Raw genomic sequence first — 72,089 nt, forward strand, 5'->3', positions numbered from 1 at the left:
GATAGGGAAAAGAAACGTGTTAATTATTAAAATTTATTTAGTGTTTATTGTAGTTAATATTTAGGGTTAACTACACGGATGATCACTTATGTTTGTGTTTTGTCTACTTTTGGTCGTTTATTTCAGAAAACATAAGATATGGTCACTTTCGTTTTTATTTAATTAAGATGTAGTCACCCTGAGTTAAGTGTCGTTAACAACATTTAAATAATAAGATATGGTCACTTTCGTTTTTATTTAATTAAGATGTAGTCACCCGAGTTAAATGCCATTAACAACATTTAAATATTTTGATATAATCACACATTTGGTCCTTGTTATTTACATTTCTCTCATTTAATCATACTTTTCATAAATTAAAATAAATATAATCCTCTAATCGAATGATGCCACATGTCATCATTCTGTTGGAGGACTAACTTTATTTTAATTTAATATATTTATTTCCACCAATCAAAGAGTGACATGTGTCACCCTCTGGGTGAAAGAAAACAAAGGAAAGCAAATTGGGGCAAAAAAATATTCAAATCTTGGTCACATAAGAAACTAAACATGTATCCAACAATTAAGCCAAGACCATTGCTTGGTCCAAAGTAGACAACATGTTGTATATATTTTGTATCTTAGTGTATGAATATTTAAATTCATAATATTTATATATATTAACTTAAAAAATATTTTTATATTAACTTATTAAATATATTTTATTATTAACTTAATTTAAAAATATTTTATTTTAAATTTTCATTTAATATATTTTATGTGAAAATTTATTTAAAAGTATGACTAATTTGAGAGAATATGTAAATGGCCAAATGTGTGATTATACTAACTATCATGTTACATATTCTATTAATTGTTAATAACAGTTAACTCATGATGACCGCATCTTAACTAAATAAAAACGAAAGTGATCATATCTTATGTTTTTTGAAATCAGTGACCAAAAGTGGACAAAACAAAAATATAAGTAATCATCCATGTAATTAACCCTAATATTTAATTATTTTATAACAATCAAATATTAATTATTAGTCATTAGTTTATAGGGTTTCTTTTAGATGTTTTACTTTATAATTTTGAGCCCACAATCAAAAGTTTTGGTAAAGTATAAAAATAGTCCCTCGATTATACAACATTCTTTTGTTGAGTCTCTTGATTATTAAAGTTACAAAATAATCCTCTTACTCTATAGTGTTGAGTCTCCTGACTATTAAAAATTATAAAATGGTCACTTTACTATTCATATGTTCCAAACTCGTCATTTTTTGTTAAAAATTGGTGGTCATCTAAGTTGAACGTTAACATGTTGACTGGATTATGATAAAATTTGATCCCATAATAGTTTGAGCTATATTTTGTTGATCGACCCTTATTTTATATTATGTTGTTGAGCCAGTACTTGAAACATTATGTCACCGAGCCAGAGCTTGAAAGCAACGACGGTGTCAATAGACATCATTAAAATATAATTTTATCATATATGAGTTAGTAGATTAACGTCCAACTCAGATGGACGTCAATTTTTAGCGAAAAACTGACGAGTTTGAAGTATATGAATATTCTAATGACTATTTTATAACTTTTAATGGTTAGTGAATTCAATAAAATAGCGTCCTATAAATAAATAATTATTTTAATAACTTGGGACAAAACAAAACAACAACATATATTTGAGGAACATTTATATATTTTACCCCAAATTTTCTAGCTTCTCCCTTGATTATAAGTCTTATGCAATCAATAAGTGTTTGTACAAGTGGTTGAGATTCAATAATTTGAGCCTGTAAAACTAAGTTTGAATCCTACCACCATCATTCTTGGTAAAAAAATTATAAATTTTTATATAAATTCCAATTAAGCCTTAAGTATGTCTTAACCCGTAGAGTCATCACTGACCTAAGTTTTATATATATATATATATATGAAAAAGTCTTGTGCAATAGTTGATTTTGACATTTGCATCATACAAAAAGATCCGACGAGTTGCTTTTATAAATTCGATACCAAAATCTCCAGCGGGAAAAATCTTGAGAAGGGAGCTGATTAATCATTCTATATCTGTCACTTCATCTAACTGTAGTACGTGGGAGGAGGAATCCAATTACACACCTTTTTAAACTAGGGTAAACTACGGGATCACTCAACTATAATGTTTTAATTTGATTAAATAAACTAATCAATTATTTAAATGGTTCATTTAAGCGATTCACCGTTAACTTATAATAATGAATGTGACGTGACAGTTAAAATTTAAATAAGAGAATGACTCCTCAGTTAATTTTTTAGTATAATTATATATTTGGTCATTATTACTTATACAAGATATCAATTTGATTCTAATTTTAATTAAATTTAATAAATTTAATTCTCTAATTATATTAGACGTTTTTCAATCTCTAATTGAAAGGTTAAGTTTATTTTAATTTATATTTTTAATTTAATAAATTTATTTTTCCCCAATAAAGGGTGACACTCTTGGAAGAAAATAAACCTGCTTTAGAATTTGGATAAGGCGAATCAAACACAAAACCATCGAGTGAATTAGCAATAGCCAAACCACTGAGCCAAAGTAATCATTTAGTATAAAATTGACAACAAATGTATATATCTTGTATTATTAATGTATAAATGTTTTACTCCAAATTAATAATATTTATATATCTTAAATATATCTTTTATTTTTTTAACTTATTAAATATATTTTTATATTTTTAAGTGAAGATAAGAATAAATATTTTTTTATTAATATAAAAATATATTTTATTCTTATCTTCACTTAAAAATAAAAAAATATATTTAATAAGTTAAAACAAAAATAAAAGATATATTTAAGATATAGAAAATATTATAAATTTTGAGTAAATCATTTACATACTATAATACAAGATATATACATTCGTTGTCCATTATATATTCTATAGCTACCTTGGCTCAGTGGTTTGGTTGCTACTACTTCACCCAATGGTCTTGGGTTTGATTCTCTTTATCCACATTATGTAGCGAGTTTATTTTCTTACCATAGGGTGACAGTCGTCACCTTCCCTCTTATCAGAGGAAAATAAATCTATTAAATTAGAAAATAAATAAAAATAAATTTAGCCTTTCAATTAGAGACTAACACGTGTCGTAATGTAATTAGATGATTTAAATTTATTGAATTTAATTAAAATTATGATCGAATTGACATATTGTGTAAGTAAGAAAGACCAAATATATAATTATACCAAAAAGTTAACTAAGGAGTTATTCTCTTGGTTAAATTTTAATTGCCGCATCACATCCACCGTTAAAAGTTAACGGCCAGTGGCTCGATTGAACTATTTAAATAGTTAGGCAGTATGTTTGATCAAATTGAAACATCGACGGTCAAAATGATTTTTGACCATAGTTGAATGGTCACCCGTGCAGTTTACCCTTTAAACTATTATATCAAAATAAATATAAGGTTGATATTAAAAAATTTTAACATACAATTTATAAAAGTTAGGAAGGCTCTCCCATGAGGGGCCTAAAATAAGGCTAAAAATGGCGTAACAAGTAAAAAACGTTATTGATTAAAAGCGCGACTGACAACGTTATAATATGAAACCGAAAAATTTTCTATCCGAAGTAACATAACATGTTGCAATATAATGTGTTACAGAGTAAGAAAACACGTTATCAAAAGTAAATGTTATGAATTGTTTAGGTTACACCGAAAATATTATCATCGTTTAAGTTGATGGAGCGTTGGATTATCATAGTATAAGAAAAAAAGTTTAAAACTGAAAATGTTATGATCATATATAAGAAATATGGTTGTGCTCAATAATGTCATGGCTCAATAATAAAAAAAGGTTATAATCTGGAATGTTAATACTTTTAATAATAAAACATGTTGCGACGATAATGTTATCAGAGTTTAAGCTGATGGAGCGTTAGATTATCACAGTATAAGGAAAATGTTATGATTATATATAAGAAATACGGTTACTACCAATAATGTCTTGGTTCAATAATAAAAAAAAAGTTGTAATCTGGAATATTAATACTTTCAATAATAAAATAGGTTGCGCCGAAAATGTTATCAGAGTTTAAGTTGACGGAGTCTTGGATTATCCAAGTATAAGTAAATAATTTTGAAACTGAAAATGTCATGAACATATATATATAATAAATACGGTTGCGCCCAATAATGTCATGGTTCAATAATAAAAAAAGGTTGTAACCTGAAATGTTAATATTTTTAACAATTAAGTATGATGTGCCAAAAATATTATCATAGTTTAAGCTGATGGAGCATTGAATTATCCTAGTATAAGAAAATAAGTTTAAAACTGAAAATGCTATGATCATATATAAGAAATACGATTGCGCCCAATAATGTCATGGTTCAATTATAAAAAAGTTGTAATATGGAATGTTAATATTTTTAACAATAAAGTAGTTGCGCCGAAAATATTATCAAAGTTTAAGCTGATGGAGCGTTGAATTATCCCAATATAAACAAAATAAGTTAAAACTGAAAATGTTATGTCATATATAAGAAATATGGTTGCGCCCAATAATGTCATAGCTCAATAATAAAAAAGGTTGTAATCTAGAATGTTAATACTTTTAATAATAAAATAGGTTACGCCGAAAATGTTATCAAATTTTAAGCGGATGAGGCCTTGGAAGATTTGAGTATAAGAAAATAAGTTTAAAACTGCAAATATTATGAACATATATAAGAAATACGGTTGCGCCCATTAATGTCATGAGTTACTAAGAAATAGTTTGCACCCAAGAATATCATGGTTCAATAAGAAGGCATGTTGCAATCTGAAATATTAATACTTTTAATAATAAAATATATTGCACCTAAAATGTTATCAAAATTTAAGCTGATGGAGTCTTGGAATTTCCCATGATAAAATATAAGTTTTTAATTGAAAATCTTTGTACACATATAATAAGTATGGTTGCACGAAAAAAAAAAGATTGAAATAGTTAGTAACGATATATAATATAATAGTATTGATAATTTTAAATGTTGAAAAAGTTGAAGTTAAGATCAAATATTAAAATATCGATATTTATGCGTCAATGATCGATACTTGTAAAATTTGAAAACAAAATCGATGATAAAAATATCAAAATTGAAAATTAAATTGTTTTAAAAGCCTCAAATCATTTGAAAAGTCTCACCAATAAAAAATTCACTACGTTGATGAAAAGATCAATATTTTTGGGGAAATGGTGAGTGAAAAAATTCAGAAACAATTAATGGTAAGTTAAAAACAGGAGGTCTGACAATGAAAGGTTGCGAGGACAATTATAAATTTTGGTTTAGACTTAAGGTTTGTAGTAATTATCTCTTTCAAAACAATGACAAAAAAAAGTATGCGAGTCTGTTGTGGTATCAATCCTAGAGGAATTGTTTTAGAAAATCCTTATGCTTGTGGCGTGTAATTAAATCGTCGATTTCAACAATATTAGATTGAGTTGCAAGACTATTCTTGAAGCTTCGAAGCACGACTACATCTATCGCAACATTTCAATGAACAATATCAACATCATTCCATGGACTCAAACCAAGATAAGTTTTCAAAAAAGATGCAAAGTTAGTAATAATCTTGAAGCATTATACATAACAGGCATGTATGTTTATTTTAGTGGAAAGAACAATGAATACGGTCTGCATTATTTGAAGCAAGCAGCCAATAAAATTAATAATAATGCCATATATGTCTATGGCATGTTTCAAATATGTTATGGGTTGAAGAATTAAGAGAAGAAGGACGTTGATTGTGAAAGCTTTGAATTTTGCAAATTATAGGAAATTATATTTAAAAGGTATTTATTTAGAAATTCAAAGGTTTGTATGTCTAATGTTATGGTGTCACAACAAGAGCGAGGTTTCCAGTCCAAAACGAATCAACTACAATTGTGATAAGAAGAACTATCCTCATAACTCAGTCAACAAGTTTAGCAACCAAGGGCCAATCTCTGCAGTTGTTATGGTTATTGATTTTGGGATCATGAAGCAACTTTATTTTGTAACATGTTACAACTTGAGTTTGAGTTTTAATTTAAAAAAATATTGGGGTTGTGTTGTTTTTATTAAGATCATGAAAACAAAAAATAACTACTAATTTACAAAAAATAAGGAATATAAAATGGTAAATTGATTATTATTACAAAAGTGTGACCTATAATGTTAGATTTATAAACCCATTTTGTCTGACTGTTGCATAAAAACGGTTTGAAAATTATAATCTTGTCGGAAGATAATTAAACAAATGTGCATTCTATAATGTTATACTTATAAACTTGTTTTGTATTACTTTCACATTAATAATAAAAAGGTTTCAAACATTTAACATAAACGGTTGACAATTAAAGAAGGCGCTACCTATAATATTTTAGTTATAAACATGTTTTGTCTGACTGTTTCATAATAAAAGTGGCATGAAACATATAATATTATCGATTGAAAATTCAAAAACAAAAACTCAACCTACATTGTGTTATACTTATAAACTTGTTTTGTATAATTTTCGATAATATAAAAGATTATAAAAATATAACATAAACGGTTGAAAATTAAAAAAGGTACTTCCTATAATGTTATACTTGTAAACCTGAATATGTTGAGTTTTACATAACAAAAACGGATTCAAACATATAAACTTCTTTTGTCTTACTTACAAACCTGTTTCTAGGGTTCTTTGCCAATTTTCATTTGGGTTCTTGTATAACTAAAAAACGGTTTGAAACATATAAACTGATTTATCAATAAAAAGTATCTACCCTGGAAATGAACTTAAATTGAAAGTACTTATTAAGATATATTGCACAATTTAAAATGATACCGAAACAGATATCAAATGTATCGATGCATTTCCAGACAATATATTATCTTCACATTCGAAAAAAATTGCATTGAACTTGTCAAAAAAAGTATCGATCTTGTAAGTTAAGTTAAACTGAAATAACTTATTTCAGATATATATTACATCGTTAATGAGGAGACAAAATTAGTATTTACTCAAGAAAGGAGTGCAAAATATAAAATATTGATACTTGTATCTATGTGATACTTTATCGATAAATTTGATATATATACATACTTATGAGTTTATGATCGATAATTTTTCATGACTTGATTATTCTGAACCATATGTAACTTGAGTTACTGAATTCATATGCAACTTGAGTGAAGAAAACTTCTACATGTTAATGAAGCGTGGCAAAAAGCTTAGAAGACGGAGAAGAAAAAAAACTTCGGCTTTATAAAGGCATCCTCTTCTGGTGCCATAATTCATAGAACTAATATTTGTATAAGTATGCAAAAGAGTTCTGATATGTTTCGTGGCATCAGAAGAGGATCTCTTTATAAGTAGTAGTCGTGTTCATGTCACCGTAATAGGATGCCTTATGGAATCCATACATAATAAGAAATAGCGTAAGGTGAAACAGAGAAACAATATTAGAAGAGAAATGTGGATTGAAAAGGGAAATTTTTGTTTGTGATGAGGAGAAAAGGGTGAAAAATATCTTATTTATGGGTTACCTACGAAACCCTTGCCTTATAACTTAATCGATTTCTATTACTTTTTCATAATGTATACGATTTCAGCATATAACTTAACCATTTAACATAACAAGAAGACGCAACTTATAATGTTATTCAAGCAATCATATTTTTTAGTACTTTATAATAATACAATAAAGCAAGTCAATCTTTTAAATACGATACTTAATGCACGATGATTGATACTTTCAATTAATGTGGACATTTAAATTACATTCAAAGTTTAAAATATTAGTAGTTAAATGCGAAATTTGGTAATTTTATTTAAGAATATTTTTTATATTCTTACTATTGAAACATTGCATCATGATAGTCGATAATTTTTGTTAAAAAATATTGATGACATGAGATGGAAATTTTAAAAATCAATACAAATAATTAGAATATGGATACTTTGGTGTGAAATTTTTGGTAAATTGCAAATTTAGTTTTTATGCAATTGAAGAAACTTGAAAGGGCTTTTACTCATATGCACGATGTACATTAAAGCTGAACAAGGTTCACAAGAAATTCAGAATTTGATTGATCAAGTCATAAAATCTTTAATATGTTCCTTAGAGTTCACAGGAAAGTAAGAAATAAATGAATCTTTACTGTGTATAAAATGGAACATTGACTATGACATAGGCAATGTTTCCTCAGTGTTACAATTGCAATGTATATGTTGTAGAATGGTATGGATATCCTGTAAGACGAAAGAGAAAAACCTATTACAATATATATATCCACAAGACCACAACATCAATCTTATAACACAACGAAAAGCTTGCACTCTAAATCGTAAGCAATACTTGGAATTCTTCAACAAAAAAAAAACTTCTAATTTATGTGGTGCAGCAAAAAGCTATGGAGATCCTACAAAAATTGGAGGGAGAGAGATTGCTCTCATGCATAATCAGGCGGGAGAAAAACTAATGTCGAGAAAAGTCAATAATTTTTGGGTGTGTGGAACGTCACATGGGAGGGAGAGAATATATCGGACAGGAGGAAGGTAATGGGTGGGACTAGGAAATATTTTAGATTTCCAATGAAAACATCAAACTTCAAATCATTTCAAAATTATCGATATTTATGTATTTAATATCGATACAAATGTACTAAAAAGAAACCTATTACATTACAGTAAAAACCATATTTATATTAAATTTAATAGTATCAACCGATTGTACATTATAACCAAAACGGTTGACAATATAAGAAGGAGCTACCTGTATTGTTATAAATATTACCCTTTTTTTATCTTACATAAGCATAATGAAAATGGTTTCACACATATAACTTAAACGGTTGACAATATAAGAAGGCGATATACATGTTGTTATAAATTTAGACCTTCTTTTTGTACATTGTATTAATAAAAAATGTTTCGAATATATAACATAAACGATTGACACTATAAAAGGTGCTACCTTTATAAATATAACCTTGTTTTGTTTTGCATAACTCTAATGAACATGTTTCGCACATATAACTTAAACGGTTGACACTATAAAAGGCTCTATCTTTATTGTTATAAATATAATCCTGTTTTGTCTTACATAACCCTAATGAAATATGTTTCACACATATAACTTAAACGGTTGACAATATAAAAAGCGCTACCTGTAATGTTTTAAATTTAAACATGTTTTCTATAACAGATTCTTAATAATAAAAGTTTCAAACATATTCAAATATTTGGGTTAACACTATAAGAAGGCTCTACCTGTATTATTATAAATATAACAATGTTTTGTCTTAATGTCATTAATATGAACAGTTACAATATAAACAGTTGACACATACCAATATAAAAGGAACTACCTGGTTTGTTATATTAAAATCGATATTGATCATAAAAGCGTCAACACATTCTTTCAAAAATGATCTGCACAACCAATCAAAATTAATTGTATCGGACATTCCTTCATACATTTAAGTATATTATAATTAACTTAAATTTTAAATAAATGTTCGATACGTATGACATGCATATTGATACATCTCAAATTCAAATATATTACAACATTCAAAGTAAACAGTTGACAATTAAAGAAAGATCTATCTACAATGTTATAGTTTTAGACTTGTTTTCGTTATTGGTGTAATGTATTGTAGGATGTGTGTAAGTCTAATGGTGACAAGTTGGATGGTTCTTCAACCAATGTTTGAGTGTAGGTAATTTAAATTAAGGTAGTACTGGTGTATGTGTCTTGTACCAGGATCAACTTCCATCTATGCATAATAGGTTTTGAAGCATCAATCTTCGTTGAACCAGTAATTTAGTGAACTTTGGATTAATTTAAAAATGTATCGATACCTATATAGAAAGTATTGATACATTGTTAGTATAGTGTACTATCTCAACATTCAAAGAAAATTGGCTTTGACTAATCATGAAACGTATCGATATTAGAAAAAGGAACATAAATTGGAATGTTGTAATAAATATACAATTCCATAATTTATCTTTATTGATCGTTACTCTGTACAAAAATATAATATATATAGACTTATACATTTATGATAAACAATCCTTATTGTTTATTATATGTAACTTGAATCTGATCTACGGTGATTGTATGAGCTTAGAGGCATAAACAACGAAAAATGTAAGGAAAACCTTGGCATATTGATCGATTTAAACGACCAATTATTAGCATCTATCTCAATTTTTTTTGTGCCACCAGAAGAGGATGCCTTATGGAATCCATACATAATAAGAAAGATAATAAGAGAAAACAGAGAAGAAACATTAGAAGAGAAATGATGATTGGAAAGGAAAAATTAATTATGTTTGTGAGGAGGGGACAAGGGAGGAAGAAGATCCAATTTATAGAGGTTAGGTTACCCAGGAAACCCTTGCCTTATAACTTAATCGGTTTCTATTACATTTTACAATGTATACACAATTAACATAACAAGAAGGCACAATGTATAATGTTGTAGTGTAAACTAGGTTTGTTTAACATTTTGATGATATACACGGCTTGAGGCTTTAACTTAACCAGTAATCACAAGCAAAATGTGTAACCTATAATGTTTTCCAACCAATCATGTTTGTGTAATGTTTTCATAATATTAATGGTGGCAACATATAACTTAATAAGTTAAAATATTACCAATGCGCAACCGGATACGTTACTCAAGCAATCGGACTTTTTCAACAAGTTTATAATAATACAATATATATGTGAAAATATTGGTCAATTACAAATTTAGTTTCTATGCAATTGAATATTTTTACATGTTACTATTCACATGCACGAGATGATGTACATTAAAGATTTAGTCCAAAGGAAAGCCAGAGTTTGATTGAGCAAGTCATGGAATCATTATTGTGTTGGTCAGAGTTCAAGGAAAAGTCATTATTTGATTGATCAAGTCATGGAATCTTTACTGTGTCTTCAGATTTCATGCGAAGACTAGCCCACCAAGTTTTCTTGATTTCAATGTACAACTTGAGGTTGTATAGATGGCACGGTTCGCTTCTCTATGTGCAACTTCCACTAGGTTATGCTACATTGAATCAAAGACCGATGAGTCTTTCAAAACAGAAAGGGGTCATATGAAAAGACTAATGACATAATCCGAAGACATGTTTACTATGAAAGCATCATCAAAACATAAAAAAGACGTGCATGGCGTTTACGACCCGTAACGTAAACAACTAAAATGAAAAGTACCAAAGAAAAGGTCGTAAACCAAAACTAGGCGATACAAATTCTGGAAAAAAAAAGGACATAACAAAGTTACTTCTCTATGATTGCAATTCGGATTGCCAATGAGTTCACCACCAACCCATCTTGATGTCTTTGCGGATGAGTACATGCAAAATTCATGGAGTAATGGATATGATCAAAATTATGTGAGTCTGTCTGTATATATGTTTGACCATCATGTATTACAACTTTCAATTCCTTTTCTTATGATTTCACCATTACTTCTCAGGACAACGACAGAGATTGGAGTACTGCAACCACTGATCTACATATACCGTAGTGATAATAACACCTGGTATGTTACATTTACATGTCAAAAACATTTTGTTTTACATTTTCTAAACTAACCTAAAATAGGCATTCATATATATATATACATACAAAATTAGTTCTTTATTCAGATCACTGATGTAATCCCACATGCTCACAAGTCTCTTTCTCGCGCTTATTCAACAACTTAGCCTAAGTGAGGTGAGTTCATCCATTTTTACATTTTTTTTCATGGCAAACCAGATCAGTTAATTTTCTCATATGATCTCATTCGCCAACAATATTCGATTTTTCAGTCCATTACCACGTCATTCTTATTCAAATCATACTCAAATTTTAGAAATATATAAAGAATGTAACGCCTTACCACTTTCTCTATCTCCCCCAAAAATTCCATTTGCATCATTCTTATGACATGAACGCCACAATCATTTCTATAAAAACATAATCTGTTGTCAAATACGATTCATACAACTATAAAAAATAGCAGACAAATAACTATTCAAATAGTCAAAATGAATACCCTTTCATTTCGATGTTCGGTATCTCCTCCACCACATTCAAAAGTTTTATTGGTACCTTAGGCGTCCCAAATGCCTCCTTAAAAATCTAAAATATAAAAACTTTTTGTAATGTTTTCAACTGTATTTTAAATTTCTTTTATGAGATCACCTTTTTATAATTAATTATAGAACATACATAAACATTAACGTAAACAATAAGTTAATCACTATTTTCTCCGCATCTTTTCACTTTAAATTTTTTCTCGTTATGGTTAGAGTATCATACACCCTTGCTTCCATCAAATTCAAATCCAACACCACAAAATACCAATGGCTAGCACTATCATTCATTGGTAAAATGATCTGCCCAATCCAGACATCATAGGTTATTAATCATAAGACAATTTTTCTTTATAAATCATTCAATTGAACAATAAAAAGGTATTTTCTCTTACCGAATCACAGTCGGTCACTTTTGCATAGTCTCTTATCACAGCACCATAGACTTCCAAAATATGCTTATAATATACTTTCTTAGCTAAAAGCATGAACTGCAATCCCCCTTCCAAACCGTTTATACTTTACCATCCATAACTTTCTATTCATGTTACATAAACATTTACTAATTCAACTAACCGATATGTTGCAACGAAAGTACGCAATCTTCTTCTTCTCATGTGACCAACTATGAGATTCGTACACCACAGTCCACCCGACCATATCAATTACCTAACAAAGTTAATCAAAATCTAATTAATTACATAACAATATCAATTTACACAATTTACAAAATGTTTGATTTAACTGTACGTCAACTCACCCCTGAGCCAACCCATGCGTTCAGCTTTAATGTGTCGGTGTCTGTTACTGTTATGTTCTGATTGCCAAATTTTAACAACAACATCGTCGAGTAAAAAGTATGTTTGGTTATATTTATAGACATATCATATCTATTTTCAAAACTTACTGCTATATATAACACTTACCCCTTTCACAATTCACTATTCCAAATAAAATCAGAAAAAGCATATTCCGTTTTCCCAATCCCATTGGGTATCTTAAACTGCGACAATTGAAATAAAAAAAATACAAGTACATAACGTTTCAAACAATACATATAATGAAGCAAACACATATTCTTCTCGTTTATGTTCCAAACAAATATTAATCCATAATTGCTTGCCACTGAGAAATCATATCTCTGCATAACCTTTGGACGCATCCTTTTAATTTCTATCCAATTATTCATCAACCCACTCTAACAACAATTGCTTCCCACTAACCTTTTTCGTACACCCACCAACCTACAATATATAATTTATAATAGTCAACACACTACAAGAAACAATTTCAACTAATGTTACTATTACTCATCTTACCTTTTGCTTTTTCCTCGGTGTATCACTATCAGAATCATTTTCATCATCAATGCATACATCAAGTGTCCTAAACAACTCTTTCTCTTTTATCAGTTTCACTCCTTCGAACAATAATTTTTTTTTCATTTCACCAATTTTCTTTTCAACCGATCCAAACAACTCTTTCACTTCTACCCTCAATTTACTTACTTCCTTAACCGCCACACCCCTTCTCAGTTCCTCCAGCCAATTAACAAAAAAAAAATTCAAAGTCACCAATAGAACTCTTCATCCCCTCAATTTCACCCCTTATTTTATCAACTTATTCCACTACTCCAATAAATTTTGCATTACTTTTCTCCACAAACTCCATTCTATCATACTTTTGGGTCTCAAATTCTTCCTCTATCCTCACTTGTCTTTCATGAACCTCAAAAACACTTCTACCCTCAAATTTTCTTTTCAACCGATCCAAACAACTATTTCCCTTCTACCATCAATTTACTCACTTCCTTAATCGTTATACCCCTTTTTAATTCATCTATCCCATTAACAAATTTTTTTAAAGATCACCAACAGAACACTTCATCCCCTCAATTTCACCTCTTATTTTATCAACTTCTTCCACCACTCCAACAAATTTTGCATTAATTTTCTCCACAAACTCTATTCAATCATACTTTTGGGTCGCAAACGCTTCCTCCATCCTCACTTGTCTTTCATGAACCTCAGAAACACTTCTACCGTCAATTTTCTTTTCAACCGATCCAAACAACTCTTTTATTTCTACCCTCAATTTACTGACTTCCTTAACTGTCGCACCCCTTTTTAGTTCATCCAACCCATTAACAATTTTTTTTCAAGATCACCAACATAACACTTTATCCCCTCAATTTCACCCCTTTTTTAATCAACTTCTTCAACCACTCCAACAAATGTTGCAATACTTTTCTCCAAAAACTCTATTCCGTCATACTTTTGGGTCTCAAACGCTTCCTCCATCCTCACTTGTCTTTTATGAACCTCAGAAACACTTTGTTTGATTTGCAACAACTCAAACGTACCTAAATCAAGTTTCTCCAGCACAATTTCATTCGTCCAACCCCCTTACCAGATTCTTTACCTTCAGTATTCTCTTCCCCCATGGGAGGAACCATCAAAATTAAAGGACACTATTAACCGAACTTTTCAAATTTGTCATAAAAGAAGTTTTAAAAGTATAATAACCAAATTTGACTTTTTTTACCTTTTATTTCCTTTTCAGTCTTTTTGATTTCAACTTTTTCATTATTCGCACCACATCTTCCTTGCACCATGCAAGAATGCGTGGCATCCCGATTCTTTTTGTAGTGGCCACACTTGTTGAATTCGACCAGAAATCAAACAACACAACCTGCATTCAATATGAACTAAATCATTTTATCCCTACAATTCAGTTTATTTAAATAAATATTATAATAAAAGACTTATTACTACTCATTTACCTCTAATACAACAATGCAACCTTTAAGGTATCTACGCTTTCCTAGCTTCTGATAGCTAACTATTGCTTCAATCATTTTGTCTAAGAAAAATTTTGCCCAATTCAATTCACCTTTCATCCGTTCCTCACACAACAACTTCAAATTGTCCTTACTCAGGGTTATATCACCCGTTGGACAAAGAAATATCCCAACCATGTATAACAACACTCTCGCCTTCAGTTGATCACCATCATATTTATCGCTTTTTATCTGTTTCTCCATATCAACTAATGTAATCTTCGCCTTTATGTTATATGTCACGCTCAGTTTTTTCCAATCCTCCCTACGATATACTTCTTCAACACAAACCCCTTCATTTTTCAACCCCAAAACCGCTACAACCTCCTAAAACCCCCAACGGTGATGAATATCAATTGAAGATGACTCTACGATTTTCTACATCAAAATTATTTATCAAGTCTCGACATAACTCCCTATGAATTGGTCGTGCCTTTATTTCAATCAAAGACTCAAATCTTAATTCTTTACCAACACCTAGTTTTTCCTTTCCTTTCAACTCTTCCATCAATTCATTCATTCTTATCAAGCTACATCTTGTCGACACTTGCTACATTTATTTAAAAACAAAAAAATTGTTATGTTATGTTATGTTCTACACAACCTTATAAAGAAAGTTACAACTTTTTATATAATCCTGAAAGTATGACGAATACCTTTTTTTCATGTGCTCTCCTCCATGCGTTATATACTTCTTTTTGTTTCTCCCACAATTTTACGTAAGGATCTTTCTCCTCTTCACTCATCAACTTCCATTTCGTTGTCACTTCTTTTGTCACCTGCAAACAACTTTTGTTTATCAATAATGTCTATAATACTTCATCTTTATACATTCTTAATTCATTTTACATACAAACATAACCAACCTTTTCGTCAAAAACTCCCTTCAACCGTTGACATTTACTCAGACTGTAAACATTTCAAATTTCTCATCAATGTAAACATCTAAAATACTTTTAGATTATAAACTACCATTCAAATAAGTATTACACAAATACATGTTTACTTACTAAAAGTAAATATATGGGGGAATTGGCTGCTTCGGCCTCCCTTCTGTCTCATTGGTCTCTCGATCCTCCGAGTCGTCTTATTCTTGAAGAACAAGCGTCATGTCGTAACCTCCCATGTCATTCATTTTCCTCCCACAGTTTTCTATCGTTGATGCCATCTTCTTCTTCTGGTTCATTTTCATTCTTTACAATATAGATTTCAGCTAAACAATTATGTATTTGCATATCATTTTATAACCGGTTATGGCCATAACTGATCATTATACTAACCAATTATCTACAACTATTTTTTCTTCCATTCAACCTATAATGTTACATTCTATTTGTTTTAATGACCCCACTACTATTCCATTTATTTAACCTATACCATCAATCGATACATTAAATTACATCTTTCCCTTAATAAATTATACCCTAATCCCTAAATCATAATTAGTTAATTTAAAATTTTTCAAACTAGGGTTTTATGAACATACCCATCTTTTCTTCAAATTGGGATTCAGTTGGGTTCTTCAATATTAATGTTGATCACTTTTCATAAATTGGGTAATATTATGTTTATAAATATATTTAAATCGTTTTGATATTATTTTTTATTAAATAATTTTTTTAATAATATAATCTTTTTTATAAATTTAAAAATAGTTTTTTAACTATGTTTTTATTTGATATTAGTTAAATCAGATTTATACTCAAAAATTTTGAATTGAATCGAATTTGAATAAAAACATATACTCTTTAAATCGAGTCAAGTTTGATGGAGAATATATATTTCTCAAACTAGATCGGATAAGATTCAGATGAAGTACGTCGAGTTAAAAAAAACCCGACCCTTTTTCATCTATAGTTAGAATCATAGATTTGATCTTTAACATCTTTTGTGGTAAGTGATATCCAATTGTTGAGACTTAACCATATGTTGATCCTCTTGGAGGAATAACTCAGTGAGCTTCCATTGATATATCAAAATCACTCGCATCAAATCTGTATGCTCCAAATCCACCCTTCAATGGATCCGAAATCCGGATTTTGTCAACGAACCCGAACTGACAATTGCCTTAGATCCTCCTCCATCCCTTTGCCCCCCATCGATCAACCGCTTTCCGTCTCCGAATTTTGTCTCCAGTCGTCCACTAGCGGCGCCACCACTTTCGCCGTCAACGCAACCACCGGCGAATCCTTAGCTTTCTCTCAATTCTTTTCTCAAGTCCGTTCCCTTGCTTACTCTCTACAACAACGTTACTCTCTGTCATACCAAAACGACATCGCTTTCTCTCTCTCTTCACCTTCGATTCGTGTCCCCGTGACTTACTTCGCTTTGTTGTCCTTGGGAATCATAGTTTCTTCCGCTAATCCACTCAGTTCCGACTCGGAGATCGCTCACCAGATCCAGCTCAGCAACCCGGTTGTTGCCTTCGCTACTTCAGAAACCTCCCATAAAATCTCACCTCTTAAACACGGAACTATCCTCCTCGACTCGCCCGAGTTCATTTCATTGTTAACTCAGTCCGATACCAACGACGATGCCGTTAAAACTGTCAAGGTAAACCAGTCCGACACGGCTGCGATATTGTATTCTCGGGAACCACCGGGAGATTCAAGGGTGTAATGATGACTCACCGGAACTTGATCGCAAAGATGGCCGTGACTAGTTTCTTCGACACGAACCAAGGCGAAAGTAACGAGGAGCCCCGGCGATCGGTGACGTTCTTCACGGTGCCTTTGTTCCATGTGTTCGGTTTCTTCATGTTGTTGGCGGCGGTCTTGTCAGCGAATTCGGTGGTTATGTTGGCGAGGTTAAATTTAGAAGAAATGCTGAGAGCAGTTGAGAAATACAAGGTTACAGGCATGCCGGTGTCGCCGCCACTTGTGTTGGCGTTTGTTAAATCGGAATTGACTAAGAAGTACGACTTGAACTCGCTCCAAGGGCTTGGCTGCGGCGGCGCGGCGCTAGGGGAGGACATTGCTCAGCGGTTCAACGAGATATTCCCCATCAACGTGAAATTCCCCAGTGTGCTGTTGGTGCAGGTATTTTCAATTTCTATATAGTCGTCTTTTTGCTATATATGTTACTACGTTGCATTTTTTCAAGGATTAAAATTTTTGTTATTTCCCACATTATCATCTAAATTTGTTTTTTATTCACTTTAACCCCTAAATTAAAAAATAATTAAAAACAACTTATTTTAATTAATAAGTAAATGTATTTACTGGCTAAAATAACTTAATTAATAACTACAACAAACAACATAGAATATTCACCAACTAGCAATGTCAGTAATCAGGGATTGGTATATGAATTTATGTTAATGGTATGAGTTTAAGAAATTATATAAAATTTTGTGGAGTGTAAAATTATAAAATTTTAAGAAGTATGAAATTTGACAATTCATATAAATAAAAAATATATTTAAAATATAAGATAATTTAAAATTTTTAGAAATTAGGGTTGCACACCTAGTATCTGTCAGCAATTGTAAGAGTTGATTTTCACTAACGTGAGAGAGTAAAGGGTAGAGCTGAAGATCAAAAACTGAAAAATTGAAAATTAAAGTACATAGATGGTCCTCAACTATAAGACATTGTTTTGTTGAGTCATCCGATTATTAAAAGTTATGAAATGGTCTCTCAACTATAGGGTATTGCTTTGTTTATTCATTCGACTATTAAAAGTTACAAACTTGTCACTTGACTATTCATATGTTTTAAACTCGTTCTTTTTGTTTAAAAAATTGACGACAATATGAGTTGGATGTTAATCTGTTAACAATAATTTAATAAAATATGATCTTAAAATTTCAAACAACTATTATACCTCAGTCAACAGATTAGCATCAAGTTCATATTGTTATCAATCTTTTAACGAAAAAGGACGTAAATAGTTGGATGATCATTTTATAACTTTTAATAGTCGAAAGACTTCACGAAGCAAAGTTATATGGTCAAGGAACCATTTTTTAACTTTTAATAGCCGGAGGATTCAGCAAAATAAGACCCTATAGTCGGGAACCATTTGTATACTTTATCCTAAAAATTATAGTTATCCGAATTGAATTTGAATTTTTATTTAATTTATAATTATTTTATTTTATTTTATAGTATAATAATAACTATTTTATACTTAAAACTAGAAAAATAACTTAAAAATATTATATATCAATATTAATTATTTACTTGAAAAATTAATTTTTTAAAAAAACATTTTTGAAAAAGACTTTAAACTTTACTAAACAGCGTTTAAAAGCCATAAAATAAAATATAAAATTTCAAAATTTAAAGTTAATATGGAAAAATAAAATAATTTTTTTTACTGAACCGAAGTGTATGCACACCCTACTGAAGGAGGGAATAATGTGGAAAATAAATAAATTTAAGGACCCATTTGGATAAAAAGACTTGGGGACTAATGTGAGAAAATTAGTTATATAAAAGGACTAATTTGAACATAAAACAAATTCAGACTCTAATTTGAGAAAAAACAATCGAACTTAAGGACTAAATAAATCTTTTATCTCTTAACTGTTTACTGCTTTCGTTATTGGATAGAAAACTAAATCAATTAGAAGGCTTGAAAACTCGAAAGTTCAATTTGATTAACTCAAATCAGATTTAATCCGATTTGATTAAAAATATTTAAATTTGTTTGATTTCTATCATAAAAACTGCTGCCCCTGTCTGGTGGCGACCACCATTGAACTTATTCATAAAAAAGCTATGGTTGGGGGTGAATGTTAATACTATTGTTTTTAATGATTTTGTTAAGGGATATGGGTTGACCGAGACAGTTGACCGAGCAACCAACTTTATTGGTTCCGAGGAAGCAGCTCGATACGATTCCGTCGGCGCCTCGTCGCAAATATGGAAGCGAAGATAGTTGATCTCGAAACCGGCGAGGCACTGCCTCCTGGGCAAAGAGGAGAGCTTTGATTGAGAGGGCCAATAGTCATGAAGGGTATCACTCTTTTCTACTCTACTCTGAACTCTTATCCGGTGTATTCAATTAGGATAATTATTTAAAATTTAACTAATTTCAACATACAAGATAATTATAAATCAAAAATATTTAATTAAAATTAGATTATACAATTATAAAGTAATTAAAAATTATAATTATATTTCATAAAGTTCAGTTCATAAAAGATTTTTCTTTGATGGTATGAATGTAGGTTATGTAGGTGATGAGAAGGCGACTGCAGAAACCTTGGATTCCGAAGGCTGGTTAAGAACTGGTGACATTTGTTATTTCGATTATGATAAGAGTGTCGCATACAGATATGTCCAAAATCTTTTATATGACCGTGTTCTCGTACTCGTATTCTTAAAAGATCGTATCGTCGTACTCATGAGTGTATCGAAACCTGATTGCAGGTCCCTCCAGCTGAATTGGAACACTTAATTCTTTCCCATCCTAAAATTGCTGATGCTGCTGTGATTCCGTATGTTTTCTTTTTCTTTTTCTCAATGATGATGATAATAGTTTATATTTCGATATGATCTGTGATACTCGGTAATAATATGATGTAGAGTCACTATTCTCATATGGATCGATAAAATGGTTGAGCAGGTACCCGGACGATGAAGCAGGGCAGATTCCCATGGCGTATGCAGTGAGGAACCCTGGAAGTAGCATTATAGAGGCACGGGTCATAGATTTCGTTGCAAAACAGGCATGTTTATAAATCAATAACAGATACATGTGTGTATTTTCTTTGTAGTTAAGATCTAATGTAGGAGTATATGTATATATTTTCTTTTACAGGTTGCGCCGTACAAGAAGATCCGTACGGAAATCTCCGTCCGGGAAGATCTCGAGGAAGGAACTGGTTGATCGTTCTCTATCTGCCGTGTTGTAACTGTTTTTGTTTGAGGAGAAAATTGAAAATATTGAAGAACTGAAGACAGATGAGGGTGAAATATAATGGGAAATTTTGGACTTAGTACTTGGGTTATTTAATATTTTAAGATTAATCTTAAATGCAGTTTACAATATATATTTATTTATGTTAAAATTAGTTTTAAAATCTAAGTAGTGTGAGCTTTAAATTTTTCAAGCCTTTGTTCAGGCCACAAGTAGAGTAATTTATCATTAACTTTTTATCTAATAAACCAGGATTTGATCCATCAAAGTATCATTTTGATATGATGTCTATGTTAGTAGACGTCAATTATGACATTGTGTGCGATTTATAATTAAAACGAAAACGAAAATCAAAATTTAATGTTATAATTGATAATAAATTATTAGTTATAACTTTTCAATCAAATTTAACACCCTAAAATTTATAATTTCACACTTGTTAATATATTTCTTTTAGAAGTTTGTGCGAAAAAAGCATAAAATTTGACGTGGGCCCTTATTGTTTGACCTAGAGAATACGTTCTGTTTAGTGTTGGGTCTTGCTTCACTCCTTTAACCTTTAGAAAAGAACAAGGAAAACCTAAATGGATTCGACACAGGCTGCCACTTTCTTATTCACTGACAAATACCATATGATCCTTTAAATCAGAGAAAAGTTCAAAAGGTAGCTTCTAACAGCTTCATCTGGGCTGTGGAATTCTGGGCTTCTAACAGCTTCATCTGGCGTTCTGAGTTCTCCCTATCACGAGCACTGATTCCAATAATGATATCGAGCATTGTACCGGTTGTGCCAAAGAACACGAGGGGCGCTAGAGATTTCCTCTTTATCCCCACCGGGATCACTAGCAAAGCCCCCGCCACTGAAAACACCCATATGCCCAACGCACTGCACATATTCGACAGCAGTTCCACTCACCTCAATGCATCATCTAATGTATTCAAAACACATAATTGAAGGGAAAGACTGAGATTTAACTTTATGAGGGAAAATGAATCACGAAACTCAATGCTTCGAATCGTAGCACGTTCATTCATCCAGACACATCACATGTTACGTACTATCAGGCCTACCATGAGCATGGGCAAATGGATCCCTCCTCAGGCCCCCAAATTATAAATTCACGTATAATTAAAAAACAATAAATTATTTATTTAATCATTCATCTATTATTTTATTTCTATTTTAATTATCCAATTATTTTTTTCAAAATTATACTTAACGTTACATTTTTTTAACTATTTTTTAAATTATTTTTTTACTTTCCACTTAATTATTCTTTTTTTTTAATTTTTTTGACAAAATTAAGAAGGTTACAATCTAACATGTATCCCTTTTAAAAGAGGATCATATTTGTTTTGTGTGAGTAATTGAGTGTTTAATAAAAAATTTTAATGTTTTCTATTTAAAATTTAATGTATTTATTAAACGTAATATAAAAATAATTTACAAGTGAATTTATTTAGTTTTGTTTATTCTTACAATTCAAATTTTTTATAATTATTATTGAGGGCCTAATTTTTATTTTCGCCTAGTACCGTAAGCCTGATAGTGTATGCAGAAAACCCCACTAACAATCCGAAAGCAGAATCAAGATGGTTGGCGAGTGGATCCTTTTAAAAGGACTCCAATCGGAATTCAATAATATTTTGATTCCTATCGTACTATCATGCTGAAAGCCATACTAACAATCTGAAAGCCGAATCAAAATGGTCGGCGAGTGGATCGTTTTAAACAAACTCCAATCCAAATTCAACAATAGTCTACTTTCTTCAGTCAGATGAATGCAAATTGCAATCATACAGCAACATGGTTCAACTCGATACGTCATGAATTACTTCAAAACACCATAAGCAGTCATCTGCTCATAGAAACAGCCTCAATCATGGTAAATTAATTAGTTAAGATAATTCAAAATAGCCTCAATCATCTTAAACCCTAAAAGCACAAATTCAAACCCTGAACCTGAAGACGCCAAATCGGATGTGATAAAAGGAAGAGCAGAAAACTTACTTGGAAACTGAGCATTCCCCAAGCTGCTTAACCTCTTGGCCACCCATTTCCTGCTCTCTTAGTTATGTGATCTTCACACGTCAGCCCCAAAAGAATAAAGGGAAATCCTAGTTTATCTGCCATCACTTGAGCTTACCAGCCAAAATTAAACCCCAAAGACCCAAATAAGTAGAAAAAGAAAAGATTTTTCTCAAATAAAATTTTAACCAATGATGATGCGAAGACTTTTAGAATTATCCGTCTAAAAATTTGAATCTGTTTATTACAAGCAAATAATCTGAGTATTGTTATCTAAATTTGAATCTGAATTAAATAATATAATCCGTCAGATATAAAAATTTCCAATAATCTGTCGAATAGTTGTATCTGACAAAAAAAATCTAAATTTAAACTTATTTGTTGATATCTGAATCTAAAAAGATTCGAAATATGAGCTACTTTTTCGATATATAATAAAAAATTGAACAAAACTTCCTCATAATTAACAATAAATTGAGACTTTTAATTCAATTCTTCGATGAACTTTGCGAGCACATCAAAGCAACGAAACCTAACACTCAAATTCAAAACAACGAACAACTTAACCACAATTCAAAGCCCACACAAATCCGTAGATCAAACCAACAAAGAGGAAATCATCGACTACGTACGTACCTTCTGGAGATGGCTGTAGAGAAGAAACCGGGTAAAGAGTTAAAGAGGTGTAACTGAACGTGCCGCAGAGACTGAGATAGTTAAAATTCGTCGGACTTTATACAGTAGGAATGTAGTTGCGGAATTAGAACAAAATGATAATCAGACTGAGATTGGGCTTTGCTCAACCATGGTTGCCACTCGGTTATAGCCCATTTGAGCTAGGGATGCGCACGGTGCGAGGCGGGCCGATTTTTTTGGCCACCCGAACCCGATTCAAAAATATAAATTTTATATTTGATCTTATCCTTTCTCGATGAATTTTAGTTTTTTTTCGTCCCGAATTCGTCCTGATTTTCATACTAAAATCTCAATCCTGATTCGACTCGATATGAATGTATTAATATTTAAAATAATATACCGTATAATAATTTTATATTTTTAATAATTAAATAATATATTTTAATAATATAAAATAAAAATTCCTAAAATATTAATATATATATATATATATATAAATTAATCGGGTTGTGTCGGGTCAATGATTTTTCACCTTAAACTAAGCCCCGTCCCATCCCGAAGTTATACACTATATACCCCGCCATGTCTCATCCTGAGCCCCGAAATTTCAAAAAATAAATACCCTTATAGGGTTGGATCGGGTCATAAACCATCAGGTTCGAATATTTTAACCATCCCTAATTTGAGCTCATCCACAAATTTACTTCCATTTTATTATTATAATATAATATAAGTGTCTGTTTGTTTCACGAAAAATAGAATCCAAAAAATAAATGTCATAAAATGAATTACATCTCTTGAAAACCATTCTCTAAAAATCATTTACAATGTTTGAATGATGTTGTGTAATTCATTTTCTATGGGTTGATAATTTTTTTTTTAAATTATTATAAACATTAAATACAATAAATAATATTATTTATTAAAAATAATAATGTTTCTAAAATATTAGAATTATTTATTTAATATTATTTATGTTAATATTATTATTAAAAAAATATTATATCTATAATTTTATAAATTAAAATATTAAGATTATTATATTTTATTAAAATAAAATTATTATAACTTATAATTATAATTTATTAAAATAATAATAATAAATTATTATTTATTTATTTATTAAAACAATGATATTATTAATTTTTTTTAATTATTATATTAAAATAAAAATATTTTGTTATATTTTAAGGAGTATATTTTAAATATTCAACAATTCAATAATATTATTTTATGAAGTTAACAAATAATATTAATTTTATTAATAATTTATTATACATTATGAAAATAAAAGTACAATATTATATATTATAATAATATACTTATAACAATAAGAATACAATATTATATAATTATCAATAAATATAATTTAATAATTAATAAATTTATTAAAATGATACTAAAATATTTTTTAATATAAAATATATAAAATAATAATGTTTTGAGTGTTTATGCTTGAAGTGAAAAGTTCTTAAAATGACTTACGAAAATTCAGACTGTAAGTTATTTTTCAAAAAACACAAAGAAAATTCAGTTGAATATGAAAATGAATTATATTGACCATCGCCAACCAAACACTGAAAAATAAGTAAAACATTTTCTGGAAAATCAATTATAGTGAAACAAACAGACCCAAGAAAAATTGTTTAACATAAAGATGATCTAAAGGCATTTGGGAAGAGATACGAATCAAACATGACAAGGTACCTTGGCACAAGATTATTTGGTTTCCCATTCACATCCCAAAATTCAGCATTATTACTTGGTTGACAATTCTTGATATACTCCCAACAAGCGATAGACTTATTCGTATGGGAATTACCACTGTCGGTTCTTGTGTATTATGTAATGATGCCCTTGAATCGAGAAATCATTTGTTTCTTGACTGTGCAATGGTTGCTTCTCTATGGAATGGAATTTTAAATCTCTCTCACTTGGCCAAGCCTCCTATGTCATGGGATAACATGCTTGCTTGGGCTTCTTCAACTTGGAAAGGTAAATCTCTCCTTACTTTCATCATGAAGATTGCTTGGTGTGCTTTCATCTACATTGTTTGGGAGGAAAGAAATAGACGACTTTTTCAAGGAAGGGTTCGAACCGTAGAAGATATATTAAGTTCCATTAAGGAGATTTTTAGTACTCAACTTAGAAATAGCGATCTTAATAGACTTGATAATGTTAATACACTTCTTTGTAACAATTGGGGTATAGGCTAACCTTTTTTTTGTTGTAAATAGCATGTCTTTGATCCATGATTGGGATGTTTTGTACTGAACTCTTATTTGGATAATAAAATTTTACTTATCCAAAAAAATAATAATAATAATAATGAATTCATTAAGTGACTTCAATGGTGAAAGAGAATATTATTTTTTTCTCGAGATCTTAGGTTTTGTAGGATGCGCGTTCATTGTAAATGGACTTGATTCGGGTTCTTAAAGAACCGAAAGGAGTTACTTGATACCGACTTGAAAAGCTTGTGAGCAACTCTAAAATAGTAATATATGAAAATTTTAATTTTTAAAATTAAATTATTAATAAAATTAATATTCAAATATTATTTTTTTAAATATAATATAAGGCTATATATGCTTAAGGTTTATGTTTGAACTTGAGTTTGAATTTGAATCAAACTTGAGTTTGAGCTTTAATCGAGTTAATTATGAGACTGTTTCAAGTTCAAGTTTTTTTTAATTGAAGTTGAACTTCTAAATCGAGTCAAACTTTAATTTTTGATTTCAAATTCGAATCGAATTTAACAATTTTATTTATACAAACTTTTGAATCGAATCGAATTCAATTTATACTTTCGATTCAAATTCATCAATATTTGAGTTCAACTTGTTTACGGTCCCACTAGCAACGTAAAAAAATACTCTACAAACATGAATGTGAAGTTGCCATAAACAATGATCATGTGATGGCAGAAAATTTTCTTGATATTATCGGTGTATAAACAAATTATCTTCAATAATTCATATTATATAATATTAATTAGGTTACTGATATAATTTTTATCACGTGTTATAATGGGATGAGTAACCAGTAAATGTTAGAAATCATTTATCTTGAGCTACAAACACTATCAGGATAACCGTTCAATCGAATCAAGTTAAAAAAAATTTAAGTTATATTATAACTTAAATTTTATTTAAATTTTTTTAGTCGAGTCCAATTATTCGAATATATGTTTAAATTTATTTGTAAATATTTATAATATTATTGAAGTATTTTATTCCAATTTAAATGATTTCCTATAATCATATACAATACATGTATGTTGCTTCATGTTTATTTTCATATGTGATATACATACATTATATAAAGCTGATAGACTCAACTTAAACTTGAGAATCAATTTATTATTTACTAAAACTTTCGAGTTACTATTCGTGTTTTATTTTATAACCCAAATAGAATTTAATTTTTTTTTAAATCGAATCAAATTTATAAAGTTACGAATTTAATCAATTTGAGTATGAGGTTTCATGGGTTAAATCAAGTCAAAAAGGTCAACTTTTCGATTTGACCCAAGTGTTATTATAATGATGAAATATTTGTTTTGATGCAACATCCAAGGCGGTAAAAGGAGTAAAAGAAAGGGCGAAAATCTGGTTCAATACTCTGATTGCAAGTGAATGAATGGGCTTAATGAAATCCTAGGATTAAACATAATTAACACTTCTCTTAATGACAACAATGGTGAAATACTAACCCTAGATTGCCAGTTGATTAGCAGGTTTCATTAAAAACGTAAAAAATTACAGTTCTCTTCCTTCGAATTATTGTCTACCTTTCTTTCCTACGTGCCCGGTCTTCCGTTTGTGACGACTGAAATCCGACACGAAACGAAATGTCTGACCACGGCCTTCCTCGGCGCATACATAAGGACGAGCACCTGTGTGAACCCTAATATGTTCGGTTCGAGCCCATGCCCACTTGAATGTCATCTTGCAGCCCTTCCATGGGCATTTAAGAGGCCGGTCATCTAAATGAACTCGACGATGCTGAACCAGATATTTGTGTGAGAAGAACTTCTTCCCACGCTCTTTGACAGGACAAATGTTTCGTTTGTGCATGAGCAGCGCTTGTTTTGAGCCCAAACTCATCGAGCAGCCTTCAATGTCACACTGGTAATCCGTTTCTTTGTTTCTTACTTTTGCAGCGTTGTGACGGCTTCAATTTTCGAATTCAAAGCATTCTTCTTACTGGATTGCTTCTCTTTCGGTTTTGTTTCCAGCTCTCTCAGAGGCTTTCGGCTTCTTTTGCTTCGGCGTTTGTTTGGTCCACCTTCAGTCTCGTCTTCATCAGATGAATTGCACTGTCTAGCACTTTGCTTAATTCTGGTGTTCCAATCCCGAGTCTCTTGTTTCACTTGCTGAGAGACTACTTGTTTTGTTGACTGATGTTTCGCTCGTTTCGCATTCCGAGGGTTTACTTGTTTTACTTTTCGTGGTGTTGGGGCTTTCCTTTTTCCGCTTCTAAGACTCTTTTTTGATTGATGAGAAGTATCATACGATGAATCATCTGAAATTGCATCTTCAGTCTCAAGAATCTTGGTTTGCTTACTTCTCGGGGTCCTCCTAGGCTGCCGAAGTGGACTGTCATCTGGAGAATCAGATGAAACTGCGTCTTCCCTCTCAATAAACTCAGATAGATGACTTCTACGAACTCTCCTATCACTAAATTTGGCCGCTATGCTACTAGGAACCCTCCGATGCTGCTGTTTAGGATTATCCTCGACTGAATCATCTGAAAACTCATCATCTCTTTCGACGCACTTCATTTGCTTGCCTCTCAGAATCCCCCTAAGCTGATTCTGAGAGTCATCGTCCGAATCTTCATCTGACATTGCATCATCGCACTCAAGAAGCTTTCTTTGTTCGTCTTTGCGCATTATTTTTGAGATTGTGGCATTCCTCTTGTAGTTTTATTTTAATTACTCGTTATTAAAAACTAATAAAATTACTTAACTGATATTGTATATATTTCTATTTTATTTTAATGATAATATGATATTGTATATAGGTGATATTTTTTAGCTTTACATTCTTTTATTATTGAAATTTGTTACAAGTTTAGAGAGTAACAAAAAAATGTAAAGTTAAAAAATAACACATTTATTTAAAATATTCTTTCTAATATTAATTTTAAAAAATATAAAATAAATATTAAATTCTAATTTTATTAAAAATGAATAAACATTATTAACCGTTGTTAAAAAATTATAATTAATGAATAATAATTCATTTGATCCCTCCATTATAATTAAAAATTTATTTTAATATTTTTTTATATTTTTTAACAATTAATTTTAAAAGTCAATAAAATTTTCAAAAATAAATGAAATTTTTAAATTTTTAAATTATAAAATATTTTTTATCATCATCATCTTGTAAAAGAAATACTAGTTATAAAACTTTTATAAAATTATTCATATTTTAAATTACTTACCCTCAAAGTTTTCATATACTAGATTATACGTATTGTGTAATTTCATACAAAAATCAAAATTTGTCAAGTTACAAAATAATTTGCAAAAGAATATTTAAAGATTTTAATGTATAAAGTTTATTTTTTACACACAAAAATAAATAAAGTTAAAGTTTTTACACAAAAATCAAATTAATTACATATTAGATACTATTTTAAAAATATTTACAAAATTAACACTCGATTTTTACACTTCATCAAACGGCGCAATACATGAGTCGTGTCTTACCCCATGTGGCGCCACATCAGGGTAAGGCACAGTGCGTGAGTCGCGTCTTTCTATAAAGGGTGTTAGATCAGAAAATAAAGTTACATGATATCTGACAGCTGACAGGAAAATAAAGATTGATAGGGTATTAAATACAGTTTTTTTTCGCCATTTTTTTTTTGTACAAAGGGAGCCCTGCAACAGCAGTGAAGAGAGAACACTTAGCTAGGCATGTCCAATTTAGCAACCGCTTGAACTCATCTGTAGCCTGAGATAGCATCTGCAGATTCCTACATCCACCACGCCCAGTGTGTGCGTGACAATCCGCGACCTTGTTCGCTTCACGGTCGATATGCTGGATGGTGACACTCCAGTCATATTGAAGAAGTCTATGCGTTCTTCCGATGATAGTAGCTTCATAATTAATTGATGATTAAATACACAGTTTAATCTATATTCTATTTAACAGATTAATTAATCAAACCGTTAATACTATACGATTTCGATTAACCGAACCGTTAAAAATAATAGTTAACAGTTAAGGTTACGAAGGTTAACCGTTAATAAATTAAATTTCTAATTATATTTCTAATTTTTTTATATTTTTACATAAATAACTTAATATAAATTTCTATTATTTATAATTTATAGATATTTTTAATAAAATTTGTATACAAATAACTTAATATACATTTTTTATTATTTTTAATTTTTATTTCTTTAAAAATATAGAACTATAGTTACACCAATATATAATTGTTTATTGTTAGGTACTGAGATGTTAGTTGATCTACATAATTACATCGGTGTAAGTATGTGTTAACTGTTACACTTTTTATTTTATTTACTTACACCGTTGTAAATATGTGTTAAGTGTTACCCTTTTTGGTTTATTCACTTATGTATTAAGTTCTACACTTGTTCATTTTATTTACTTATACCGGTGTAAGTATGTGTTAAATGCTACATTTTTTTAATATGAATTATGAAAAAATTTGACAAATAAATATAATAGGTTAACCTAGAACCGAACCTTTAATAACCATTAACTATTAGAAGTTAACCGTTTTTTAATAGTTAAATTACGGTTAGAAAAATCTTATAACCATTTTTACAGGTAATTGACCGTTTAAGTTAAACGATACGATTAACCGTCCATGAACAGTCAAAATCATCATCGTATACTGCAAGTAATTGTCAGCATATCGTATAATGATATATAATATCATCCTTAATGAACATGCTACTCTATTTTAATATCCAACAACGACACCCAACTTTATACAATGGCCAAGCTCTCCATTCGATGACCACAACGACAGAAAGAAAGAAAGAACGGACAGGAAGGAATTCGAACATACCGGAACTATGTATTCACCAACTCCGCAGTGGTGGGCGGAGGAGCTTCCATTACTAATGACCCAAAGGATGGCAGAAGCCAGCCCTTCTTCTGGGCATAGTCCGTATAGAAACTGGATTTATCTTTTGCATTTGGGATATCAAGAGCTAGGTCATCCAGCCCCTCCTTCACCCGGGTGAACCCTTTGCTCATTTGATTAATAGTGATTAGCCCCTCGTCGAAACACACCTGTAGCAGATCCAACATCCTATCGTTCTTCTTCTCCATGGCCATCACCAGTGCTTTCTTAACCACTTCGTGGTTAAAGAATGACATCCCAAGGCCTCGGATACACCGGCAAGCTTCACCTACAACACCTCCGCTTTCGTACTCCTCGAGCCATGCGGACAGTCTCACTTCCACTGCAATTTGGTGTCAACTTGCTGGCGATCTCATCAAGATTCAATGGGACCAACACATCATCAATAACAGCTCTAGCCAAGAAGAGAGCGAGTTCAGTCGAAGCATCCAAAATATCCAAGGCAGTGTCTTCCGCAGACTCCAGAAGCATGGCAAATCCATTCACTATATCTTCAGTTGAAAAGATCTCAATGTGAAGAGCAGGGAGCAAAACAGATGCCATTTCTTTCTCCCTGTTCTTCCTGTCCAGGGCAAGAGTGATAAGCTTCTTCAAGAAAATAGGATTAAATTCAAGCAGCCCTAGATCTTCAAGACTCTGGATGAGTTCCGGAATATCATCAGACAGAAAATACTCATGAATTATAGTTACAACCTCCTCCTTGTACTGGCTCGTTTTTTTGTCTTCATTTTGAGCTTCTCCATCTTCGCACGAGGACTTTGTGAATGATGCATCAAGCCATCCTTCAGAAATAGCCTTGGGGACAATTGATTGAAACAAAGTTTTCGCGGATGGAATGTCAAGGGCAAGATCATCAAGACCTTCTGCAAACCGAGCAAACCCTTTCACTATTTGACTTGAACTTATCAACCCTTCCTCAGCCGCTTCCTTCAAGAGTTTCAGCATAAGTGGTTTGGCTGCTTGAATTTCCACGTCAAGAACCAAAGCCCTCTTAACAACTTCATGATGAAAGAATGAAACACCTAATTCCCTTATACACCTACAGGCCTCAAGTGTGTCACCACTATCAAAATACTCCCTTAAAAGATCAGCAATCTTTTTCTTCATTTCTTTAACTGTGACATGAATGCTACCAACCCATCTCCTCTCCAAAAGTTCAGCATGGTGGGGTGCTGAGAGATAGCTCTTCTCCGCAGTTTGCAAAACCAGATACCCCTTGGAAGATTCAGGAAGTGTCTTCTTTGCCCTCGAGAGGAAAGCTGGAGGCAGTATCTCATCAACCACAGCACGAGCTACAAACAGAGCAAGGATATTGACCGCATCCGTTATGTCCACAACAAGGTCATCAGCATCCTCGAGAAGCATAACAAAACCATCCTTAATCTGGGTTGGGCTGATGACATAGGCATATAGTGCAGAAAGCAAAACCGAGGCCATTTCCTTCTCTTTATCATGCCTGTCCATGGCCATGGAGACAAGTCTCTTAATAAAATAAGGATGAAATTCACTTGAGCCAAGATTTTTGAGGTCGGTGCTGCCAATTCCACATCACCGGTGCTAAAATATTCTTCTATTATATAGACAACAGCTTTCTTGTACTTATCTAGGGGGTCAGAAATAGTTGACCCAACAAGTTTATATGGTTCCTGGCAAAGACAAGAGTAAAGAAATTAAGCATCACCAAAACTATTTCACAAATGAGTATCATGGCAGGTACTAGTGAAATTAACTCTATAAACAATGGTGGTTTAACAGAAGAGACTAAAGGTACAAATACCTCTCCACTGTCATAGTTAGGATCATTTCTATCGATATGTGATTCACAGTCAGTATCAAGCAGTTTCTCCCATGTGCCCTTGCCACCAGCACCATCTGTTTTAACATTATTAAGGAGGAAAGGAACCAATCGGTAAGAAAAAGAAAAGATAACAACTCCTTGGTGAATCCCCCACATCTCAAGCTAAGTTCTTTGGCAAAATACAGATACAAAGCAACATAGCATCATAAGCCAACATTAAGGCCAGCTTATCATTAGGATTCAATGAATTACATGCAGAGAAGAAAGCCGAATCGTGGAATAATAAAAGGCAAGATGAAACTCCTTTAAGTGCTAACATAGCTACAGGAATAAAATCAACAAACAAAATTTGAAACTTCGCAACTTCTTTTCATCTTACTAAGGCCCCAATTTGTTAAGAAACACTCTTAATTACTAGCTGAGCAAGCTAAGCAAGGGCCATACCAAGTATCAACCCCGACAAAAACCACAATATCACAAAATCCAGAAGTAACTTGAAATGATTCTTTTAATATCAGATTACATGTTTAAGGTGAAACTGATGATGAGTAGTCAACCTTTACACAGGTTTTTGGTCATCCATCTTTTCTTCCCCCAAACCCCACTTCATTAAGCAAAAATCAGCTTGCACCGATCACTGATTTGAATTCAATTATCCCACCAATAAAATATGAAGAATGTGATCCACAAATAATTATTAAACGAAAAATGAATAAATACCATCCACAAGGCTATCAAACTACAAAATAAATACACAAAGAGGTTAGAGGAATAAATAAATGAATTAAGACCCCAGAGAGGTTAGCAAGGGGAAAAAACAATTGTAAAACAATAACCAAGGCAACGAGAAGTCTCACCCTTCTTTTACACGGACAAACTTCCCTGAGTGAGACGACGAACATGCTTCACTCCAACACACAGGTTGCCACCTTACCACCAGCAGGAACCTTCAATTGGTGATCGGAAAGCAAGGAAGTAGGGGATTTCGGAGACGACGACAATCTAGGAGATGATAAAGCAATCTCCACATTTTGACTCGCTAATTTTAGCATCTCCCTTTGTTCATCAGTAAGAAATCCCTCACCTGATGCCATTTACTCTTCACCAATTCTAAATATCTGTAAGTAAAATACTCTCTCCAAGATTAAACTGTTACTGGATGAACTATTTCGATTGAAATAAACAATTAATTCAGGAAATATTGATTAGCCATAAAAATTTAAATAAAAGGAACGGAGAAAAACAGTACAATGCAATAAAATCTCATCTGAAAAGTATTACACTGTTATCGGATGAACTACGTTCAGTTAGAACAACAATTAAATAAAGAAATCTTGATTAGCATTAGGGAAAAAAACTTAAAAGTAGTGAAGGAAAAACAGTGGAATGCAATAAAATCTCATGGACCAAGTAAGATAAGCCGGGCATTTACTAAAAGCGTGACGGTTACACTCAACACTCTACTTCCGTTAATGTTCCCACTATCTTCCCAGCAACAAAACATGAAGATGGTAACAGATTCTAACGAAAGAAAAATAATGTGAATGAGAAAAAAATACCAGATTCCTAGTGTGAAACTTGGATAAACGAACATAAAATGAAGTAAGAACCCTATTCCGATCCTCCTCCTGTTCGTGGCTGGGATCTGAAGCCAAAACAATAGTAAACCAGATCTCTGAACCGGAGCTCCTATTCCAGTAACACTAATAAACGGCGAGCTCAAGAAGGAAAGAGCCAAAAATGAAGCCCTATATTGAAGGAAATGGGTCGTCGGATCAAAGTTCCGGGTCGGAAATATGTTAGATTAAGGAAATGGACGACGGCTAGAAAAAGAAGGGATAGAATACTCAATATATAGAGGCTGCGGTTATAATCACACGTCACTAAAGGGAAGAGGATGTTCTCGGTTTTAAGTCCACGTGGCATCGTTACTACAAGGCACGGACTAAAGTGACGGCTCCTTGTCTCATATATATATATATATATATATTTCGGTAAATTACATGTTTAGTATTGTAACAACACTTTTATTCTATTTTGATTATTCAATTATCAAATATTTAATAAAAAAAATGTGTAACTTTTAAGGTTTGATTTGATGAAATTAATCTTTATTTATATCAGTAAACGAGTGGATGAGAATACATGGCATTCACAAAAATAAATTGAATGTGAAATTCTTTTAAAATAATTACAATAATCATGTTTTGTAAAATATATTAAATTTTAAAGAGTATCTATTTATATTTAATATAAAAAAGCTGTGTCAAATGAATATAAAAAAATAAATGGAAAAGTAGAAAATTTTGAATTTTGATATTAAAATATGAAATATTATTTTGTGTAATTTGAATACATTTGTGCACATTAAGCAAGATCTCGCATGTAATGGAAAACAGGCATTCATTGCTTGGCAGCAGTTGAAGGATCCTTTTTCTTGTTCTTCCAGAACTCAGCTTTCTTGGTCTTCCTTTTGGCTTTCACCATCCCAATTTTACTGTTAATTATACCCATTATGGCACTCTTGTTCCTCTTGTTCTGTTTTGCAACTTTCACATCCAATATCGATCTCAGCTTTTCATACGACTTCACATCCGGAACTTGCCCCCCCTTTTCACCATCTGCTTGTGATAATAGAATGCCCTCTTGAAATCCCGAACACGAACAAACGCGTAGATCATTGTCGAATACGTGGCGGAATCCGGTTTTAAATCAAGAACCTCCATTTCTTTCAACAACTGCGGCAATTTGTGGTGTTGGCCTCCCCTTGCATACGCATTCATCAGCATGTTATATGTCATCTGTGTTGGTTGGAAGCCCATCTTCCCGAACTCGGAAATAACATCCCTTGCTTCCACATATTGACCTAGTTTGGCGAATCCGTCAAGAAGAATGTTGAAGGTAACCCGAGTGCCTTCTATTTTTTTCTTTGATCATCAGCTTCCATACTCAACTGTCGCCCGCACGCCTGAATGCATCCAATAGAGCAGTGTAGGTTTCAATGGAAGGTTTAATTCATTCTCTCTGCATATCCTCGAATACGGTAGAGGAGCTGAGGGACATGACTTGAAGAATCTGATAATCGGGTCTTTTATATGCTTTTTTTCTTCGTTAATTTCAAGTTTGAGTTCTTGTTCTTCAGGTTCCTAAAGAAAAGGGAGGAAAATAGGGAATGAAGAGTGAGATGTACAAGGAGGGGGAGGAGGCGTTGCAAAGATGGTGAAGGAAGGAGGAAAGGATTTAGAGGTTGGTAGCATTAAAAAGAGTTTCCAACTATGATTAATAAGGAAGTGACGGTGACAAATGAAGCAGGGTGTAGAACACAAGCTTAACTGTCATCGCCAAGGTTGAATCGTTCTTTTTCTTTTTCTTTTCATGTTGATATTCCATATTTTGAGCTTATTGTCATGGAACGCCAGCCCAAGACTGAGCCCAGTTCATTCAAGGCTGCCAGAGACTACCTTTGCCACGTTTTGGACCTTCTAGAAGACCCAGCAGAGTTGGCCCATCCACCTTGGAGAGAGAAAAGACATGATAATTATTTGAAATTATCTTAGAGATAATTCCCACTAATTATTTATTAATTTAGAGTTATAGATAGAGTAGGGCTCTCATCCTGACTATTGATGTAATTTAATATTAACCGGTGATTGTAGGGGGCTCCAACTATAAACGGAGGCTCACCCACACCTCACGTACTCACTTCAGATTGAAGAATACAAGTTAGCATTCACTCCAAACTCTCTCTTCTCCATTTGTGCGCCAATCCCTCTATTTTCCCCCTTTTCCTTTATTTTTGCAACGTTCTAAGCATTCTTGCTTAGTGGAGGTTTGGGTTACTTAGCTGATTTTCGACCTTGAAAACGACTAAGGCCACACGAGCTTGCTAGCAGCAGTCTAGCCCCGTGACCAGTGGTATCAGAGCTTGTTTTTGCTGATTTTTTGTTGGTTCGAGATGGCACCACAACAAGGCGAGGCAACAGGTTCCGATGGGAATGAAGCCCGCAATGCTAGAAAGAAGAGAGCACCATCGAAAGATGTTCTCTTCCATCCAGGAGAAGGTTATCATGCTCGAGGGTTCCATGACAGAAGCCAAGAGAGTGATGGACATGTTGGAGTCCGTATACCTTGAAAGGCTGGGATCGTTGGATCTCAAGAAGCTGGAGTCCTTGGAGGATATCAGGGAGGAGGTTCATGATTCACTCAATGAGGTGGATGTGAAGGCAACTGGTCGAGGTAATTCCTTAGAAGCCATGGTGGTGGCTTTAAGGAAGGAAGTCGAGGAACTCAAGAGCAAGGGTTCCGATTCTGAGGTGGTCGAGCTGAAAAGGGAGGTTGAGTTGTTCAAGACAGGAACTGTTGGTGTGCAAAGCTGCGTTCGGGAATAGTGTAGCCACGGTTGCACCAAAAGCCTTGGGTGACATCCCTAAGCCAGAGAAGTTCAAAGGGACCAGGTCCGCCCAGGATGTTGAAAATTTTCTTTGGGGGTTGGACCACTACTTTGCAACCACAGACATCACGAAAGATGCCAAGAAAGTAAGCATCACCAGTGTTTACTTGTCAGAAGTTGCCCTCATGTGTGGCGACGCAGATACAACGTTTGTCGAATTAATGCTCCAAGTCCCGAATTTGAGTGAAGAGGATGGGTTCTTCACCTTCATGGCTGGTTTGAAACCATGGGCGAAGAACGAGCTAGGGGGACGAGGAGTTAAGGAGCTCTCGGTTGCCTTGACGACGGCCGAGTCAATTAGTGTGCTTGGCGTCAAGAAGGTGGACTCCAAACCAAAGCCGAAGTTCTGAGACGGTAGTGGTGATAGGGACAAGGCGTCCAAATCCGAAAAAGATTCGAGTGGCACTGACAAGCCATCGAATGGTAAGCACTCGGATAAGAAAGACAAGCATATTATCCAGTGTTACAACTGCAAGGGCCAAGGGGAATTTGGCGAGGGACTGTCCATAGAAGAATAAACTCTCGGCCATCAAGGAGAAAGATGGGGAAGAGAGTGAGACTCTTAAGCTTGGCTCCATCCTTAGCATAATGGAGGTCAATAAGGGTCGAAAGAAGAAGGGGTTGATGTTCGTTGACGTTAACGTTGCTGGCCAGAAATTGAGTGCACTAGTGGACACCGGTGCCTCAGAGTTGTTCATGTCAGAAAAAGTTGCCAAGAGACTTAGCCTTCATGTGGAGAAGGTAAGTGGTTCTATCAAGACCGTCAATGCCAAAGAAGTTTCGATTACGGGGTCGCAAAGGGAATTGAGTTAACCATTGGAGGTTGGTTCGGAAGGGAAGCCATCAAGGTGATTCCTCTTGACGACTTTGACTTCGTGCTTGGGTTAAGTTTCTTGGACCGGATCATTGCTTTCCCAGTACCTTTTGCCGGTTGTTTGTGCATTCTGGATCCAAAACAACAATGCATTGTTCAAGTGAGCCGAGGGCCCGGAGTAGGGGCCAAAGTTTTGTTCGCAATCCAGTTCTCAAAGCCGGTGCGCAAGGAGGAACCGACCTTCTTAGCTGTCTTGGTGTGTGATGAGCTAGCCACAACCAAGGAAGTCCCCGACGTGGTGAGTCACGTTTTGGCAGAATTCAAAGATGTGATGCCTGTCGAGTTGCCAAAGAAGTTACCTCCAAAGAGGGAGGTAGATCACAAAATTGAGCTTGCGCCGAATGCGGAGCCACCCGCTCGAGCCTCTTACCAAATGGCTCTGCTCGAGTTAGAGGATATGCGCACATAGTTGAAGGATCTCTTCGATGTCGGATACATCCGACCATCCAAGTCCCCCTATGGTGCTCTAGTGCTGTTTCAGAAGAAACACGATGGTTCTTTGCGGATGTGCATCGTTTACCGGGCTTTGAATAAGCTCACGATGAAGAACAAATACCTGATTCCTCTCATTACGAACTTGTTCAATCATCTTGGTGGTGCAAGGTGGTTCACCAAGTTGGATTTACGATCGGGCTATTACCAAGTCAGGATAGGCGAGGGAGATGAACCGAAGACAACTTATGTGACTAGGTACGGTTCGTATGAAGACCTTGTGATTCTCTTTGGCCTCACGAATGCTCCAACCACTTTTTTCACCCTGATGAACAAGGTGTTGCAACCCTTTCTGGATCGATTTGTTATAGTTTACCTCGACGAAATCATCATCTGCAGCAAGATGTTGGAGGAGCATGTTGAACACTTGAAGAAAGTGTTCATGGTGTTACGAGAGAATGAGCTCTTTGTCAAAGAAGATAAGTGTTCATTCGCCAAAACGGAGGTTTCTTTCCTTGGCCACATTGTTGGAGGTGGCAAGATCTGGTTAGATAGGGACAAGGTTTGAGCCATTGACGAATGACAGGTGCCAACCAAGGTGACGGAGCTGAGGTCATTCCTGGGGTTAACCAACTATTACCGGAGGTTTGTCAATGGTTACTCAAAGATCGCAACCCCCTTGACCGAGTTATTATAGGAAGACAAGGCGTGGGATTGGGGCCCAAAGTGTCAAAGTGCTTTTGACGAAATCAAGCTTGCTATGATAAGCGAGCCAGTTTTGGTGTTGCCAGATCACACCAAGCCCTTTAAAGTATTCACCGATGCATCCGACGTTGCCATTGGTGGGGTCCTGTGCAAGAGGGACATCCAGTTGCTTATAAAAGTCAGAAGCTCAATGAGACCGAGAGGAGATACACGGTCTATGAGAAAGAGATGACTGCGGTTGTGCATTATTTGCGCACCTGGCGACATTTCTTGCTTGGGTCCAAGTTCGTGGTGTTTACCGACAATGTTATCAACAGCTACTTCTTAACCCAGAAGAAGTTGTCACCAAAGTAGGCTCATTGGCAAGAGTTTCTTACCGAGTTCGATTTTTCCTTGGAACACAAACCAAGGAAGGTAAATTCTTTGGCCGATGCATTAAGCCGAAGGTATGACATGGAATTTGTGAGTTTACCGACAGGACAGATGCGGGAGCACATCAAGAAGGGGTTACTACATGATCCGATAGCCCCTTCATTGATTGAGCTTGCCAATAAGGGAAAGACTCGAAAGTTTTGGCTCGATGGAGGCTTGTTGTATGCTTGAGGACACCGCCTCTATGTGCCACAGTTTGAAGGATTACGAAAGGAGCTCATGAAGGAATGCCATGATTCCAAGTGGGCGGGACATCCGGGGATCCACCGGACTTTGGCCTTGATAGCATAACACTATTATTGGCCGTACATGGGCAATGATGTTGAGGCATATGTGAAGACATGTCTTGTGTGCCAACAAGATAAGATAGAGCAGTGGAAACCAGCTGGATTGTTGCAGCCTCTTCCTATCCACGAGAAACCATAGGAAAGTCTTTCCATGGATTTCATTGTCGGTTTGCCAGTTTTCGATGAATTTTCTAGCATCATGGTCGTGATTGATAGATTTTCCAAGTATGTGACCTTTATTCCAGCATCCAAAGTATGTCAAGCCGAGGAGGCCGCTTGTCTTTTTCTCAAGTACGTGGTGAAGTACTGAGGTGTTCCAAAGACGATTATCAGTGATCGAGACACAATGTTTACTAGGAGGTTCTGGAAGGAGTTGTTCAAGTTGATGGGATCAAGCTTGAACTTCTCGACGAGTGTTTATCCACAGATGTATGGGAAGACCAAGAGAGTGAATGCACTCGTAGAGATTTACTTGAGGCACTATGTGAGTGCCACGCAACGTGATTTGCTGAAATTGTTGTATATAGCCCAGTTTTCCTATAATTTGCAAAGGAGTGAAGCGACCAATCAGAGTCCATTTGAAATTGTTACCGGGCAGTAGCCACTCACACCAAACGTGGTTGTGACTGGGTACCAAGGACCGAATCTAACAGCATATCAATTTGCCAAGGAGTGGCAAGAACAACATGAACTCGCCCGAGCTTGCTTGCACAAGGCCAGGAAGTGGACCAAGAAGTGGGCGGATCAAAAGCATCAGGATGTGAACTTTGAGGTTGGTGACCTATTCCTTGCCAAATTAAGTGGTATATTGCACAACCTATATCACAAAGGGCTTGTGCGAAGATACGAGGGGCCATTCAAAGTTTTGAAGCGAGTAGGCACCATAGCCTACAAATTGGAGTTGCCTTCGACCATCAAAGCTCATCCTATGTTCCATGTGAGTTTGTTGAAGCTGTACTATCAGGATGAGGAGGAGCTAGATCGAGGCAAGTCACACCGAGCGCCAGTCGGGGTAAAGGTCTCTTATTAGAGAGAAGTAGAAGCTATCCACGCAGAGAGAGCTGTTCATGGAGTGGGAAAACGAACATGGCATGAATACCTTGTTTAGTGGAATGGACTTCCAAAGAGTGAGGGAAGTTGGGAACCTACCAAAGCCTTATGAAAATTCTGAGATAAGATAGACCAGTTCCACTCTAGCTGCGCAACGAGGGTGTCACTAGAACTAGTAGGGGAGAATATCACGGACCGCCAGCCCAAGACCGAGCCCAGTTCATTCAAGGCTGCCATAAACTACCTTTGCCACGTTTTGGGCCTTCTAAAAGACCCAGCAGAGCTGGCCTATCCAACTTGGAGAGAGAAAAGGCATGATAATTATTTGATATTATCTTAGAGATAATTCCTACTAATTATTCATTAATTTAGAGTTATATATAGAGTAGGGCTCTCATCCTGACCGTTAATGTAATTTAATCTTAACCGTTGATTGTAGGGGGCTCCAACTATAAAAGGAAGCTCACCCCCACCTCATTTACTCACTTCAGATTGAGGAATACAAGTTAGCATTCACTCTAAACTCTATCTTCTCCATTTATGAACCAATCCCTTTATTTTCCCCCTTTTCCTTTGTTTTTGCATCGTTCTAAGCATTCTTGCTTAGTGGAAATTTGGGTTACTTAGTTGATTTTCGACCTTGAAAATGACTAAGGTCGCATGAGCTTGCTAACAACAGTCTAGCCCCGTGACATTATCATATAAAACAGTGAGACTACTGGCTAGCGGGTAGAATAGAACTATTAAAAAATTGGTTAAAACTAGAAAGATGGCTACTCGAAGATGGGTTGAGAGTTGAGACTCGAGAATAATAATGGACATGTATATAAATGAGTTATAATTTGATCTAATTTTATAAAAGATAAAATATATAAATAGTCTTTTATTATTAAGGTATAAATATAAAATAAGTATACAACTTATAGGTGTTTAAATTATTTTTTGACTTGTTTTGGTGTCTAACGTTATAAACGTTCCATTTTAGGTGTCTCGATCGTAATAATTGTTAAATAAAAATCATTATCTAATCGTTATTCATTTATTTTCGGACATGTAACATTGATTATATTTTCTATTTCAGTTTTCTATAAAATTCGAATATATAAAAATAAAATAAATAAAATATTAAAATCAATATTTCAATCTTAATATTAAAATTATTATTTTAACCTAGAAAATAAAAACCTAAAAGTTACCATGATCCTTTTTTCCTCTGTTTAAACTCTCATCCTCCATAATTTTCTTCTGAAGTCTCTTCCTTCCTCGTTCTTCTTAGATTTCCCTTTTCCTTATCATCATACTTTGTTCTTCCCAAAACTAGGGTTTTAGCATCGTACGGACTCTTTATCTTAAAAACTGTGAATTATGTCGAGTGAATCTTCAAAATCGTATCATAAAGGGTCGAGTATTGTTATTATGGAATGAGGGCTCCGATTTGCAGTTCAAATGTGCCTCGAAGCAAAGGAAGGAGATTTTATGGGTGTTCACAAATGTAAGAGTTATTTTTTAATCTGCTAAATTAATGCGTAAGAGTATAGAACCAAAAAAATTGTTGAACTATATTTTGATATAATAATTAAGGCAAAATATTTTTGTACGTAAATAAGATTTATTCAAAGTTTTTCAAAGTTTTCAAAAATAATTCAAAGTCTATTTATAAGTGGAATTGAGCACAAAACATTTTTCTGGACAAGTAGTACCGATACTATTCTTATAGTATCGATATCTCATGAACAGTACTGATATTGTTCATATGGTACCGATACCAAAGGTAAGGGAAATATCGATACTCACTAGGTAGTAGAACATTGCTTAAATTCCAGAATGCAAAAATGGTACCGATACCCAAATGGGTACCGATACTACTATGTAATACCAATACTACTCTATATAGTAGTATCGATACCATGAGCATAGTATCAATACCATCAGGCCCCAATGGCTAGTTTAGGAGTACCGATGCCCTCTGTTCTGGACAGCTTTATTTTGCACAAAATTTGATCCCCAACGTATCCAAATCACTCCCAACGGCTAGAAATAGTCACTACAACTTTCCAACATATAAATACAAGTTGAGGACACTTGAAGAAGGGTTAGAAACACCTATCCAAGTAATCAAACACAAGAGAAGAGTTTTTCATTCTTATTTTCACTTATCTTGTAAATATTGTGTTTGTGTGAGCTAAATTCTTGTAAACACCTACCTTTGAGAGGTTTATTTGTTTACTTCTTTTTATCTTTTTGTAAAGGGGTCTTGGTTCTATCTTAGCCAATTCAAAATATAGGGAGTTGTAAAGGTTACTCTTGATCCTTGAAAAATAAAGAACAAATTAGTGGATTTGTTAGAAAATCCTAAGTGGGGAGCTTAAGTAGTGGTTGTAGACTTGGTTGAGAAGTCGAACCACTATAAATCTTTGTGTTCATTATCTTATCTTTTACTCTCCTTACTCCCTAAATATATTTTTATCAATTCACCCCCTTTGTAACTCTTTTCGGTTGTTTAATTTGAACCTCTTGAAATCCTAACAATTGGTATCAGAGTAGCTCATTAGAAGATTTAACCACCTTGAGACGATCCTCGAAGACGCTCTACCGATTCCCGACACAACCGATAAAAAAATGACTTCAACCTTCGGTGCCTACTACATTAAAGATTCACAACCGGTCAACAAGCCACCCTACTTCAATGGAGCAAATTATGCCTATTGGAAGAATAGGATGATGCTCTTCATTCAAGCCAATGATCTAGGAGCTTGGAACTCTATCATGAAATTCTACACCATTCTAACCGACGAGATGGACTATTGGAGTGATGGAGAGAAGAAGAAGTTCTAACTCAATGCTAAGGCTTTGCACATTCTCTTTTATGCATTAGGCCCGGATGAATATGGAAGAGTCTCCTCTTGTTCCAATGCCAATGAGATATGGGATAAGATCCAAGTCACTCATGAAGGAACCGATGAAGTGAGTGAAACCAAGATTAGTCTTCTCAACCATAGCTACAAAAATTTAAAGATGAAACCCGATGGAGACATCAAAGCTATTATGGATAGATTTTTCATGATTGTCAATGGTCTCAAGGGATTTGGAGAAGTAATCTCCAATGAGAACCTTATGAGGAAGATGATCTACTATCTTCCAAAGTCTTGGCAATCGAAGAATACGACGATTATCTAGAGACCTAAAGTCTCTCACTCTCGACGAGTTGATTGGTTCTCTTCTTATTCATAAGTTGATGGTAAAAGAAGAGGAAGAAGATGAAGAGAAGCAAAACAAGAAGAAGAAGGAGGTAGGCATTGCCTTCAAGTCCACTAATGAGAGCTATCAAGATTTATAACACACATCTCCCGTATACTTTTCCGTATACAAGATACAGATGTCACATCACTTTTTAAATATTTCCTCAATTGAAAACCTATAAAAAAGTTTGTTTCCAAATTTCTTAAAACACAACATTTGTTTTATATATCGCAAAACATTAATTATAATATGTTATGAGGTTCTACTTAAGTACAATTCAGAGTATTTTTCATAATTTAATTACATGCCAATTAAGTTTTTCAAAATAAACTGGATTGTCCTATTGTTATTGACGAGTTAACCTTGATTGATGATAGCTGTTGCTGCTGCTACTGCACTCCCTACTCGTCTATTCTCTGGCTACACGTAAAATCAACACACGTTAAATATTTACTTAGTGAGACATAATATTGTAAAGAAACATTAATGTAAACATAAGTATATCATAACTATTTGGTTACGAAACAATTCGTATCATCCATAAGGTTTATATAAGCCCCTATTATCTAAACCATATTTCTTTCATACTATCATCATCAACATTCTAAGTATGTCTAGCATACCTTTCTTTACTTACATTTTTCCCATTATTCTTTAGTAATTATTCATTATTTTCATTTATAGCATCCTTTCATGCCTCTAATGCACCGTTATGCATTTTATTTATGACATCATTTCATGTCTTTAATGCACCGTTATGCATTTTATTTATGGCATCCTTCCATGCCTTTAATGCACCGTTATGCATTTTATTTATGACATCCTTTAATGCCTTTAATGCACCGTTATGCATTTTAGTTATGACATCCTTTCATGCCTTTAATGCACTGTTATGCATTTTATTTATGACATCCTTTCATGCCTTTAATGCACCGTTATGCATTTTATTTATGGCATTCTTTCATGCCTTCGATGCACCGTTATGCATTTTATTTATGGCATCCTTTAATGCCTTTAATGCACCGTTATGTATTTTATTTATGGCATCCTTTCATGCCTTTAATGCACCGTTATGCATTTTATTTATGGCATCCTTTCATGCCTTAAACATACATTAAATTGAAACCTTATTATTGAACTCATTTCAATACCATAAACATACATTAAATTGAAACCTTATTATTGAACTCATTTCAAAACTTATTCCTCTCAAATAACACAATAAATATACTCACCTTGTCTACCTTGCTATTATATCCAATATGCAAATCCAACTACTCAACAACTTATTCGTTGTCTTTCGGTTTGCTTGACTCGGGAGCTTGATTACGATCTACACAAGCACCCATTTAGTACACATTCCATACAAATGTTAGTATATTCTCTAACATTTATACTTTAATAATACTCAAAAGTACTATTATTTTCAATTTCTATAACAATTTCAGGCTATCTTCAAATTCTTGGCTCAATAGTATCGGTACCCATACCAGTGTATCGATACTTCTATAATATGGTACCGATACCCCTTTTAGTATCGGTACCGTTTTAGAATTCTGAAATCCATGGTATCGATACTTTTTTTGTAGTATCGATACCCCATCAGTATCGATACTCATTGCACCAGTATCGATACTGTTCATCACATTTTTACCCATTTAAACCTATAGTATCGGTACTGCTCTATCAGTATCGGTACCCTTACCCAGATTTTCCATTTTCAGTTCAATTTTTACCCAATTTTGGTCAAATTCCCTTACTTTAACCTCCAACATTAATACTAAACTCTTATGTACTTATCTTAACTAACTTTCCTTCATTTAGCTTCTTAAAACATCCAAAATCTCTCAAGAAAATTTTAATCTAAGAATCATACCACTTTTTGTAACATGTTCTTAATCCCATCCAATGCTTCTAATTTTTTATTTACTTCTTTGACTAGTCAAATATGCTAGTAAACATAAATAAAAACTCATATTCTAACATATCATTCAAAAACTCATTTTCTTAAATCTCAATTATTTCTTCAATCTCTTAGTTTTAATCTTATTCCATCCTTCCTTAAACCTCTATGATGCACAATGTTTTAGAAACAACCCAAAAACAAAAGGAAAAACTTGACATATTAAACCTTACCTTTGGCTATGGAGGAGGGCCTTACACGGGAAAGAAAAAGAAGAAGAGATAATTTAGTGTTTTTCCCTTTTTTTATACTTTAATACCCCACTACAAATAAATTTTAAATTTATTTCCCTTTAAAGGACCAAAATGCCCTTTTTAATCATCTATTAATACAAATTAGTCTAAACACTATTCCAAATTATTTTCTCATCTTTTATCATTTATTCAAATAAATCCTCAATTTTTAAATCTTTTCTCTAATGTCACTGACCTAATATTTGGGGTATTAGAATTCTCCCCCTTAAGAAAATTCGTCCTTGAATTTAAAGACTTTATGTTTTTACCACAACACTTCAACTAGAGGAATCATTTTGTTACGCGATTTAATGATTTCTCAAGTCCTTATCCGTATTGGTTCTTTTTCATAATTCAAATCTGATCGATAATTAATAAGCAATAACAAATGAAAACATTATAGGTCTTGTCCGTTTTGGGAGTCAACATCTAACTGATAAAATTTCATAAGGGTTAAAAATTCTCAGACTCAGTCCACACCACAATACTTTCTTCCAATGCGATACTTTTAGAAAAACTTTATCACCTTCTTTCTATTCAATCTCTTTCCTCTTATATAAAGCTTCATATACAACCATCTTGATATTGGATTGAAAACTTCTCTTGCAAGCAAATTCTTCTAGAAACAAATATTTTTCCCATGATCCCTTTTTCCATTAATTAATCGAGATTGATTGAAATAATCTATAAAATACTCGAGGTTCAACTTTTCCTCTAACAATACGTCAGACATTTTGCTAAAATTTTCTTGATGGCTATTTTCAAACCAGGCCACCCAACCATTTCTTTAAATTTTGGTACCTCTTGTTCCACCTGAATGCATAATCAACGTACTTAATGCCTCAAAAAGAATATCTTTCTAAATTCTTAATAATCAAGAATAAAAAGTCTCTCACAATAATACGAGCATCCATCGAGCCTGACCTCAAAAGTCCTTAGTTTCTTCATTTTCTACTTATAAAATTCTTATCAAGAAATTTTCATATTTCCTTTATAATTCTCTTATCAGATCTAAAAAAAACATAAACTTCATCTTTAATTCAGCCCATAATGCCATTTTTATTCAACACTAATCGCCCGTCCATAGCTTGCAAAACTACAAAATGTGTCTAACCAAGTACCTCTGTAACAATATTGGCCTTTCCTGGAAGATAATCAATGATAACTTCATAATCCCTTAAAGGTTATGTCTATATTTTCTATCTCAGGTTCAACTCTCTTTAGTTCCACAAGTACTTTAAGCTTTTATAATTAGCACAACTATAGTATCGCTCACCATACATATAATGGCGTCAAATCTTTTAAAATAAATTCGAATGTTGCTAACTCTAAATCATGCATAGGGTAATTCCTTTTATGTGTATTTAACTTTATCGAGGCATATGCCATAACCTTATCTTTTTGCATAAGCACGCTTCTTAAGCCGTTGGGATATACATTAGTAAAAACCACATAATCCTTATCCTACTCAGGTTGTATAAAAACTGGTGTCTCTATTAAAGTCCTCTTTGACATTTCAAAACTCTCTTGACCCTTCTCCGTTCTACAAAAGACATATCTTTCTTTAAAAACTTGGTTAGCAACAAAGCAAACATCGAAAAGTTCTTCAATAACCTTCGATAGTAACCAGAAAGCCCCAAAGAAATATGAACTTCAGGATCATTCTTTGAAAGTTTCCAATTTTCTAAAACATGAGTTTCTCTTAGGATCTACTCTTATATTTTATACTGAAACAACTTTACAAAAGAAAGCCATATTTGTTACCAGAATTTCATATTGGAATAGTTTGGCAAACAAGATCTTCTCTCGAGGAATCTTATTTAACTATAAAAAAATCTATGCATAACCACATAGATTTATCCTTCTTTTTGCTAATAACACAATTACTTCCCAAGATGAAATACTAGGGCTGATAAAACTTTGATCCATCAATTCTTATAATCGAGCCCCTAATTCTCTTGACTCACTTAAATCATTTGATACTAAATCATGGAAACATGTTCAATACCTTAACAACCATCAACCTTGAATAACTCCTCTCGATCTGGAGGTAACTCGATAAATTTACCTAAAAAGAAATCTATAAATTCCCAATTTTTTTGAAATTATCAAACAAATCTACTTTAATTACTTGAGTATCAATCACATTAGCCTAATTTAAAGTCATGCCAAAAGGATCAATCACACGTTCTAAGGCTAAGCAATTCATGGGAAGTACTTTCTTACAAATGCATGGATACTTATAAATCATTTGAAGATTAAACAACCTTAGATAAACTATATAATATGTTACATGTGAATATGTCATGTATTATAAAGTTCATATATTTATACTTAGCTTTATTTATGTATATGTTATGTTACACATTTTATATCTATGTTTGCATTGCATTTTCATACTTAGCATAGGCGTACATATTGAATCATATCTTATAAAATCCTAATGTATTGTTTTTATGTCATTCCCAGGTGCACAATTGAGTTAAGGAAGCTAAAGAAACTCATTTACTAAGAATGGAAGCCATGGTCATTCAAGGGAAGCTCAACATACCTTAAATGGGCTCATCACTAAGTTGAGGCAGATAAACTAGCTAAAAGAGTAGCTAAAGTATGTGAATAGGAATTGAACCTAGTTGAGAATTATTTGAGGACTGAGGAGCTGACTAGTGGACTAATGGTAGATGGAGTGGTAGTTGAGTGGCAGGAGTAACAATAGGTGCCTAGCTTGAACCTATCTAGCTGCAAGTCACCCAACTAATTGCTTAACCACCTACCTTGGCACCAAACACAAGTCATGTGCCTAGCATGCTCCATGGTCAAACCATCATACACCTCTTGTCTTGGAAGAGACAATTGCTTTCAAAGAGAAGTCATGTCCATTCAAGAGACATGTGCACTTCATGTGATCTCAACTAAGCACCAAAGCATGGAAAGAAATCATGATTCAGCCAAAGCACTCTTCAAGCATCACTAAGGCTAAAACAAAACCATTATTCGATTATGCCTTCAAACTCCATCAAGGCTAAACCAACACCAAGTATTTTCGGTAATGAAGAGTCTGATGCCTTAACCGAAAAATCACCATGCCTATTCATTCATGTACATTTATTTAAGTGATGCAATCCTTCATTAAATCATCATGTATCTTCCAAATAATTCATCTTAGATGGATCACTTTGTACGAAAATTCAAATTCGAGAGGAAGAGATGCGCGATATATCTTGGGTTCCTAGAAATATAGCAAATCAACAGTACAGTTACGAACAGTTCAAATCCTAAGTCTCCACGAAATCGTCTTGGTCTCCACGAAATCGTCTTGGGCTCTACTCAGTTTACTCAGTTGATAACAATTTTCTTTTCTCAAAACTGTTTTGAGAAATTTTGTCAAAAACTATAACGGATGCTAGGCCATCATTATCCTTTTATACGAAAATAACCCTAACCTTTATGGGTTTTATTCCAAATTTGTTTATTATTCTAAATTTTATATTTATAAAAGAATTATAATCATAATTATATTATTTTAATATTTATTTATTATATTTGGGATAATTAAAATTACATATATATCAAAAATATATATTAAAATTTAATTATGTACACCATTAATGTATTATAAAATTGTACATGTATGACTCATTTAAAATTTGCTCATTTCAACCATGGGGTGTGACCCTATATGTTCATGTAATATTAGTAGTAATTATTAGAACTATTCTAATATTACAAACATTGAGTGACATCTAGCAATATATCATTGTCATCTAAGTTACAAGAAGTCATGATTCGACATAACATCTCCGTGACTAACTCTTTTATGTATTACATCATTTTGTCCTTTATATCTAGAATAGGCAAAAGTCTTGGAATAATCACACTTGTATAACCCATCTAAAATTTCTTGATATATAGAGTAGACCTTAATGAACGAACAACTTTCGATGTCTCATATCAACTTGATCGAGCATGACCATGCATTTCTAGTCCCACTCAATCAAGTGGCATGTGATATAGTTCCTATTATGTAGAAAAGTCAAATTATATCTTGATCATTTATACCTCACTACATATATCGCGATATGTTCAACATCAGTCTTTATAGTGCAACCAGTTACAAAGCATGTTTAATTGTATCAAAACATTCAACTATATATGTTGAGATAACAATGATCTCAAATCTAAGGATCATACATGTAGTCATCACCATGAGAAATGTTGTGGCCATCACATAATAATCCAAGACATATGTTCATAGTGGGTCAACCCAATATTTTGTTCTCTAACAACATACTCATGTATCGATTTTGAAATCTCAATATCAATGACAACTCGTTGTCATCAATCAACTCTATGTTAGCCTTAAACGTATTATTATTGTTCATGCCCAAAATAATACTTGATTAAGGATCTTTAATAATAATTATATTATTACATAGACTTTATTTTCTTTCAGTTTATTTGAGACATAGAAGTATAACTCAAAAATAATAATGGCAATGCCTTTATTCAATAAAACCAGTAAAGAAAATGTATCATTATAATCATCTCATGATTAGTCTTCGGGCATACTCTAACAAGCATGCCCCATGGTCAAACCATCACACACCTATTGGCATGGAAGAGACATGTACTTTCAAAGAGAAGTCATGTTCATTCTAGTGACATGTGCACTTTATGTGATCTCAACTAAGTTCCAAAGCATGGAAGGACATCATGATTCAGCCAAAGCACTATTCAAGCATCATCAAGGCTGAACCAACACCACCATTCAATCATGCCTTCAAACTCCATCAAGGTCGAACTAACATCAAATCTTTTCAGTAATAAAGAGTTTGATACTTTAACTAAAACATCAACATGCCTATTCATTCATTTATATTTATTTAAGTGATGTAATTTGTAACGCTCTGAACCATGGGTTAGTATATTCGAGTCAACATGAATATAGTTTAAACAAAACCATTAATCTTGTTTGAGCGTTTAGCCCAAGAGATTTTTTATATTCAGGTTAATAGATTCAAGTCAACCTGAATACAGTGACCTAGGAAGTAATTATCCCATTTTTCAATTTCAAAGCTGAAGTACCATTAATTAGGATGATATCACATCTGAAAACTTTATCTCTTTTTCTTCTCACTTTTATCTCATTCTCTCTATACATTCATCTTTCTTCTTCATTCAAGAGCCAACCAAAGTTTGAAACTTTAGAAATTTCAAGTACCCTTTAAGGTTGATAAGGTAAGAATCAAAATGTCCACCTCCTAAGCTTCAATTCAAGCCCTCAATTGCAAGTTTTATTCAAAGTTTCAAAATAAGGGGTTTTAGTAGGGTTTATAGAACTTTTGGATTTTGGTTTGTTTTTTAAAGATTTAGGTTGTAGGGGTGGTTTCTAGTAATACCCTAAGCTCCAAAGTGAGTTAACAACTCATTTTAATTTGTTTGATTAGTGAAAGAAAAAGGGAAAAGCTCTAAGGCAAGAGTCAAGGAAAAACTAGTCGTTAGGTGAGTTAGGGATGTTTTTCAACAGTTAAGCAGCAAGGTAACATGTAGATATTTTATTGTATATAAATGTTTCATGAAGCATGCTTGAGTAATCCATGCTAAATTCTATGTTTGATATTTGTAAGCATGAAAGATGAATCATTTCAACCTATAAGACCCTAACTAAGAATCTAATAATATTTGTTAGCCTTAAGGGAGTGAATGGGTGAGTTGGGATACAAATTTCATGCCCAAGATAGGGAACTTCAGGTCGTCAGTATCAGTACTGGAAGAACAATACCAATATTGTTCTTCGTCTAGTATAAACCCAAGGGCAATTTGTGAGGGTAGTATCGATACTCCCTCAAGGAGTATCGATACTCGTGGTCTAGTCTCGAGACTCAAGGGGTGGTATCGATACCGGTGGCAAGTTAGGATTTTAGTAGCCAATTTTGGTATTGATACTCATAGGAGTATCGATACAAAGGTAGAGTATCGATAATACCTGTAAAGGTATCAATACCGAGTTATTTTTTAAAACATCGAAGCTATTTCTGGTATTAATACTCACTAGAGTATCGATACCCAAGGGTCAGTATCGATATTGTTGGCACAATATCGATATTATCGTCATGAATTGGACAAATAACTCAATCAACTTAAGTGTTCAGAATTAAGGGTTTTAGAGTCCTAGAAGCTTGGTGTGTACGACTATAAGCGAAAACAAGTAAAATAACTATAAATACAACTAGAAACCAATAGAAGTTAGGATGGCATAAGACTGGTCGTTGTGTGATGCTCGAGAAATAGTTAGGACACTCGAGTACTTTAGTAGCATAACGATCATATTTCACGATGTAATATCCAGATATTGTCAACCATGTACGCATCTGATGCACGTAAAATTTTGACATCGTACCCAATACTCAAGAGCCTATATTTGGGCTAGGGATGTACGCTTTCGATGCACGTAAAATTTTGTTTCTTATCCCAAGACCCTCGAGTAACTTAGGTAGGCTATAGTGTATTCCGAGATGCACGAAAATTCCTCCGACCATACTATTAGACATGTCTTATGTTTTTTTTGTAATTACTTGGGAATACCCATGACTTTACGCACTGACATGTTCATGTAATGAATGCATGTAGTATTGCATAGTTATTATCGTGGCACTATGCTTGTGAGCTCAGCGTTTGAAATTTGTTTCTATGTGTAGGTTAGTATATGATTGAGTAGGAGCCTATCACGCATATACATTCTAGATTAGTCGTTCTTAGAGTATGTTTTGAGTCTATTAGAGGACATGTATTTATGTGAACCTTGTATTTATTTCGAGTCATAACTCTATTTTAATTTAAAACTCAGTGGTCGTATTTTGTACTTATTTGGAGACTCTCATATTTTGGAAATCGTAATTTATGATCCTTCATTTATGTTATGGTAAATGATTATGAATGTTTTACAAATTGTTTTAAATGAAATTTTTTCTTTAGCCACTTTGGTGGTCAGTGTAACACTTTAACCATACAATCTTTGGGTTAGACTACATTTGGGTATTACATTTAGTGGTATCAAAGCGTCCAGGTTTAGTCGTTCCTATGACCTATGAGTCAGATTTTGTAAGTGTCTGTGTGAGTACATACCCCTAGAGTGTCAAGAGTACTTAAGTTTCTAGAATGACGATAATGATCTCTCTTTTCTCGCTCTTAGTTATTAGGGTAGAGTAGAGAGTTGTGCTTCCCTTGTTGGTAATTTGGAGATGATTTTGTTCTAAATTATGAGTTTGGGGTACCGAAAGATACATGAATCGATGAGGTAAATTTCTTCCAGGATTTGACATCGACCCTTAGGCAGATAGTCCGCGCTATTCCTATTGTATATGCCATACCACCTCCCCCTCTCGTACTACCAGTTCAACCTGTGGTAGCACCCCATAAATCCCTAATCAAGAGGCTCTATAGGTACAAGACTACCGATTTCTATAGATCTGGAGACGATGACCCTATCTCAATATATCAGTGGCTCAATGAGACACTTCGTACATTGTGTCAGTTACATCTCACACCCGAGGGAAAGCTAGAGTGCGTCACCTCTCTTTTAAAGGGTGATGCGATAGATTGGTGAAAAAATTAGAGATGGTGATGGAGCCATAAAGCCCCACATAGGGTTGTTTCCTATTAGATTTTCAAGAGAATTATGTCAGAGAGGCCCTTATACATGAGATGAGAAATCAATTTTTGTATATGACTTAGAGCGACATGATCGTACTAGAGTATGAGATGGAGTTCCTCAGATTTAGCCATTACACGCCCATCTGGAATGAGGCTCAGGAAGGGCTTCCACTTCAAAATCCTCACCCATATGGAAGTCAAACCTTCTCGCATTTTTATGGAATTGATTCGACAAGCGAAAGTAGTGGAAATGATTATGTGCAAGAAATCTTAGGCGGTGAGCACCATCCATTCAGTAAGGTCGTGGATCTTCAAGGGGTGATGGAACTAGTTCAGGGAAATTTTGCAGAGGTATCCAATATCATAGACCAGCCCAGAGCCTAGGGTGACCTCACGTCAGTATGTCGTGCGAGCTCAGAAGGAGTACGATGCAACGGATGTGATCGCATGTTTATTTTTAGTGTTCTTCATTCCTATTACATCATTCATAGTATTAGGTTCCACATACTCCTACATTTGTTTTGACCTAGTTTGGGAGAGAAATATCCTCGCTAAATATTTAAAGATAAGGGTCAAAGTGTCTAGCCCCTTAGGGTTAGACATTTTAGTTGACAAGGTTCACCGTCGATATCCCGTAGAGATCCAGGGTCAGATATTCTTTGTCAACTTAATGGATTTACCGTTTCGGGAGTTTGATGTGATCTTGGGCATGGATTGACTATTGAAGCACAATGCTAGCTTGAAGTGCAAGGCGAGGTAACTCAAATTTTGTAAGGATGACTGAACCAAGGTAGTGATGACTAGCGAGAGGTTGGGTTATACGACTAAAGTTATCTCGGTGGTTGTAGCTCAAAGACTACTGAGTCAGCAGTGTGATTCCTTCTTAGCTCATGTTGTGGACACGCGAGTTTTTATTCTGAGGTTATAGGACATTCGTATAGTGCGAGAGTTCTCTGATGTAGTCTTAGAGGAACTGTCAGGGTTACTACCTGACTGGGAAGTTGAGTTTAGTACTGAAGTGATGTCAGGCTCAACTCTAGTGTATATTGCTCCCTATTGTATGGCTTCAACAAAACTAAAGAAACTAAAGAATCATATCCATTAATTATTAGAGAGGGGTTTCATCCGCCCTAGTGTTTTTCCTTGGGAGTATCAGTTCTTTTCGTCAAGAAGAATGATGGATCGATAAGGTTGTGCATCGATTATCGATAGTTGAGTAAATTGACTATCAAGAATTGTTACCTTCTTTCTCGAATTGATGATCGCTTTGACCATATTAAAGAAGCATGTGTATTTTCCGAGATAGACTTAAGGTCAGGGTATTACCAATTGAAGGTCAAGTATGTCGACATAGACAAGACCAATTTCAGAATGAGATACGACCACTATAAGTTCCTTATGATGTTATTCAGGATCACCAATGCTCTGACATTATTTATGGATTTGATGAACCAAGTTTTTCACCCTTTACCTGGATCAACTTGTGGTAGTCTTTATAGATAACATACTTGTATACTCCCGGTCCTAGGAAGAGTATGACCAGCACCTCTACATCATTCTAGATATGCTTCAGGGGCGTCAACTATATACCAAGTTTGGAAAGTGTAAATTCTAGTTGACCAAAGTTTTGTTCCTAGGATATGTAGTAGCAACAGATGGAATTCGAGTATTCCCTCAAAATATTCAGGCAGTGTTAGAGTGGGAATCACCTAAGAATATATCCGAGGTATATAGCTTCTTGGGTAACTCAGGGTACTATTGTCGCTTTGTCAAGGGTTTCTCGATGATAGTAGAACTGTTGACTAAGTTATTACAGAAAGGTGTTCCTTAAAAGTGGGCTAAAAAGTGCCAAGAAAGTTTTAATCAGCTAAATGAAATCCCCACCCAAGTTATCGTCCTAACCTAGCCAGAATCGGGTAAAGAATTTACCATCTTTAGTGATGCATCGCTGAATGGACTAGGGTGTGTTTTGATGAAGGGAAAGAAGAGTGGTGGCTTATGCGCCTCATCAGTTTAAGCCTCATAAATGAAACTATACTACACATGATTTGGAGCTTGCAGCGGTAGTTTTTTCATTGAAGATTTGGAGGCACTACTTGTTTGGGGATAAGTGTCATATCTTTACAGACCACAAGAGCCTTAAGTATCTACTCACTTAAAATTAATTGAACTTGAGGCTGTGTAGGTGGGTCAAACTGCTAAAGGATTACGATTGTGTAATCGACTATCACACAGGTAAAGTTAACATCGTCGCAGATGCATTGAGTAAGAAATAGGTGTTAGAGTTGTGAGCTTTGTTAGTGCGTTTGAGCTTGACTGGTTTAGGTAGTCTGTTAGCTGACTTAAGTGTTAAACTCGAGCTAGTAGATGAGGTCAAAAGGTTAGAGAGTTCGGATAACCATTTGAAGACTTGAATAGACCAAGTCATTCGTTGTAAGGCTTCAAGTTATGAATTGCATGGTGGGAGTGTACTTTTCCTTAGGGTCATTATGTTTACATGCAGACAAGCAACTGTGTGATAAAATTCTACATGAAGCGCATTGTAATCCTCTTGCAATCCACCCAGGCAGCAATAAGATGTACCAAGAGCTCTGACCATTGTATTGGTAGCTAGGCATAAAGAAGGAAGTGTATGAGTTTGTTGTCAAGTGCTTAGTATGCCAACATGTTAAGGCGGAACACCAAGTTCCCTTGGAATTGCTTCAGCCAATTCAGATACCGTAGTAGAAGTGGGAGAGAGTGACTATGGACTTTGTGACCGGTCTATCGATGGACTAGGTTGAGTCATGATGATGTGTAGGTTATGGTGGATCGACTGACAAAATCAGCTCACTTCTTTCCAGTTCGAATTGATTATACGTTAGAAACGTTGGTGCAGTTGTACATTCACGAGATAGTAAGATTGTATAAAGTTCCTACCTCGATCATGTACGATAGAGATCCACGTTTCACCTCTCGATTTTGGAAAGTATTGCATGAAGGTTTGGGTACCAAGCTATATTTTAGCACTATTTTCCATCCTCAGACCGACGGACAATCTGAAAACGTTATTCAAATCTTGGAAGACATGCTTAGGTGCACTGTCTTAGATGTCGAAGGTAGTTAGGGAGATTATTTACCATTGGTGGAGTTCGCAAACAATAATAGTTATCAAGCTAGCATCCAAATGGCTTCGTATGAAGCCTTGTATGGGAGTAAGTGTAGAACCCTACTGTGTTGGAAAAAGCTTAGTGAGAGTAAGATTATAGGTCCCGAATTGATATGAGAAACTGAAGAGAAATTTTAGTTGATTCAAAGGTGGTTGAAAGAGGCCTCAAACAAATAGAGGTTTTATGATAACTTGAAATGCGTGGATTTAGAGTTCACAGTAGGAGATAAGGTATTCCTTAATGTCTCCTCATAGAAAAAGGTACATCGGTTTGAACGCAAGATAAAGTTAACTCCATGTTTCATAGGACCCTACAAAGTGTTAGAGAGACTTAGGTCAGTAGCATATCGATTGACCTTACCTCCAGAACTAGATCGCATCCATAATGTGTTTCATGTGTCCATGCTCAGAAGATAACGATCCAATCCATCCCATGTCATACCCTTGGAATAGATTGAGGTGAGTCAATACATTATGAGGAAGAATCCATCAAAATCTTACCTAGAGATGTAAAAGAGATAAGAAATAAAAGGATCCCGTTAGTGAAGGTGCTATGGAGGAACTATGGCATTTAGGAGGTAACTTGGGAACCCGATGAGGACATGCAACTTTAGTACCCTCACCTTTTCTACATAGGTAAATTTCGAGAATGATTTTTTTTTTTAATAGGGGAGAGTTGTAATTCCTCGAACCCAAGTGGGATGATAGGTAAATTTGGAATAGATTTAGGACATGCAAATTTTTTTTAATAGGTAAATTTGAGTCAACCCAAATAAAGTTTAAACAAACCTATTTACCTTGTTTGAGTATCTAGCCCAAGAAATTTTGGATATTGAGCTTGATTGGGTCCCAATTGTCATAGAATTAGGGAATTTCCAATTGGAAATCAAAACTAGAGTGACCAAGGAAGTAATTATCCCATTTTTCAATTTCAAAGTTGAATTCCCATTAATTGGGATGATAGCACGTCTGAAAACTTTCTCTCTTTTTCATCCCATCTTTATCTCATTCTCTCCATACCTTCATATTCCTTCTTCATATAAGAGCCAAGCAAAGTTTGAAACTTTATGAATTTCAATTACCCTTTGAGGTTGCTTGTAATACCCCAAATATCAGATTAGAGACTTTATTAAAAAGATTTAAATTTTGAGGATTTAATTAATAAATGATAAAAGATGAGAAAATGATATGGAATAGTGTTCTAAACTAATTTGTAAAAATAGATGAGTAAAGTGGGCATTTTGGTCCTTTAAAGGGTAAATGAATTTAAAATTCATTTTTATAGTTTTAAAATATAGGAAAAAGGGGAAAACATTAAGTTATCTTCTCTCCTTCTTTCGCGTGAAAAGCTCTCCTTCATAGCCAAAGGTAAGATTTCATTTGGCTAGATTTTCCATTTGTTTTTTTTATTGGTTTTTACATCATTGAGTATTATAGAGGATTAATGAAAGGTTAAAGAAGATTAAAACTAGGAGATGGATGAAATATTTTAGATTTAAGAAAATGGGTTTTTGAATGATATGTTAGAATATGAGTTTTTATTGATGTTTATGAGTATGTTTGACTTTTTAAAGAAATAAATAAGAGATTAGAAGCATTAGATGGAATTAAAAACATGTTAGGAAAAGTGGTATGATTCTTAGATGGAAATTTTCTTGGGATATTTTAGATGTTTTAAGAAGCTAAATGAAGGAAAATTAGTAGAGATAAGTAAATAAGAGTTTTATAGTATTATTGAGGGTAAACATAAGGAAATATGACTACATTTGGGTAAGAATCAGGCTGAAAATGGAAAATCTGGGTAAGGGTATAAGTACTGATAGAATAGTAGCAATACTATAGGTTTGAATGGGTAAAAATATGATGAACAATATCGGTACTAATGTAATTAGTACCGATACTAATAGGGTATCGATACTAAAGAGGAAAGTATCGATACCATAGATTCCAGAATGCTGAAATGGTATCGATAATGAAATGGAGTATCGGTACCATAGTATAAAAGTATCAAACTATAGTATGGGTATCGATACTATTAAGTCAGGAATTATAAGATAGACTGAAATTGTTAGAGAAATTGAGAATAATAGTACTTTTGAGTATTATTAAAGTATAAATGTTAGATAATACACTAACATTGGTATGTATGTGTACTAAATGGGTGTTTGTGTAGATTATAACCAAGCTCCCGAGTCAAGCAAGAAAAAAGGCAAGGACAAAATTGTCGAGTAGTTGGACATCATTTAAGCATATCAGGTGAGTGCATATAATATTATTATATGGGTTGAGGAAGACTCACAATAAGTCCACCTCAAATGTTTAAATTAATGTATGTTTTATTTTATATTATATATGTTCATAATGTGTATGAAACTTATATTATGAAGGATTTTTAGAGTAAGAAATGTTTTAAATAAAAGATTAATGGCCTAGCTGTGCATTTGATAGAAATGTGTCAATTATGCCAGTTGGATGAAAGGTTAAATACCTTTGATTAAAAGATTAATAACCTAGTTGTGCATTTGACAAAAAGGTGTTAATTATGCCAGTTAGATGAAAGGTTAAATATCTTTTAGTAAAAGATTAATGGCCTAGTTGTTCATTTGACAAAAATGTGTCAATTATGCCAGTTAGATGAAATGTTAAATACCTTTGAGTAAAAGATTAATGGCCTAGCTGTGCATTTGAAAGAAAGGTGTCAATCATGTAAGTTAGATAAAAGGCTAAATGCCTTTGAGTTAAAGATTAAATGTCTAACTGTGCATTTGGCAAAAAGGTGCCAATCATACAAGTTAAATGAAAGACTAAATGCCTTTGGCTAAAAGACTAAATGCTTAACAGTTCTTTTTGACATAAACGATGTCATTTATTGATTTGACAAAAATGATTGTAAAGGAATCCTATAAAGTAGACAACTTATCATGGTTCTGATAGCTAGGATATACTTATGTATAAATTATAACTCTTTTACAAGGTTATTCACTACGTAAAAAGTTAACGTGTGTTGATTTCACGCGTAGGTAACAATCAAAGATTTTCCGAGTAAGGAGTGCAGCAGCAAAAACTTTCATCAATCAAAGGTTGACTCATCAGTAACATTGGTATAATAGAAGTAAGAATCCTCAACTCGTGTAGAGCGAGAGAACAAGAGATGAGAGAAAGAACTGGTAGCAAAAGTTATGAGGCTAATAGTGAACTTTCGGTTCCATGTGAAAATGCTAGTGCGCCTGCACATCAAGGGATGCCAAAGCCAAAGTTTGGAGCTTTTATAGAAGCTCTCGATGCTATATTGACCCGTTTTCAACCTCCTCCACCTCCCCATGCTCCTCATGTACCGAGGATGTTGATCCTAAAGGAGCTGAAGAGTTTAGGAGCTCCCGAAAATGGAAAAGAGGATGAAGGCCCTATGGAAGCTGATTTATAGCTGAATGATGTAATAATAATGCTTGAAAGTCTTTATTGCTCGGATTTAGAGAAACTGGGTGGAGTTGTATCATTGCTAAGGGGATCAGATCGAGTGTGGTGGTCAAATACTACAATGTATGCACCACCAGAACAATTGACCTAGTAGTTCTTTCAGGATGAATTTAACAATAAATATATTGGTGAGCAGTTCAGACGAGGGATGCTGATGAAGTTTCTTAATTTGAAACAAGGCGACTGAGCAATATATGAGTATGAAGCTGAGTATAATAAGTTGAGTCATTTTGCTACTAATGAGGCCCGACGTGATTGGTTTATTGAGGGATTGAGGCCATAGTTGAAGGAAATAATATTAGCTTAGAGTTTACCTAGCTTACAAGATGTTATAAACTGAGCCAAAGTTATCGAAAGAGCTCAAGCAGAGACATTAGCAGCGGAACAGAGTTTGCAGACGGGGAAAAGGGTTGGAACGCCTACAACTCCCTATTATGTTAAGAGAGGTAAGGGATCGAGTTTTAGATATACTGACAAAGAGGGTTCTGTTACAGCTTCATAGAAAACTAAATAGTCTTAGTCAATTGTTGTAGCTCGGGTAGAGCAGTTGGAGAAATAAATATATGTCAGACATGTGGTAGAGCACACTGGGGAGTATGCAGACTTATTAATGGAGCTTGTTTCGAATATGGCGAGACTGGTCACTTTGCCTGAAATGGCCTAAAGTGATCTGGGGACCATTCGGCACAATCTGAAAGATTTGTGGTAGCCTCTAATAGAAATAGGGGAAGGGGTAGATCCAGGGGACAAGCTGAATCAATACAACGATAAAAGACTTGGGGAGTCGCCAGAATTTATAATATTGAAACCAATGAGGATCAGGATGACCTGGAGATCATAACATGTACATTCCATCTTTTTGATGAGCCTGTATTTGTATTAGTTAACCCTGGTTCTACACATTCTTACATTAGTAAAAAAATTGGTTAGAGTTAGAGGAATTCCTTTAGAACCAATCTTTAGTGAAATTATAACAGTAAATCTTATGGGTTACAGTGCGAGAGTAGAGCGGGTGTGTAGAAAATGGCAAATAAAAATCCAAGGGATTTTGTTTCCGGCAAACTTAATAAAGTTTCCTTTCGATGAGTTTGAAATGATTTTGGGTATGGATTGGTTGTCTCCACATCATGGATGGGTTTATTTTCGCCATAAGTGATTATTTCTGAAAGATGCGAAAGGCTCAGAAATTGTAGTGATCGACGAAAAAGTTAAATCACTATCCCATGTGATATCAGCCATGATTGCAAAGAAAATGATGTCAAAGGGGTGTATAGTTTTTCTAGCTAATGTGTTAGATAGTCGAATTCTAGAGATGAGATTAAACAATATTACAATAGTTAAGGAATTTTCAAAGGTTTTTTCGAGAAATTATCGGATTTACCTCCAGATCGTGAAGTGGAATTTAGGATTGAGGTTTACCTAAGTACAAAATCTTTTTCTATGGCCCCGTATCAAATGGCTCCAACAGAGTTAAGGGAATTAAAATCCCAGTTGTAAGAGTTATTTGAGAAGGGATTTATCAGACCCAGTGTTTCTCCTTGGGGAGCACCGGTACTATTTATGAAAAAGAATGATGGGTCTATGAGGTTATGTATTGACTATCGTTAGTTGAATAAAGTAACAATAAAGAACAAGTATCCTCTTCCTAGGATTGATGATCTATTTGATCAACTCAAAGGTGCATCGGTGTTTTCTAAGATATACCTGAGGTCGGGGTACCACCAATTAAAGATCGAAAATGAAGATTTTTCCAAGACAAATTTTCATACTCGATATGGACAATATGAGTTTGTGGTGATGCCATTTGGACTGACTAATGCTCCTGCAGCATTTATGGACTTGATGAACCGAGTATTCTAACCTTACTTGGATTAATTTGTGGTGGTATTCATAGACGATATTTTAGTGTATTCCAAGTCAAGAGAGAACCATGCTGACCATCTTCGGGTATTTCTTCAGATACTTCGAGAGAAGAACCTGTATGCCAAATTGTTCAAGTGTGAATTTTAGTTATCTGGGATTTCTTTCCTTGGTTATATAGTCTTCGTAGAAGGTATAAGAGTAGTTCCCAAAAAGATCCGAGCCATAGTAGATTGGCAACCCTCAAAGAATGTTTATGAGGTTATAATTTTCTTGGGACTTGCTGGTTATTATAGATGGTTCGTGAAGAATTTCTCAATGTTAGCTTTACCGCTAACTAAGTTATCGCGGAAATATGTTCCTTTTCTTAGGTCGGAGAAACGCCAAGAAAGTTTTGAATTGCTAAAGAGAATAGTAACAGAGGCCCCAGTTCTTGTGCAACCTGAGTCAGGTAATGATTATGTTATTTTCAGTGATGCATCCCATAATGGACTGGGATATATGTTGATGCAAGAAGGGAAAGTTGTGGCTTATGCCTCAAGATAGCTGAAGAATCATGAGAGAAATTACCCGACGTATGACTAAGAATTGGCATCAGTAGTGTTTGCTTTGAAAATTTGGCATCATTATCTATACGGTGAATATTGACATGTTTACACTTACCACAAGAGTCTAAAATACTTAATGACTCAGAAAGAGCTGAATTTGAGATAGATAAGATGGATTGAGCTTTTAAAAGATTATGATTTGATCATTGATTACCATCTAGGAAAAGCTAATGTAGTAGCTGATGCACTTAGTCGAAAGACTTTTGCAGCTTTATGGGTTTTGGATGCGCATATGTCTTTAAAGAAAGATGGTTCCTTGATTGATGAACTTAAGTTAAAGTCTATGCTTTTTAATCGAGTAAAAGAGCTGCAAGGTCGATATGATAATTTTTTTGTGAGAATGGCGCAAGTAGAAAAAGAAGAGACCAAAGATTTCGAAATGAGAGTCGATAGATATTTATATTATCGTAGAAGACTTTGCATTCCCGATAATGATGAACTGAAGAAATATATTCTTATCGTGGCACATTGTAGCCCTTTGACGATGCATCCAGGCGGGAATAAGATGTACCAGGATTTTAAGAGTTGTTATTGGTGGCCTGGTATGAAAAGAGTTGTATCGGAGTTTGTTGCAAAATGTTTGACATGTCAGCAAGAGAAAGATGAACATCAAGTGCCTTCCAGATTGCTACACCCGATATCCATTCTTGAGTGGAAGTAGAAGCGGGTTACAACGAATTTTGTTTTAGGGCTATCTTTGACACCAGGTAAAAAGGACTCGATATGGGTAATTGTAGACAGATTGACCAAGACGGCTAATTTTATTCTAGTTCGAGTAGATTACTCGATGGATAATTATGCAAAGTTGTATATAAAAGAGATAGTTAGACTACATGGAGTGCCTATATTAATAGTGTCAGATCGAGACCCAATGTTTACTTCAAGATTCAAAAAGACGTTACATGAGGTATTGGTTACTCGATTGAACTTAAGTATAACTTTTCATCCGCAGATAGTTAGGCAGTCCGAAGAAACTATACAGATATTGGAGGATATGCTAAAGGCATGTGTGATTGAGTTTAAAGGATCATGGGAAAGGTATTTTCCTTTGGTTGAATTTGCTTATAACAACAGTTACCAATCGAGTATTAAGATGGCCCCGTATGAAGCTTTGTATGGGAGGAAATGTCAAACACCATTAAATTGGTTCGAACTTAAAGATCGAAATCTAACTGGCCTAGATTTGATGAAAGAAATGGAGGAGAAAGTAAAAATTATCCAGGATAATTTGAAGATAGCCTCTAATCAGCAGAAATCTTATGCTCATTTGAAAAGAAATGGAATCGATTTTCAAGTGGGAGACAAAGTATTTCTGAATGTATCGCCTTGGAAGAAGGTATTGTGATTTGGACGAAAAGTGAAGCTGAGTCCGAGATTCATCGGACCTTATGAGATCTTGAAAAGGGTCGGACCTGTAGCTTATCAATTAGCGTTGCCTCTAGATATGGATAAGATCCACAATTGTTTCCACATATTGATGCTTATAAGGTACATATTATATCCATTCTATATCATCGAGCTTGAATAGATAGAGATCCAATCAGATTTAACTTATGAGAAAGAACCAGTACGAATCTTGGCTAAGAAAAACAAGGAATTGCGTAACAAAAGAATTTCTTTAGTTAAAGTGCTTTGGCAAAATCATAAGGTAGAAGAAGCTACTTAGGAAAGAGAGGATAACATAAGGAAGCAATTTCCACACCTCTTCGTTTCAGGTATCTCTTTAAAATTCGAGGGTGAATTTTCTTAAGGGAGAGAATTATAATACCCCAAGTATCAGATTAGGGACTTTATTGAAAAGATAAATAAATGATAAAAGATGAGAAAATGATGTGGAATAGTGTTAAAATAGATGAGTAAAGATGGTTGTCGAAACGATTTTTTTCCAGGAGTGCGAGATTTTGAAAACCACATCAATTCTTAATTTGCCTCTTAATTGATTGATTTTTAATTAGAAAGTAATGTAATTTTAGAAAATCTCTCGTTTCGAATATTTGAAATTCCTTCACGATAAAAAAACAGGTTCAAAGAGTCGCCACCAATCTTTGATTAGGGTGTGATTAGGCACCCACAAGTTTTTTTATTTTAAATAAAAATTAATTTTAATTAAAATAACAAATGGAGGTATGTGTTACCAGTAAGTGAGTTTGGGAGTCGGTTACGTGCGGGAAATGATTAGCACCCCCACAACGCCTTAAATCGGTAACTCGTCAATTAATTAATTAATGACTTTGCAATGAAATTTACAAATTCAATTTTTAATTTGATTTATGATCCCCAACAAAACAATATCATATGAATTTTACAATATTCAAAAACACCAAAATAGATTAAATTAAAATTACCTAGCCTTTTAGAAAGATAAAGAATATTCGATTATTTAAAAATATCAACAACCTTTTCTCGACAAATTTAAATAGTCGAACATTTCCTTTTCTTCCCTTCCCAAATTTTAAAGTGATAAATCATTTTTAGATGTCACTGATGGGATACACTTTTTTTCTAAAATATTTAAAAGCGGACTTCTAATGAGTTAAGACAACCCACTTAAAACGATTTTAAATTAAAAGGGTATTACCCTTAATTCAATTATGTAATAATGTCGAGTTATGCATATGAGGATATCATGCACAAACTAGTTAAATAATGCCACACATCCGGATAAATATATAAGTCTAAAATGCTCATATAACTATATATTAAATAATTAAACCTATTATGTTAATATGCAACTAATATTTTCTTTCGCTTAATTAATTAATAACTACAAATATATTATTGATCGCATTTACTTAAGGCTGAAAATAAAATAAAATTGCATAATACATATATACATAAAAACGCACCTACCAAATACAAAATAATAATATAAATGCCATTACTTATAAACAATATTAAATCTATTGTCCAAAGCCCAAGCTTATTCATTACTGCCATAAAGGATGAAAATAGCAAATTACAAAATTAGGCAACCAAAATGTAAACTGGTTAGTAAATTAAATAGGTCTATTATAGGACTAAATTATCAAATAACAAAAAATTGCGGGCTTAAATGCGAAAACAAAACAAAAAAATGAAAAATGACATAAACTGAGGACTAAAACGTAACATGCAAAGAATTAGAAGTTAAATGTCTAAAACTGTAAAAGTTAAATACAATAACAATTTGGACTAGAAATAAATGTGCGTAAATCTTAATAACCATATTAAGAGATTAAATAACCTTGAAACTAGGACCAAAACACGACGACTTGAAAATAAATGAAGCATTTACATAATTAATCCTCTCACAGACACGGGTTCTACGCGATGTCGTTTTGATAAATAAATAAATATGAAGCTTAAATAAAATTTTAAACCCTAATTCATTTTACACAGCTATCTCTCTCACCTCACACTCCCTTCTCTCCAAACTCACGCAGCGCCACTCGCGGAACCTTTCACCCTAGCCCAGGTGATCATGCATCAACACCAAATCCAACCTCCAGAAGCGATGTTCTACTCTCTTCTTCTACTTCCTCGATCGAAACCCAAAACCAAAACAAAGGTGTCGGTTCTCCTCTCTACTCCTCACAGCCATCGCATCGGTCACCACCTCAGTGGCCACTCCACTCGACTGCAGCCACTAAACAAAGAGGAAAACCCAAGTAAGCCACATAAACAAAGACTCTTGGGTTCTTATCTTCTCACTCTCTCGACGTGGACCCTAGATGCTCACTGTCCTCACCCATCGACCTCTCCGATTTGCCTCTCCGACGCTCAACACGGAAACCAAATGTAGAACACTACCTAGACAAAGAGGCCATACACCTAAGGTAAAACGACCCTCTTCCCTCTATCGTTATATTTCCATTTCAAAATACTCACATACCCACACAAAAACACCACACACTATAAATTAAAATAGAATCGAATATCTTAAGAAATTTCCATTGATTTATATATATAAAAAAATGCCTCAAATACGAAAATGAGTCTTAACACTTACCTTGCCTCTGTTACAAAGGAAAATGAAAAAAGGGAATTTTTGTGTTGCCCTGCGTGAAAAAAAAGGGAAAGAATATCCTTTGATTTCACTGTTTTCAATTTGTCTTTCTTTTTTAGTTGTTGCTGATTTTTCTCAAATGTTTGTTTACATTTCTCTTCCAAAAATCTGGAGAAAGGCCTCTCTCTCCATTACAATGATACTCTTAAAAATCAAAGCCCCAATTTACAATTTGTTTTCCCCCAAAACCTCTCTTATTTGAATTACTAATTGTCCTTTCTCTCTGTTTTCATCTCTCCCCTTGATGATGAGTGTTTTCTTGCTTTTAATTGTCTTCTTTTGCTTGAATCAGGCGTATTGTCGCTAGTGGAGTGCAGGGTATGGGCACGGTGATGTGGGGAGCCGAGCTGGAGCATGGGCGTGGGTAACAGTGGAGAAAGGACGTGGGTGACAGTCGAGCATGGTGCTTCACATGGGGTGCTGGGGAGCCGAGCTGCACATGGGAGGCATGGTCGACAGCCACTAGTGGTCTCGCGTGGGAAGCATGGGCGACTCGAGTCGGGTTACTGCTTCAATTGGGTTGGGTTTGGGTCTAATGACCCCTTGTAATTGGGCTAGCTTTGTTTTGTGGGCTCGGGTCTTGAGCTTATTGTTGGGTCAATTATTTTTAAATTGATTTGGGCTTGTAGTAAAGCCTACCAGAGAAATAAAAACATATGCAATATTAATACTAATAATAATTATAATTTATAATAATAATAATTATTATAATAAAATATTTATTTCCCAGACAAAACGGGTGTCTACAGCTGCCCCTCTTTGCCCATTCTTGTGTTAACAAGAATAGGGCAAAGATAAAAAAGACAACGCGTTTTTGTCTAGTTTCATCTCTGTGCTTTTAAAACTTGATAAGGGATCCGCTAATTATAATTTATAATAATAATAATTATAATATAATAATTATTATAATAAAATATTTATTTCCCGGACAAAACGGGTGTCTAAAGCTGCCCCTCTTTGCCTATTCTTGTGTTAACAAGAATAGGGCAAAGATAAAAAAGACAACGCTTTTTTGTCTAGTTCCATCTCTGTGCTTTTAAAACTTGATAAGGGATCTACTCCATCCTTCTTGCTGGGAAAGTCAGACTCCATATCAATTTGCTTTACTAGTCTTTGGTGAAGACTTAAGATCAATTTGCTTCACTACTCTTCGGTGAAGGCTTGAGATGGATTTGCTCATACTCTTCACTACTCTTCAGTGAAGACATAGAATGACCCGGATGACTTATCATCTTTGAGTGAAAACATCCTACCTGAAGATCTTATGGATAACCCGAAGGATTTATCATCTTGCTCAAAAGACTCACAAATGACCCAAAGGATTTAATCATCATGCTCTAAAGACTTACTGATGGATTTTCTTTACTACTCTTCGGTGAAGGCTTACAAATTACCCAAAGGATTTAATCATCATGCTCGAAAGACTTACTGATGGCCCGAAGGACTTCATCATCATGCTCGAAAGACTTACTAATGGCACGAAGGGCTTACTAAGTGCGAAATGTTGGAAATCACCTTCTTACTTTTCAAAGTTTTCATTTTCTTAAAACATCACTTTCTCATTTTTCAAATTCATGTGAAAACATTCTACCCGAAGGTCTTATGGATGGTCCGGAGGACTCATCATCTTGCTCAAAAGACTTACAGATGACCCGAAAGATTTTTAATCACCATGTTCGAAAGCTGATGGATTTTCTTCACTATTCTTCGGTGAAGGCTTAAAATGAACTTGCTTCAGTACTCTTCGGTGAAAGATTAGGATTGATTCACTTTTTCATTCACGAGATATTTCTTTTTTCTCCTATGTCTAATGGTCATCACTTCAAAGTAATGTTTCTTCTGTGGATTAGACTCAGGGCATGCCTCTCTAAAAATGATTACATGTATTTGATGTTTAACTTCTACCTTTCAATTATCGGGATTTTAACATCTTGCATCTTCTCTTTTCACTGGAATATATGTCAAAATCATGTGTTTATGCATGAAACACGAATGCAATTAAATGCATCAGTGTAATGCATTTTCTTTTATGTAAATGATGTTCTCATGAATGCATAAATATCGATTCAATCTTCATTTGACTTCAAAGTGGCGAACTTAGTCTTCTTCTACTTAATCATTCATTTCCAAGGTTTGCTTTAGATACCCGTGCAACATCTCATAATTTCCAAATTGTATTTCTAAAGAGCCATCTGATCTTCTTCTACCTTCTTGTTGTCTTTGTTTTCTATCTTCACTTCGGAGAAATTATTTTCTCTCTCAACTTCTTGCTATGGTTAGAAATACAACTGTGTTACCCCATTTCCGTCCTTGGCTCAATTACACTTTCTGAGTTGTTCTTTCAGGACTCTGCCATTGATTGATGCTCGGATGGTTTGCTTGACAAGGCAAGCTCTGCTAAAATTCACGGTCTGCCCCCTTGACACTTTAAGTTATGATACTCATTCTCAATATATTTTTGGTCTGAATCTTGTCATCCCAACATGATTTGGGTTTCTGGTCATGTCCCAAAGTGGGTACTCATGGATCTTTTCATGCCCAACATATCCTAACTTGGATGTTCTCATTCTGGTGTCACTTCAAAGTAGTATTGTTGAATATCTCGAGGGCTTCTCTTAATGTTGTTACAAACACTTAAGAAGTGATTGATTCTTCTAATAAAATGTCTTGCATTTTATACAAGATGTAATATATGTTCCTTCTGAATAATAAGATCATCTTCTTCTTGATGGGTTACTGAAAACGTCATAAGGAAAGGTTATAAATTCTATTCTTCATCCATTTTGATCTCTTGGACCATCTATTTCAAGATTGTAGAATGCTTTCATGTTTTGGCATTGCTTATTCTTCTTCTCCAATAGAGGCACAACGAGCCTCACCAGCTTCAAGGACCTTTCACATTTCAAGCTGTCATGTTTGAAAATGTTTTTTTCCTTTCTCTTATTTTAGGGATCAAAGAATGAAAGAATTTTATAAAACATTTCCCCTTAATTCAGGCTCACAATTGAATCAAATCATAAACATGAGTTCACAGAATATCAAAAGAATCAATAGCTCTTTAATGTTTTTAGGGTTATATCTCTTTGACAAATGTTAAAAATTGAGGAGTTGGCTTCATGTTGGCTTCTTATTTTATAAGGTTTCGGCCACCAAAATTTCATTTCTTTCATGATCATTGTGAACATTGCAACATATGCCCTTCTTTCTTGGCTTGGTATTTTAATCAGATGCGGACAAAATGACGCAACTAGCATAATCAATTACTAGACTTTCTAGAACACTTCTATTTTAGTTCTCTAAAATCTTCCATTTGTTCAAGCTTCGTAGACTCCTCTAACCAAGGCAGTGCAGAAATATCGATCTAAAAATGAAATTACTGAGTGCTCAATGTGAAATTGACTATAACAGGTGTTCCTTAACTCCCTTAGTTCATCTTTACCGAAACTCCTTATTCATAAAATTGATTTAATTTGCCATTGTCTGGCTAGCTGAAATCATCTTTATTAACAATTTGCCTTTATCGGGCTAGCTGAAGGGTTCATCTCATTACAAAATCTTTGACTTGACAATCACAGTGGAGCATACACCGAATTGCCAAGTACCCTATCAAGGTAATGGTTTGAATATAATCTATTCATAAAGCCAGGGCTTTCGAGTTTCCTCTATAACCAATTGCCTTAGCAGAATAGCTCAGCTTTATTGTATACATATAATATAATCACCTTTATTAGGCTAGCTGAATTATATCCATAAAGTCGGGGCATTTAACCAATTGCTCTAGAGGGACAGCTCAAGTTTTATTGTGTACATATAATATTATAATCTGGGTATACAGATCCAATTTCTTAAGCTTGTCAAGAAGAACTTGTCATAGTCTAGGTGTTGTTGAAAGTCAAAAAATCTCATCGTTAGAGTTCAATTTCCAAGCAACTGACCTAAACTAGATTCACCTATTCGACTATTCCATCCGTAAAGATCATAATCATCATTGAACTTTCATCAACAAAAGTGTGGTCTATTTAGTTTTGTAACATCATACACAAAAGATGCCCATGTTGTCCGCTCTTATGCATACCTAAATACCAAGAATATGGTTCATTCCCTTATGATAGAAGAGGGCTATATCGATCCCTACAATAAAAAGGTATGGTGTTCGATCATATCATCTGGGGATAAGGTCAAGGTTCTTATTTTATCAGGTTTTAACCTTGTCATATTGTCAAAGATTTATAACTCTAATCATTTAAAGAATTTTTAATTCAGTTGATATTCAAAGAATTTAAAGTTGCAAATTCGATTCAATGCTCACTATCCTTAAAGTAACATGAATTTATTTAAATATCATTACAAAAGACTAATGAGAAAGTTCAAAAAAAGATGTTCAAAAAAAGATGTTGCAAATGAAATAAAGCTCCATGATTATTTAAATGATCTGTTCCTAATTAGGATGCCCCATTAATCATCTAATGTAGCAACACCTGACCTAAACAGATGCTACATTATGTGCTTCGACACCCCACTCGAGCTCTTCATCCACTGTTTCACCAATTCTTGTGTCAACGTCCCATTTTCCACGAGTATCTCTATCTCCTTTAACAACGGCCTACAATTTCCCATAGAATAGCCCAATGCCCCTAAGTGAAAATCACAGACACTATCTTGATCATAGCTGTGAGCAGAAGGTCTGGTTGCACTTTCACTAGCCTCGGTGTGAGGTATTGACCTTTAACCAAATGGGGATACAGATCCGAGATAGAAGTTTGGAACACTTTCAAAGTATTTTTCGATCTTGGGATTTTCTTTAGACGACTTGAGTAACCTGCCGCCCCTTTTCTTTTGCGATTGTGGGAGCTCTGGATGTGGCATTCATTCACCTCATCATCTTTTTCCTTTTGATCAGTTTGACGTTTGGAAGTGACTTTCAAGTTTCCTTTGCTGATTGCATCTTTAATTAACTCTCTAGCCATCATAAGATCCTTGAAGCCCTTCGTCGAATTTCCCAGCATTAACTCAAAGAAAGGAGCTATGAGAGAATCGTGAAACATACATGATATTTCTTCTTCTAGCAAAGGAGGCTGAACTTGTGCTGTCATTCTTCTCAATCTTAGGGCATATTCTTTAAAGCTCTCAGTAGCTTTCATCCTTATCATTTGAAGGCCATGACGTTTTGGGGCTAAGCCTTTAATATATCGATATTGCCCCAGAAAAGCATCAGCTAGGTTGGCCC

General features: G+C 34.0%; 2 protein-coding genes and 3 pseudogenes across 2 annotated transcripts; 2 read left to right on the forward strand and 3 right to left on the reverse strand.

Moving 5' to 3' along the window:
* Positions 1-16,932: 16,932 nt before the first annotated feature.
* LOC120172210 lies at positions 16,933-20,772 on the forward strand (annotated as a pseudogene).
* Positions 20,773-21,444: 672 nt separating this feature from the next.
* On the reverse strand, positions 21,445-22,944 carry LOC120172229. Its single transcript, XM_039179746.1, has 2 exons — positions 22,814-22,944; positions 21,445-21,688 (listed from the first exon to the last, which is right to left on the reverse strand). Exons 1-2 carry the CDS (start codon positions 22,858-22,860, stop codon positions 21,460-21,462), a joined length of 276 nt encoding a protein of 91 aa, XP_039035677.1. The 5' UTR covers positions 22,861-22,944; the 3' UTR covers positions 21,445-21,459.
* Positions 22,945-30,534: 7,590 nt separating this feature from the next.
* Positions 30,535-33,523, reverse strand: LOC120172211 (annotated as a pseudogene).
* Positions 33,524-34,808: 1,285 nt separating this feature from the next.
* On the reverse strand, positions 34,809-35,468 carry LOC120172212 (annotated as a pseudogene).
* Positions 35,469-38,740: 3,272 nt separating this feature from the next.
* On the forward strand, positions 38,741-40,615 carry LOC120172213. Its single transcript, XM_039179736.1, has 5 exons — positions 38,741-38,806; positions 38,859-39,044; positions 39,184-39,312; positions 39,943-40,069; positions 40,239-40,615. Exons 1-5 carry the CDS (start codon positions 38,741-38,743, stop codon positions 40,613-40,615), a joined length of 885 nt encoding a protein of 294 aa, XP_039035667.1.
* The last annotated feature ends 31,474 nt before the right edge of the window (positions 40,616-72,089 follow it).

This window comes from Hibiscus syriacus, unplaced genomic scaffold (genome assembly GCF_006381635.1).
Source record: "Hibiscus syriacus cultivar Baekdansim isolate YM2019G1 unplaced genomic scaffold, ASM638163v2 tig00111847_pilon, whole genome shotgun sequence".
NCBI classification, from domain to species: domain Eukaryota; kingdom Viridiplantae; phylum Streptophyta; class Magnoliopsida; order Malvales; family Malvaceae; genus Hibiscus; species Hibiscus syriacus.

Coding starts and splice junctions, on each gene's coding strand:
- LOC120172213 (XM_039179736.1), top strand. CDS start 38,741: ATGACAGGTGCCAACCAAGGTGACGGAGCTGAGGTCATTCCTGGGGTT. Junction 38,807..38,858: donor TTAACCAACTATTACCGGAG/GTTTGTCAATGG, acceptor GAGTTATTATAG/GAAGACAAGGCGTGGGATTG. Junction 39,045..39,183: donor ACATCCAGTTGCTTATAAAA/GTCAGAAGCTCA, acceptor TGTTATCAACAG/CTACTTCTTAACCCAGAAGA.
- LOC120172229 (XM_039179746.1), bottom strand. CDS start 22,860: ATGGGTGGCCAAGAGGTTAAGCAGCTTGGGGAATGCTCAGTTTCCAA. Junction 21,689..22,813: donor GGGGAATGCTCAGTTTCCAA/GTAAGTTTTCTG, acceptor GAATATGTGCAG/TGCGTTGGGCATATGGGTGT.